The sequence below is a fragment of the Leptonychotes weddellii genome, chromosome 14, assembly GCF_054177405.1.
Source record: "Leptonychotes weddellii isolate Sample4059 chromosome 14, ASM5417740v2, whole genome shotgun sequence".
NCBI classification, from domain to species: domain Eukaryota; kingdom Metazoa; phylum Chordata; class Mammalia; order Carnivora; family Phocidae; genus Leptonychotes; species Leptonychotes weddellii.
The window spans coordinates 62969188-63037836 of record NC_138382.1 but is presented as its reverse complement, the minus strand read 5'-3'; the positions used below and the strand labels follow the sequence as shown (position 1 = coordinate 63037836).

The 68649-nt window shown below is 54.8% G+C and overlaps 3 protein-coding genes across 4 annotated transcripts in view; 2 read left to right on the top strand and 1 right to left on the bottom strand.

The window, feature by feature from the left end:
* WHRN (whirlin) overlaps nt 1-4899 on the top strand; it is an 88382-nt gene extending 83483 nt beyond the window's left edge. The window contains exons 9-12 of the mRNA XM_081803455.1: nt 517-1039; nt 2874-3055; nt 3612-3734; nt 4025-4899. Coding sequence (XP_081659581.1) covers nt 517-1039; nt 2874-3055; nt 3612-3734; nt 4025-4207 — 1011 coding nt within the window. The 3' untranslated portion in view covers nt 4208-4899. The remainder of the gene's footprint in view (nt 1-516; nt 1040-2873; nt 3056-3611; nt 3735-4024) is intronic.
* A 3780-nt stretch (nt 4900-8679) lies between these two features.
* AKNA (AT-hook transcription factor) lies at nt 8680-61293 on the top strand. Of its 2 annotated transcripts, none has more exons than XM_081803454.1 (22): nt 8680-8727; nt 22977-23351; nt 26297-27357; nt 29079-29153; nt 34720-34876; nt 35581-35723; nt 38289-38348; nt 40239-40366; nt 40831-41038; nt 42567-42724; nt 42819-42998; nt 43816-44062; nt 45051-45157; nt 45936-46147; nt 47567-47729; nt 50769-50945; nt 51493-51608; nt 52262-52408; nt 53610-53705; nt 55511-55627; nt 55898-56090; nt 60082-61293. In XM_081803454.1, exons 2-22 carry the CDS (start codon nt 23090-23092, stop codon nt 60344-60346), a joined length of 4272 nt encoding a protein of 1423 aa, XP_081659580.1. In that variant the 5' UTR covers nt 8680-8727; nt 22977-23089; the 3' UTR covers nt 60347-61293. The 2 variants fall into 2 exon arrangements, with proteins under 2 accessions (XP_081659580.1, XP_081659579.1); XM_081803453.1 differs by lacking the exon at nt 8680-8727 and adding an exon at nt 17895-18113.
* A 1812-nt stretch (nt 61294-63105) lies between these two features.
* LOC102750502 (alpha-1-acid glycoprotein-like) lies at nt 63106-66405 on the bottom strand. The gene is made up of 6 exons (XM_006749417.3): nt 66240-66405; nt 65688-65830; nt 65389-65459; nt 64529-64636; nt 64276-64379; nt 63106-63286 (listed from the first exon to the last, which is right to left on the bottom strand). Exons 1-6 carry the CDS (start codon nt 66351-66353, stop codon nt 63209-63211), a joined length of 618 nt encoding a protein of 205 aa, XP_006749480.1. The 5' UTR covers nt 66354-66405; the 3' UTR covers nt 63106-63208.
* Between the last annotated feature and the right edge of the window lie 2244 nt (nt 66406-68649).

The window sequence follows — 68649 nt, the reverse complement described above, 5'->3', positions numbered from 1 at the left end:
GTGCAGGTTCCCCACTGCCCAGAGAGGTGCTCCGAGAGGCTCTGTGCCTTGCCCAGGGCCACACAGCCCCCCGAGCCCATGTGACTGTCCCCTTCCGTCCATTCTCTCTCCCTCCAGCCCCGCGCATCTCCTGTCTCTAGGAGCCATGATAATCATCCCAAAAGAAAAGCCAAAGAAATGCTTTCTCTGTTGTTGGTTTTGTTTTTTTTTCCCATTCTCCGCATCTACCTCTAATTAAGTCTTGTTCCCTGTGACAAGGCCTGGCTGATGCCAAGAGCTTCAGTTCCCACAGGTAACGTTGCCATCCAGGGAGATGCACGCCAAGATGCCGACGCTTATCAGCTGCCGAGATGGGGGGAGCAGTTTTCCATTGGGGTGTTGCATTATTCAGAGTAGCGTGGCCAAGAGCTGATAGAGCGGGACAGCATTCCAGCCGCGGCCTGGGCCACTCGGGGCTCCCCTCCACCAGCTGCAATGGGCTCTGACTCCTTCCACTCCTGTTGGGTCTTTTGGCAGGACGATGTGAAAGCCTCCGAGGCGCTGCCGAGCTCCAAGCCGCCGCCTCCCCCACCGCCTCTGTCCCAAGGCCACAACGGGCCACCCGCCCAGCCGAGGAAGCCGGGGAAAGAGGACCTCCAGCCACCGTCCTCCGCGTCTTCCCACTCGGGCATCGTCTTCTCGGCCCCCAGGAACCGCAGCCCACCGGCGGGCACCGCGCCTGCCCCGGGGGCCGCCTCAGCACAAGACTCGCCCTTCTCCCCCATCTATGCCTCTGTGCCCCCTGCCAAGCCCGGCTCCAAGAGACCGCTGGACGCCCACCTGGCCCTGGTCAGCCAGCACCGCATCGGCCCCTTCCCGCGAGTCCAGTCGCCCCCGCACCTGAAGAGCCCCCCTGCAGAGGGTGGCTGCCTCCCGCCACCCTCCCCCTCCGGCCAGCCCGACGCGGCGGGCACAAACCAGCACTTTGTCATGGTGGAGGTGCACCAGCCCGACAGCGAGCCGGACGTGAACGAAGTGAGGGCGCTGCCCCAGGCGCGCAGTGAGTACTGGCCGCCCCCGCGGGGGCTGGGCTCGGGGCGCCCCCTGAGCCGTCCTGGGGCCATCCAGGCCGCTCCAGGCCGATCTGCCCATCCGCATAGAGTGGAAGTGTGCGCAGGGTCAGAGTGCCCCGGGAACAGGGTCCTGGGCCCGTGTGGATGTGGGTGTGAGCCCTAGCTCTGCCACTTAAGAATTGTGTGACCACGGACAAGCCATGGGATGGAGATTCGGTGACAGCCCCGCCGGGTGTCTGGGAGGGTTGGGCTCCTCTTCCAGCGCCCCCAGTCCTGGCCACCCTGCAGTCTCCATCTCCCCAGTGAGACTGGGCTCCTTGAGGACAGGGGTGGCCTCTGTGATCTCTGTTCCCAGGACCTGGCATAAGGCGAGGGCTGGGAGAAAAGCAGGTATGGAAAGCACTGTCCCTGGACCCCCAGAAGTCTCCAGATCCGGGGGGCTGCAGGGTCAGAGTGCAGGCTCGGCCTTGCAGACACCTGGGACGAGGCTGCGGCCCCAGAGTTTCCAGAGGGTGTCCAGCTGAGGAGGTGGACAGCAGTATAAGGCCAGTTTTTCCCCTCGCAGAAAGCCGGAAACCTTGGCAGGCCCTAGATCTGGCTCTAGATCGCCTCCCTCCCCTTAGCAAGTTGGGTGCATTTTGCTGGATTCTGCTGCCATCTTGTGGCTAATGGGATGTATAGGTCCAGCCGTGGCCAGGGAAGGTGGCAGGCCAGGCCAGGGGCTGTGAACTGAGTGCCTGCTGTATGCCAAACAGTGGGCACACTAGGATGCAGAGTGCAGGGTCCCTGGGCTCAGGAGCTCGGCGAGGGAAGGCAGCTGAGGGGACAGCAGGCAGGATGTGATGAGACAAACCGGAGGTATCGCCTGGCCCTGAGCCCAACACACGATAATAAAATCCGCCTGTTGTGCAGGGTTTCCTGGGCACCAGATACGGTTCTAGGGCCCCTGCCTCTGTTAGCAACTTGCCTAACCCTCTCAGCAGCCCTGTGAGGCTGGTACTGTTGTCCCCATTTTACAGATGAAAAAGCTGAGTCACGGAAAGTTAACTGTGGGGCAGTCTAGCGCAAGTCTGTTCTCTTGCAGGCTTCACTCTATACATCGTATCTAATTAAGTCCTTATGATAATGCTTCTAGATGGGCATCATTGCTCCTGTGTTGGAACAAAACCAGGGAGGCTCAGAGAAGCTATGTAACTCACCTGGCGTTGCTCGAGCTGGGCACAGAGGATTCAGACCTGACCTGCTGGTCTCTAGACTGTCTCAGATTCAGGGGCCCAGCCGTCACACACACAGCAAAGCAGCTGGGGTTTGACTGGTGAATGAGAGTATGTGCCCACCACTCAGCTCAGGCCAGTGGGGTTGTGGAGGGTACAGACCAGGCATGACAAACCTTCCCTTGTTTTATTGAGAAGCTAGAAATTTTTTTTTTCTGTGAAATACCCTAATTTGAATGTGTTGGTTCATCATGAAAATTTGACAGCATTGTGCAAGTTAAAAAAAATAATAATAACCCACATCTGTAGGCTGGGTTTGCCTCCTGACCTCTGTTTTCATCATTATGCCGTGGGCCGAGAACTGGGTGGTCAGAGCAGAAGTCTTGGCAGCCTCGGGACCAGCCCCGAGTGGAAGGGCAGATCTCAGTGGTGGAAAGGTGGTGGGGAGTCTCGCCTCCCTCCGGCCCTGTGATCCCTTCATTCCTCCCTAGTCCATGCCTGGGGAATCCCCACAGCCTTCCAGCCTGCAGCCCCATCACCTCCTCCAGGAAACCCTCCCTGACCCCAGCGGTATAAACTGCCACTCTCCTCCCGTTCCCCCTCCCAGCAGGCTCCACACTCTCCCAGCTCTCGGACAGCGGGCAGACCCTGAGCGAGGACAGCGGTGTGGACGCCGGTGAGGCAGAAGCCAGCGCCCCGGGCCGAGGCAGACAGACGGCACCCACCAAGAGTAGGAGTAGCAAGGAGCCACCTCGGGACGAGAGGACCACAGAGGGGGCTGCCAAACCGGTGAGTGAGGAGGAGGGGATGCAGAGGACTGAGGGGAGGGCAGCCCCAGGTGGGGAACAGCAGGTCCCCGAGCAGGATTCAGCTTGACAAGTGACCACCACGGGGAGGAAGTGAGCCCCCATCACCGGAAGGATGTAGGTCCCCAGAGCACACACTGGATCAGGAGTCTGGAGGCCCAGTTTAGGTCCCACTTTGGCCACTGACATTGACAAGCCAAGCACTAAAAGTTGGCCTTGAGGGTCTTCCAGCTCGGGTCTGAGTTGGCGTGCTGGCTAAGGCAGTCAGGCCTGGGTCCGAGTCCTAGTCCCACCACCAGGCAGCCTCGGGCCTTCCCCTTAACCTCCCGAGCCTCGGGGGTTATTGTAGCAATCAGAGAGCTGGGAACACCAGTTCTTAGCTCAGTGCTCGCATTCTGGCGCTCCCAGCCCGGGGCTGGAGTCTGAGCCCTTTTGACCCAGTGGCATGTCCTGGCCAGCCCAGCCCCCTCCCCCCGCCCCCAGCCAGGCCTGTCCACTGAGAAGGCCTCAGGCACTGGTCTCCTTGCTCACACGCGCAGCCTGGACTCCTGGAGCCCACGTCCACCCTGGTCCGCGTGAAGAAAAGCGCGGCCACCCTGGGCATTGCCATCGAGGGTGGTGCCAACACTCGCCAGCCCCTGCCTCGGATCGTCACGATTCAGGTACCTCCGTGGGCCCCACTCGGCCATCTCTCCCTACCCCTGAGGGCCCCTCTCTCAGCATCCCAGGGTTCTGCCACAGACGCCCACCCCCCCCCCCCGGGGATGACCCGGCCGCCAAAGGCAGACCCAGGCCCTTTGCCCTCCCTGAGCCTGTTTCCCTCGTCAGGGCAGCGGACACCCAGATTGTAGCCTGCTTGGCGGTGTTGGGCCTGACCTGGTGGGTGTTTAAGGCAGGCCAGCCTCGCCCTCAGCTGCCCCGAGTGCCCCTGCCCTGTGTCTCGCCCCTGCAGCGAGGTGGTTCAGCCCACAACTGTGGGCAGCTCAAGGTGGGCCACGTGATCCTGGAAGTGAACGGGCGGACACTTCGGGGCAAGGAGCATCGGGAGGCGGCGCGCGTCATCGCGGAGGCCTTCAAGACCAAGGAGCGAGACTACGTCGACTTTCTGGTCACCGAGTTCAATGTGATGCTCTAGAGGCGGAGGCCCGGAGGCCTCCCACTGTTGCCCAGTCCCCGGCCCCGGCCCCTCCTCCCTCCTGGCACTGTTAAGCTCCTTGAGGGCCCGAGCTGCATAGCCAGGGAGCAAGGAGACGTCCCCCCACTCTTTCCCGGCCCACTGGCCCGGAACCAGGAGAAGAAAGCCGGGGGAGGCAAACAGAAGGTCAGGTCGGGATCCGGTGCCATGCGTGGGGTACACGGTAGGCGCTCAGTATAAGCAGTGGGTGTCAGGAAGGAGAGAAAGTCCACCTGAGGCCTGCCAGGGCCTGTTCCCCTGGGTTGGGGAGGGGCACTGGTCCCCGTTCCCCCGCCAGCTAGGACCTGGCCCATCCTCCAGATGTCTGAGCCTTTATGTGGAGTGAGGCCACGCGAGAATTCGTGGACACGGCCCCCAGCCCAGGGGGCATCTCGAAGGACCTATAGTGCCACAAATAAGCATCAAGCACCCCCCCCATTCACACCCCCATTCTTCCTGGCTCCTCATCCCCCCATAGTATTTATTATTTATTTCCCTCTCCTCACCCCTGGGGACCCCAAGACCCCAGCTTCCCACCCCGTGCCCAGCCTAACCCAGAGGCCTTGCAGGGGACGAGTGATGTCAGTGTATTTATATACAGAGCTTATGTCTTTAATTTTTCAATAAAGAAACCTGAACAAGGTTAGGGTCCAGCGTGCTGTGTGGCCTGCCTTTGTGGCTGGGGTTTTGATTGCTCCACCTGAGGAGGGGGGTTAGAACAGAGCAACACACACCACCGGCCTCTCCCCCTGCCCCCCACGGCTCCGTGTGGGACACACAGCAGGTATGTGGGGGCACCTGAGCCACACCCACATCTTGGAGCACCTTACTTGAAGGTCGTTCACAGAAAATACTTTTAAATTAAAACACACAGGTGTGTCGTGGGACCGAATGCACAATGTGCAGGGAGGTTTTCAGACACAGGGAGGTGGCCTGCCTCAGGGGGGATCCCAGAATCGGACTCTGTGATGAGTCACCGTATGCAGGTGATTCATGAAGGCAACGCTTTAGTTAGACCCGTAGGGAGTGGAGAAATCCGGATGGGGAAAGGGAGGAAGCCAAGCAGGGGGGGATTTCAGGGCAAGTCCCTGGAGGGTGGCTGCAACCTGATCCCACAGGGGGCTCTGGAGTCTAATTGAGCCCAGAGTCATCCCCACTCAGGGCAAGGGGACAGGGCTTTCGTGCTGTCAGTCTTTGGATAAGGCCTGGGGAGGAGAAGGGGGAGAGAGGCAGTAAATTCCCAATCACATTCCCATTCTTCACCTGTGCAGGCCAAGCTGTTCCAGGAGCCAAGGGCAGGGGGTGTTAGAGGCAAAAACACATGGGTGGGGGGGGGGTTGCAGAGAAGGGAGGGGGGCACAAAATGGTCTTCTGCACAGCCCCCAGGCCCATTTCCTTCAACCCCAGGGTTTCTCTGGGACAAGAAGACTCTGAGAAGTCCTGCTTTGTGCAGCCCTGTGTTCAGAGGTCAGCCAGAGGTGGGTTAGGGCAGCTGATTCCACAGACCTGCACCAGATCTTGCTTTTAGCTGCCCCTGCCCTCTCCCCAGCCCAAGGAGACGACCTGAGGCCAGGGCCCAGGATTCCACTTGACCTCTGAAGCAGCCATTATCTCTGAAACCCCAGCCTCTCCTGCAGGAACTCTGTATGCCCCTTCCCAGTCCTAATACCCCTGCAGGGAATAACTCCCACCTGGCTGTCAGGCCCCAGATCTCCTGGCATCAGATGCCAAATCCTTCATGGTCAGGGGCCAGTGATCTCACCTTTCTAGGCCCAAATTCCCCATCAGGGAAAATGGCTGTGGTAAACTGAATAATGACCTCAAAGGTATCCAGGTTCCTGCGATGTGTGGATGTTCCCTTTTGTGGCGAAGGGACTTGGCCTATGGGATTAAGGCATTTAGATGGGGAGTTTGAGCTGGATTTTGTGGGCGGGCCCCATGTAATCCCAAGGGTCCTTGTAAGAGGGAGACAGAGGGAGACTTGATGGGAGGAGGGAAGTGTTGGTGTTGCAGGTAAGGAAGTAGAGGTTGGGATGTGCTCTGAAGATGGAGGGAGGGACCTACCAGACCAGGAATACAGGCAGCTACTAGATGCTGAAAAAGTCAGGGAAAGAGATTCTCCCCTCAGAGCCTGCAGAAGGAACCCGCCCTCCTGATACCATGAGGACAGACTGACTTTGGACTTCGACCTCTCTTTGTAAGAGAACAAATGAGTGCTGTTTGAAGCCATGAACTGGGGATAATCTGTTACAACTACCCCAGGAAACAAATGGAGTGGGGCCACGACTACTTGCCTCTGATGGAGGTTGGGATGCTGGGCATGGGCCCCCCACACCAGGCTCAGAGTCAGGCTTAGAGTCAGCCCCGGGAAGACCATGGCAGTCGGGATGATGGTGACGGTGAACCAAGGGCCCTCTGGCCTTAGAAATGCCACACCTTTTGCAGTCTCAAGTCCTCGTGCATCTTGTTCTGAACTGAGAGGTTTTCGTCTATCACCAGCCCACAGTGAATTTCAGCCCAGCCGCTGACCCACTCTATGAACTCTGGGCAGGTTGTGACCTTGTGACCATCCGTGCCTTGAACCAGCCAACTCTCCACAGGGTCCAACTCCAGGAGACAAGAAAGCTCCCAGCAGCTGCTGCCCACTGCTCCATGTCTGAACTCTGAAAAAGCAGGGCAAGAACGAGTTTCTGGAGCTGTCGTTTCTAGAATTCTTGGGCCCTACTCTGGGCTGTGGCCCATTGGGCGTTAGGGTCCCCGTCCCAGTGGAATTTTAAACAAACTTTAAAAATATTCCTTTGCCAGTGGGCTGAGAAAGGTCAAGTTTCTTGCCCAAAGTTGCATAGCTAGTGGGTAGTAGAGGCCAAATTTGGACCCATGGCTGCTTGAAGTCCACATCATAAAGCCAAGGACAAGCATGTGTCCTGCTGTCTTCTGAAGGGACCCCATACCATGGGTTAAGGCAACTTTGAATAATGGAGGAGGGAGGGGTCAGAGGTCCACCCTGGCCACACATACCTGTGGCCCTCACGTCTTTATTCACGATGCCAGAATTAGGGCAGGGGGCGGTGAGGGGACGGTATTGCTAGAGAATCTCAGGGTCTGTTGCTAGACAAGAAGGCAGGAAGAGCATGTGTTTTTGGCCTGAGCCAGGGCCTGCCCAAGCAAGGGCTGAGTTGGCCTTCAGATTACCTGGAGCTCGCTCTGCTTGGGAGAAAACAGCGTGAGGGATAGAAGAGCCCAATGTGAGGAGTACAAGCATAGAGAACAAGACCCCGCTCAAAGGGGCCACGCTTCAGAGTCTGACATCTGCAATCAAATTCCACCTCTACTATTTCCTGGCTGTGTGATCTGGGGCAAGTCACTTAACTTCTCTGAGCCTCAGTTTCACCATTTTTGAAATGGAGGGCACAGTATTCGTCTAGCTTGTAGGTTATTATAAGGATTTGCTAAAATGTTTGCTGCTGGTACAGATGACACTTCCAGTGCACAGAAGTGCCCCTGTGATTATTACTGGGTGCCTGTAGGAGCCTCGGGCCCCCTGGGGAAGCGGAAGAGCATTCTGCCGGGAGGACAAGAGAACTGGCTGCAACACAACGGGGCGCGGGTCCCTGGGGGAAAAGTCTTCCTGTCTTGGGGCCTATCAACCCCCTTGTGAAATAGGGTTGGTGGAGGAGCTCTTGAAGTGAGTGCCATTGATTTCTTTCTTCTGGGCTTGGCTCTGTGTTTATTTTACCCCTCCCCTCAGCAGCTCTGTGAGGCTGGCCTTAGGGATCCCATTTACCCGAAGTTCAGTGGCAGAACTGGGGCGGGAGCCGAGGTCAGGTTGACACTTTACACCGCCTTCCTTCAGGGTGAGCTCTCAGCGGACAACGGCTCTTCTGTCCTGCACTCCCCGCGGCACTCCGGGCAAGTTCTTGTCCCTCTGGAGACCTGGGTTTTCCCGCTTGCTAATGGGGGTTTGGACTCGAACAGACTTGGAGGGTAGCGCCCACACCTACCTACCTCACAGGAGAGGACAGAGCATAGGAAGAGCTTACAACAGTTCTTGACCCATAGGAACTCAAGAAAAGTTTATTATTAAGATTCTTATTACTGTTGCGGAGCAGTCCGTTTCAGCGACGAACGTTTGTGGTTTCTTCCTCACTGTGGCTCCATGCGACCTTGCACAAATGTCCTAGCTCTGGGCCTCAGACTCCTTTATGCACCGGGGCGGGTTCCAGGAGGGACACGAACCTCCCAGATGTGAGCTTCTCAGCGCCGGGGCCGAGTCCGAGTCCCTGAGGGCGGGCCGCCCGCGACCGCCTCTCTGTGATTGGTGGAGCTTCCCGAGGCCCCGCCTCCCGGGGGCCCTCCCCGCCCGTCACAGGCCCGCCTCGGGGATTAAGCAAAAAGTCACCGCCCCGCCCCGCGCCGGGATTGGAGGCCTTTGTTTGCCGCTCAACTCCAGGAAACCACCGGCGCGCGGCGACAGCCAGCAGGTGAGGCGCGGGGAGGGGCTCGCGGTGGGTCCCGGGCGGGTGCCGGGCCTTCGCTGGGTCTCAGTTTCTCGGTCTGGGGAATGGGGAGGAGAGTGGACAGCGCTGGCGGGCTCCGATCCATAGGGACTGCGCTGCTTTCGGCCTCTCCCACGTGGAAACCCCACGCGCACGGGAAGGAGACCCGCCACTCCCGGAATGGGAGGGAGCCCTGGACCGGCGATTAGTGTCCAGTCCTAACCCCGCCGGCTGCGGGGTTCCGCAGTCCCCACCTTCGGCCTCAGTCTCCACCTCCGCACAATGGGGGCGTTGGCTTTTTCTCTCCCTCTCTCTCTCTCTCCAGCTGGGGCTGGTCTCTGGGCGGGGAGGGGTCCCGAGGGAATCCGGGGGTGGTCCTTGGCGGGGCCTCGGGCTGTGTTTGGGTTGGAGGTGTGGCCCGGGTAGCTGTGGTTACCGGGGAGGTGGGACTTCTCTGTCCTGGGAGGTTCGTTCACCCGGCAACAACCCGCGTAGCCTGACAACTCGGAGCCGCACAGCCTCCCCGTACGCCTACCGCAAGTTTCTTTTCCTCTTTTTGGCAAGGGGACGGAGGTAGAGCAAGGGCCAGCAGTGAGGGTGGGCAGCTCCGACAGTGGTAGGAACTGGAACGGACTGAGAAATCAGACCAGCCTTTCTTGGTACACAGATGGGGAGACCGAGGCCCAGAGAAGGGGCGCGTCTTGCCCGAAGCGCACAGCAAGGCAGGCGCAGAGCCGGCCTCTCCCCAGTGTGATGGGGCTGGCGCGGGCGGTGGGCGATCTTGGACGAGACTCTTCCCTGTTCCTTTCGCCGGCTTTTGTTGAAAGCCGTGACTGGTTGGAGAGGATCATTAACTACGTTTCAAAAGCTTCTACTTCTCAGTGATAAAGTTGGAAAGGAAGGTTGTTGATAACAAACCCGGGCTATTTTGGAGCGGCGAAGAGTTGCTGAGACAGGTTGCAGAGAAAAGAGACATTGTTTCTGTCCTCTAGAACAGAAGGAGAAGAAACTGTGGAAACCAAAGCATGAAGGACTGAGGTTAGACACCTACAGGGACTTCCCAAGAGAATTTTCCAGGCACCACCTTTGGAGTTGGTGGGTTTTAATTTTTGGCTGTTGGTTTTGTTTTGTCAAGAAAACAGAATCTCTGCCCCTCTGTTTGAGGGGGCCTAAGTCTGGCTTAGGAGGATGGACCCCACGGTGTTTTGGGTGCTTTTTGAGTTTATTCTCACAGGCGGTCTCAGTTCTTCTGCAGGAGGGAGAAGGTGCCCACGTGGGGCCTTCGCCTCCCAAAGTCCAGTGGTTTGCATTTGAAACATGTGATGTGAGCCCTTCTTGCAAGGGGATTTCATCAGCTCCCACCAGCCCGCACATCCTGCCAGAGAGGCACCATGGTTGGGGTTAGCAGGGAGGCTGGGGATGCTCCCGGGCACTGGCGCTGTCATGCTGAGAGCGTATTTTGGAAACTGGTGCCTGCCAAGGACATTTCAATTTACCCCCAGGAGGGGGGAAAGAAAGTCTTTTTAAAGCATCCAGCTGAATCCCCAGGCAAATGCCGGGTCCTTTTTATGTTTCCTCAGTCCTGGGAGGTGGGACAGATCTGGGGATCGGGAGTTAGAAGACCTTGGTTTGAATCCCCAGCCCAGCGTGCGTTCTGAACTCCTCAGTTTTCCCCTCTGTAAAATGGGCGTGGTAACACCCACTCGAGTGCGGCTTTAAGGCTGAAGTGACGTGGAATCATAGAAAGTTTCATTCAGCCCACATTCCAAGTTTGGAGAGGAGGAATCTCAGGCCCAGAGAAAGGAAGTTTCAATAACATTGACACCAGTTATTGGTTGTTGCTTGCTGTATTCTAGCCACGGCGCCCAGGGTTTTACTGCAGTGACTGAGGTCTGGGAGGGCAGGAGTTTTTGTCACCAGTCACCTTCCGGGTGCCCAGTACAGAGCCCTGCACATAGCAGGTGTTCCGTGCACTGTCCTTGATCTCCTAGGTCCTAGCACTTAGTGTTCACATTGTTGCCACGAAGTGGGTGCTGTTATTGTCCTCATTTTACAGAGAAGCCCGAGGTTCAGAGAGTTTAAGTCACTCACCTGAGGCCACACAGCTTTTCATGGGGGTTAGTTGGTCCTTACTTTGGGGTGCGTCATCTTGTGAGAGCTGATTGTGTGCATCTCTTTCCAGGGCTGTGCTAGTGAATATCACATTGGTAGCTTGAAATTGGCCATCAGACGGGCATTTACACTATGGAAGTCAGCAAATCAAGCCACAAGTCGGGCATTTCCTTTCCTTTTCTTTTTTTTTTTTAAGAGAGCTGCATGTGAAGGGTGTTGTGGGCTGGAAGGCCAGCATTGCTGTGCATGGCAGCAGGAGGTGGAGGGTTTCTGACACTGCAGCAGGCCCCAGGGGTGCCGGGCCAGAAGGCCCACACCCCACGGTAGCTCCCCCGAAGTGTGGGATTTGGGGAAGGAAACCCTTGTGAGAGGAGGCTCCTAGTCCGTCATGTGAGTCGTGCAGTGCAGCTGCTGTCCGACTTGGGAGCAGGTCAGTGTGAGCCTGAATTCCGGGCCAAAGTGTCCGGCCTTGAACCTGAAAGTGACAACAGCCATCAGTGTTCTTTAAGCAGGGAAAGGCTTGACCAGAATGATGCTCTGGGAAGATTTATCCAGCAGCTTGTGCCCAAGGGAGGGGAGGCTGAGCCAGGGGCGGAGCGGCTGGGAAGAGGCACAGGATGACCTGGGAGCCAGGAGGAGGCTCACAGCGCCCCTCCTGTGTTTTCTGAGTACCTCCTGTGTGCGCGCATGCGCGCAAGTGCGCGGTGTGGGCACATTGTCCCCTTACTTTACAGGCACACCCCTGAGGAAAGTGTTACCTTCTGGTGATGAGGCTATCAGAGGGGTTTAGACGAGCTACCAGATCGGGACCCAGGCCTTTCTGCCTCAACCCCTTACATTTTTAATTCCTGGGTCCCTCCTTCATTCCAATCCTGACTCCTGGCCAAGTGCCCGCCAAGTGCCGGCCAAATGCCAGTTCGGTTGTCAAGAGCGACCCCTGGCTCCCAGGCCTGGTCCCCCCACCAGCCCCTGGACGCTTCCCAGCATTCCCTGTTCTGGGGGAGAGGCAGTCTTCTCGGAGTCTGGAGTCCACAGCCAAGGACCAAGGACCAGGAAGGGCCTCAGGGGCCAGGAGGCTGCACTCAGTCCCCCTAGGTCAAGGATTCATTTGGAGGATAATGCTTTACTTGTGGGTGCAGATCCAACTCTGCCGGTAATGTGCTGTGTGACTCTGGGCAAGTTGTATAACCTCTCTGGGCCTTTCCTCATCTGTTAAATGCCTGACTATGAGGATCCAAGCAGACAACACATGCTGTACCCCAAAATGTGAAGCGTGGCTAAGGCTAAGATCACTTCCTTTCCCTTTTGTGATTTTTCGTATGTTCCCACATGTTGCATAATGGCTGTATGTGCAGAAAAGAGCACATAGTATCAGAGTTTGGAAAGACGAAGAGAGAAAGCGTGGGAAAGGAATTACAGAATGTCACAGAGTGTCAGCGCTCCAAAGGGCCTCAAAGGGCCTACCCACTCTTCCTGACTTGCACAGGCAGGGAAACTGAGGCGGGGCATGCCCAAGGTCTCGTCAGAATGAAACACTACACAGGTGTGCAGTGGGGGCTTTTGTTTATTTTGCTTGTTGTTGTTTTTTTAAGAATAGTAAATACTTGGGGCTCCTGGATGGCTCAGTTAGTTAAGCTGCTGACTCATAATTTCAGCTCAGGTCATGATCTCAGGGTGGTGAGATTGAGCCTCATGTCGGGCTCCAAGCTCAGTTAGGAGTCTGCTTGAGATTCTGCTTGAGATTCCCTCTGCCCTTCCCCCTGCTCATGTGCTCTCACCGCTCCTCAAATAAATAAATAAAATCTTTCTAAAAAATCAGGATCTTAAAAAAAAGAATAGTAGATATTCATTTTACTCTTTTTTGTAGAGCAACTGTTATTTTTAGAAAATACACTGTAACAAAAAAGTAAACTTGCTATAATTGTACTGCTTGCTACTAATTACTGTAAACATTTGGGAGCATCTCTCGCCTCCCTTCTCCCTTCCTCCCTCAGTTCCTTCTCTTCCTCCCTATTTTACTGTTTCATTTCTTCTTGAAGGGGTTCAAACTGGCTAGAGATATTTTATAACTGGCTTATTCACTCAGCATATCACACTTTTTTACATGACGGCATCTTCTGCCACAGTAAGACTAACAATAGCTGCATAAATAAATAAATGCCTTTGAGTGGAACTATCATGATTTATTTCCATGATCTCCTGTTACTGGACACTGAGATTGCTTTCAATCTTTTCACGTACTGCAAGGTTCAGTCGCAAATGATGAAGACCGTACTGTCTGGATTCAGACAGCTTGGTTCAAAGCCAGCTTCCTCTCCTGTGAAATGGGGATACTAAATCCTGCATCCTTGGATTGGCACAGGGATTAAATAATGACATCCGAATCCATGGAAAGGCCTTACATAATAGGTGCACAATAAAATTTACTTTAATGTTAGCAGTGCATTCCTGGTACATAGGCATTTTTTTTGACATTGGACTCTTTTCATGGAGCATGAATTTAACAGTGTGGGTGTCTGTGTGCAAGTGTGTGTGCATGTGTGTGTTTTCCTCCATATGGCCACATTCTCCTCGTGACCCATGTTTTGGTTGGCTGAGGAAGGCCTGCCTCCTCCCCTCCTTCCCTATTCAGGCTGCAGACACGATGTCAATCTGGATTGGTGACCCCTGGAATCGTTTGGAGGCCACAGGGAAGAGGGTCACAGGGAAATGGCAGCATTTCTCTCCACTTGGGAGAGCTAGCCATCCCTTTTTCTGTGCAAGACCCAGAGCGAAGGCTGTGACTGATATTAGGGAGGCTCCAGAGCCAGGAAAATTAAACTCGGTCCTTCAGGGAGAAGGCCATATGGGTGTTTCACAGATCTGGCCAAAGTCATTTATTCATGAGCTCTGAGCCAGCTGGGCCATGGGCCAGGACTTCAGGTACGTAGTCTCATTTATCATCCCAATGATTCTGTGAAGTCAGTATTACCCCTCATTTTATGGGAAAAAAAATCTGGGTTCAGAGAGGTTAAGTTGCTTGCCCAAGGCCACACAGCTTTCAAAGAGAACCTGGAGGTCTCTGCCCACGAAGCACACGTTCCATAAACCCCTGTACCCTGTAGCCTCCCATCACCCTGGCATTTCTACCTGTGTTGGCAAGTGGAATCCAAGAACCCAGGAGATTTAGTGCTAGAAGGTCATTTCTGATCACCTCAGAGATCATCTCATTAAGCCCCAAGGTTCCCAAGCTAAGAGCGGGGAAGGCACGTGTTCATTATCACTCAGGCTATAACTTGGGTCTCCACTTCCCCAGTTCTTCTTGGCCGGCTCTGCAATCCTCACCTGGCCCCTGCCCCCAGATTCCCTGTGGATTTTAACTACAGGGTAAAATTAGCAACATGGGCCAGAAGGAGTGGGTGACCTTAGAGAGGGTTTTCATTTCTTTTCCCAAGGAAGGGAGCTGCTATTCTCTCCCCTGATGGCTGGGTAGCCTCATGGGCCCCTTTGACCCCTGGGCCCCAGGATGTTGTGTTCAGGGCACATCATGCCAAAAAGCAGTGCCCATCCTCGGTCCCGGGCCATGTGCTGGGCTGCACCAGAAGGCTTGAAGAAAGGCTGACCTACCTTCCATTCTGGTTACCATGCCGGGCACTTAGGTGGGGCTCAAGAGGGAATGTGGAGGGAGGCCGGAGGGGATGGCTGAGTGGTGGGCAGAGGGAGAGAGGGTGAGGATGCTGTTACCGTGCGAGAGCGTCAGGACCCAGGGGCTAGAGAGAAGGAGTGGCCGGAGGCTCACAGGGCCTCTGCGGTCAGAAAGGCAGGGTTTGCGAATGCAGCAGGATGTGGGCGTGTTTCTGGTAAAAGTACTCAAACCTGGGTTTTGTTGTTGTTTGTTTTCATTTTGTCGGGTGACCGGGAACTAATCCCTTCCGCATCTCTGGGCCTCAGTTTCCTTACCTGTAAACGCGATCACACTCCTGTCCTGCCCACTTCCCAAGGCTATTCTTAAAGCATCTGGTGCAAGGACAAGCAAGCAGTTTAGAAAAGCCCCTGAAAGGCTCTGTGTGGAACCGGAGCTTCATTATCGAGGTAGAACATTGGCTTAGTGACTTGCAATTAGTTGGTAATAAGCTCCACTCCCAATTTTATCATGCACAGATATTAATCATCTCTGCAGGCCGCCATGGTGTGAGCATTGTTGTTAAGAGGCGGATCTTTGTATGCTTCAATCTCCACTGGCACTCCCCAGCTTTGTGACTGCAGGCAAGTCTCTCGGGCTCTCAGGGCCTCTGTTTACCCACCTGTAAAATGGGGACGTCACACGAGCCTGCCTGTCACCCAGCCAGGCTTGGGTGACTGGCTAGCATCAGTAGATGATCCAGCATGTATTTACTGTGCTTCTACGGTGTGGCAAGCGCTGTTGCTGGGCACTGGGAGTATAATGGTGAACGCTTTAGAGCTCCCAATTGCCAGAAAGACCCAAGGTCTAATTCCCAAACGATCCCCGAGGAGGGCCCTTGGGGTGAGATCTACAGGTCGCCTGGAAGTTCCCAAGGAGAAGTGGGGTTGGGTAATGAGAGGAGCACCATGCATTTGTCCTAGGAACAGCAGGGAGCACCCTGAGGAGGGTGGAGAGTGGGGGAGAAGCTGGAGCAGCGCCTTCTTCACTGTCCTTCTCAGAGCAGTGGGCAGGATCGGAGGGTGTTAAGCCCAGGTGGACCATGTTTGCACGCTTCTGTTTTGGAACCATCCTTGTGGGGCAGTGTGAGGAATGGACTGGAGGGACCTCAGAGCTTCTCAGGAGAGGCTGTTGCAGGAGCCATGCGTGGATGCAGAGGTCGGGCAGGTTCTGGTGATATTATGGAGTTGGTGATGGATTGTTGTGGGGTGTAAGGGAGAGGGAAAGGTCCAGAATGACGGTCGCTTGTGGCTTGCACACCTGGGCAAGAGATGGGCCAAACTATGGAGGGGTGGGTTTGGAGGGCGGCGATGTCCTACGGTCACTTTGGGACGCCTTGCTTTGGTTAAGTAGGGTTGGTAAGGCTTGGGGGGCAGGGGGCAAGGAGATGCTTGGGAGGCTGTCTTCCTTGGTGTTAGGTGGCTGCCCCTAAGATGGGTTTGGGGTGATCCAGGGGCCGTGGGGCGTGCCGGGCAGTGGCAGCCACCTGGCGTTGACGGGTTGATGGTGGTGCTGCCTGGGTTAATGACCAGGGAGGGAGGGTGAGTGAGTGACAGGCCCGTCAGGGGAGCCCGCCCCTTGCACAATGGCCCACATGGTCACCAGAGCTGGCAGGGAAGGGCCTCCTCAGGGTTTGGCTCTGCTCCACATTGGGCTGGGGGCTGTGGGTAGAGCCTCGCCACCCAGATGTGGGTAGAAGGCAAGGAGGTGGCGGCGGGGGGGATGAGTTGACTGTTTGATGAGGGCACCTGGTTCCAGCCCTGGCTTTGACAGATACTCACAAGCTGACCTTGAGAAAGACTGTTCACTCGTTCACGCATGTTCCGGGCCCCCAGCTCTGCACGGTGCAGGTGTGACCTCATGGAATCAGGCAGCAGCCCTGTGGGATGGCTACCCTTCTTACCCAGTGTTACAGATGAAGAAAGCCTTAGAGCCGTGAAGCCTCCAAGGCCACAGAGCTAGCAAGAGGTGGGGCTGGGATTGGGACCCAGGTCTACACTGACTCAGGATCCATTTTCCTCTCCTACACTGCTGGTTCCCAAACCTGGCTGCTCGTCAGAATTGCCTGGAGGGCTTTTTGGACAATACAGAGGCCAGAGTTTTTCCTTTTTCTTTTTGTTTCCTGAATCAGATCCCCTGGATCCCCCACAGGGCCAATGTGAGGAGTTGCATACATGGCGGGGAGAAGGGGACCCAGACCCTGAGCCTGCCCCTCCACCCCTGCTCCTGCCTCTTCCCTTTGGCTCACTCTGCTCTGGGTACACAGCCTTGCTGTTCTCAGGGAAGGCCCAGCAGGTTCCCACCTTGCCCTTTGCACTTGCCCTTCCAGAAGACTGCTGCCGGCTCTTGCTGGGGCTTGCTCCTGCCCCTCTCTTCCTTCTGTCCCTTGTTCGAATGTCACCTTCCCGCAGAGACCTTCCTAGCCATCCCCAAACCCTCCTCCCCAACCTGCTACTCTCTGACCCACAGATTCTCGACCTGGGCCACACATCCCAGTCATCTGGGATACTTTAAAGTTGCTAATGCCCAGAGACTGTTGGTCTGGGTGAGCCTCAGGCGTCAGGATCACAAAAAGCAGCCTGGGATATGGATCACCACTCCATCCCACCCTTGTGGGTCTTGTCCCTACCTCTCTCCACGTTTGTTTTATTGTCCTGTGTTCTGTTGAGAGTGGAGCAAGAACTCGGCCTATCTTGTGCCTTGCCATGTTCCCAACACCTTGACAAGCACCCAGCAGAGTAGTCAGCAAGTACCTGTCCAATGAATGAATGGGATGAGGGAAGCTTGGGAAAAGGTAGCTTGCCCTCTGATAAGTCCTGGGGAAAACAGGAGAAATTCAGCTCCTCAGGCATTCACGCCCAGCTCCGGTGGTGCCTACAAAATCCCCCAGGAGCTACAGGACCAGCTTGGGGTGAGGACAGTGGGTGGGACAGCAGGGATTGGTGCAGCCTCCCTAAGATGCTGGGTTTCACGATGGCAGACAGGATAGAAAGAGCTGGAAGCATCCGGTCTGAGCTCCCATTGTGCAGATGGGCACCCAGGCCTGGTGAGGGAGGGGGCCTCAGCCCAGGCCATGCCTTAGAGGGTAGAGTCTGCAGAAAAAAGCTCCTAGAAGGTCGAAGCTGCTGGAGGCCTCCTTCCAGGCTCAGCATGCTGTGTGACTTTGGCCAAGCCTCTGACCTTCCCTGGACTTCAGTCTCCTCAATCAGTACTTCGGCCCAGATGGTCCCGATCCTTGACGTTTGGGAGTCCCTGCGAGTCCTTCCCTGCGCAGCCAGACCCACAGAGGGCCTGCAAGGGGTTAAGCTCCTCCTGCTGACTCTCAGGCTGCTCGCAGACAAACCCCCTCCTTCTGACACACACTTGTAGGAAATCAGGCTGGGCGCTTCCTGCCCAGGCGAGGCGGCCTCAGCCGCAGCAGGGGCGGGGAGAGGTGGGGAGCGATGCTTGTGTGTGAGCAAGAGCTCGGGCCGGCAGAGCGGCCTGGAGGCGGGCCAGGGCGCCATGGAGGCAGGGGGCTGCCCAGGTTTGGAACAAAGACCTCACAGGCAGGTACCCTGAGCCTGGGCTGGCAGGCTGGTGCTGGAGCCCAAGAGAGGTAAGGGAGCGAGGCGGGCAGGGGAGGCCGCTGTCCCTCTGGGCTGGCCTGTCAGACTCTCCGGGACGGTCAGGGCACCTGGAGCCCCCCAGCCAGGAAGTTCCAGCTTCAGCAGCTGTTCCTACTTCTCTTAGGGAGTCTGGCCCCCCGGGGCCATGGGTGGATTTTTTGGGGGATTTCATCGAGCTTCCGGGTGCTGGATGCCAGTCCGAGCTCTGATTCTGATCTCTATGAAGGTGGGCACGCGCTGGTCCCTCTCTGGGCCTGCGGCGTCCTCCTCGGCACACAGAGAGTTGGTCCTCAGACTGCATCGAGATGATGCTCGGATGAGGGGCAGGCCAGGAGGCAGCGGAGGGGGGGTCCCCACTAAAGAGCGGCCCCCTCTGCCACATGTAAGGGCCCTGAGGGGAGCTCTTCAGGCCAGCAGGACTAGAGCCCGCAGCAGCCAGGGCACCTGCCCTCTTTCTCCTCGGCCTCTGATGTTGGGAGACAGCTGGGGGCAGGAGGGGGCACATCCGGAGGGGAGAGCGGCTGGGGCCTCCTCAAAGGACTAGTTTTTGGCGGGAACCCCTTGAGCACAGTTAGGTCTGTGCCCAGCCAGCTGCTCAGGGAGGGCAGCCGAGTTTGGGGCTCTGAGCTCAGCCTTTTTGGAGGGGCCCAGACACTTGCTATGGGGAGTCTTCCTTCCCCTTCCTCACGTCCTTCCCATAAGTCTGATGGACTTGGTTTCAGAGTCATGGTCCCTGGGTTTGAATCCCCGGGCCACACTTCCTGTCCACCAGGTCTTGTGAGAGCCAGCCACCTCTCTACGACTCCGTTTTCTCATCTGGGAGATGTCAGGGTCGAGGCGGGAGCGGGGAGGGGGGCCCCCTGCACAGCCCTGGCTGGACTGGAAGGGGTTTCAGAAGGCCTGGGGAGACGAAGCCAGGCTCCATGGCTGTAGCTGGCATAGGACAACCTGAGAGATGGAGCCACAAAGACAAGGGTCCTCATTTTGGAGCGGCTGAGGGGGGCAGAGAAGCCCTAGGGGGCGGGGGCAGACCCACTCGGGAACCGGAGAAAGAGACCAGAAGGGGCTCGTAGTCCCTTGAGAGAGCCGGGGACAGGGCCAATGGTGGGGAGAGAGGAGCCATACAAAAGGAGGAGGGAGTAGTCGGTGCTTCCCTGGGCGGGTTCCTCAAGGCAGGGACCCTGAACCTGACAATCCAGTGCCTGGGGGAATTTAGTGCTCACAGGACTTTTTTGGGTTCAGCCCCCAGTTCATATGGCTAGAGCCTTCACCCAACCCCACTGCCTTTCAGGAGAAACCCAGCCTTTGACTGCCATTCAAGAGCCCCTGCCCGTAGCTGTCCGTCAAGTTCTGTTCATAGGTTCAGACCTCCGTGCCTTTGCCTATGCTCTTCCCTTTGCCTTTCCCCATTCTTCTCCCCCAAATCCTCTTTGCCCAGCTTAATGCTTCCTTCATATAACCCTCTATATTGTTACCGACCCCCCCAAGTTGAAACTTTGGGACACTTTGGCCCATTTCAGTATTCCTTGTGTCTTCTAGAGTGCTTGGCACACAGCAGAAAGTCATAGGTGTTTTAAAGTTAATTTGCACCCACTGGGTGTTCAATATACATCTTTGTGACTCTGTGGTGGGTCCTCAGGATGGAGGAGGGAGTTAACAGTTGTGAAGCTGTTGCCCTCGGGAGCCATGGTCAACCAGGAAGCTCAAAGTTCATTCAGCTACCACCCAGCCCATGCTCACGGGGCAGTAACTCCTTGCAGAAGCCAGAGCAGGTCGTGCTTCCCCCATCTTCCGGTGAGGGGAGGTTCAGCACAGCCGTTGACGATGAAGCAAGAACACCAAACCTGGAACCTGGTCTCTACATACCCAGTGACCTCTCTTTCTCGGCCGCCCAGCGAGGGCGTGTCCTGAGGTTGGCACCTGAGTGTGTTTGTTGACTGACCCGCTGACTGGCTGGCTGGGCCCAGGCTCGGTGGCCCTGAGGGCTGTGGCTTGCACAGAAGACAGAAGCCTTGCTCAGGAGAGGCTCCCAGGCTTCAGGGCCTGGGGAGCCTGTGCACAACTCCAGCTGGTGACCGCAGCCGCCTCTGCCTCTCACTGGGTTTCGGCGAGGACTGAGTCATCCCAGGAGACAGGATGTTCCTCTTTGTGCACCCAGGGGCCCCTGTGATTGGGCAGCCGGCTTTGCGGCATGGCTAGAAAAAAGCCCTTTAAAAAGTCAAAAAACCGCATGCCTCCCCAGCCCCTTCCTCAGTGATTTCAGGAAGAGAAAAGCAGTGGCCCTTAGCACCTCCCATACCTCCCCAAGCAGCAGGGCCCAGAAGGCCTAGTCCACCCCAGAAGGTGGGGCTTGCCTGGGGCATTTGCTTAATGCAGATTCCTGGGCCCTATCCCAGGGCCACAGAGTCTAGTTCTCTCTGGGTCGACCTAGGAATCTGCATTCTTAGAGAACTTTTTTTTTTAAAGATTTTATTTACTTATTTGTCGGAGAGAGAAAAAGAGCGAGCACAAGCAGGGAGAATGGCAGGCAGAGCGAGAAGCATGCTCTTCGCTGAGCAAGGAGCGCGATGCAGGACTCGATCCCAGAACCCTGGGATCATGACCTGAGCTGAAGGCAGACGCTTAACCAACTGAGCCACCCAGGTGTCCCTGCATTCTTAGAGAATTCTTAAGAACACTCAAGCTAAAGGCCCACTGGCAGGGATTCCCGAGAGGGATGCAGGCCCCCCAGAGGATATGGGAAGCAAGGATTAGAGCTTCTCCTTAAAAGATTTATTTATTATTGCATCTTTTTAAAAAAAGTTGTTTTGGATATATTTTTCCTAATACATGTATTTTTTCTAATACATCAGCATGAGGATGCATTTGTGTCAAGGTCTCAAGATATCTGTAGAGCGAGAGAGCATGAGAGCAAATATATGTTTCTGATGAGTGTTATGACAGAAAATGGGAGATTACTGGCCCAAATGAATGGTTTCAGATCTTGCTCTGTCACTCACCAGCTCGGTGATCTTGGCCAAGTCACTGCTCCAGGCCAGGCTTTTCCTGTGACCTGCTTCCCTGTTTGGGGTGAGGGCAGATGGAGAACACGCAGGCTGGCACAGAGCAGGCATCTGTGGTAGGGGTGGTGGGGAGGCCCGCAGGGTGATGTGGGGGCAGTTCTGGGGCGAGAGAGGAAGACAGGGTATGGGGGAGGGGATGAGCCCCTCCACCCCAGGCCTGCTGCAGGCACAGGGGCTGCAGCCAGAAGCCGTGCAATGTGATTCCTCCCCTGTCCCTACCCCAGCCCTTGAGAAGGCTGTAGCCTTTCTTGTGATGAAAGTTCCCTGGGGAACTTTCTATCCAGAAATAGTTGCCTGCTGACTTTTCTCAACCGTATAAATCAAGGCTCTGACCAAGCCCCGAGTGCTCACGAGGCTGCAGGGACACAGACCTGTCTGTCCTCCAGGGAGGCCTAGGATTATAGACCACTGTGTCCACTGCACGGGGGGTAGAGCCCGGGCCTGGGCTGTGAGGTGACCTGTCACCCCAGCCTTGTCCTGTCCGATGGGTGGCTTCAGGCGCCAGCCTGCTGCTGTCTGGGCCTCAGTTTTCCCACCTGCAGAGTCAAGCTTTTGTATGGGCTAACCCGGAGCGACTATGGGGGACCAGGCCGCTGCTCCGTCGGCTGGGCGCTTGGCGAGTGTTGGCCATGGCACGGGGCTGGGAAAGAAAGGCGACGGGAGATGAGAGAGAGCGAAGGAAAAGAGGGAAAGGAGGAGAGGGTAGAAGGAAGAAGGTCCCTCTGCAGCCAGACTCTCTCTTCTGGTTCCTTCTCCCTGAGCCTTCAGAGAGAAGCTTCTAAGCAGCAGCCTGGTTGTGCTGTCCTGAGCGAGGGATGCACTGAAGGGGACCCGAGAGGTCCTCCTGGCTCTGGCCACCACCTCTCCTTGCCCACGCTCTGCTGTCAGAGCCCCCAGGCCCTGCCCCAACCCCACAGCCGTCGGGGACACCAATGCCGTGTCGCCCCCTCCTGCCGCCATGGTGCCTGGGGCGCCCCTGCCTGGACATGCTCTCTCTCTCTCTCCCTCTCTCTCTTTTTTTAATTTAGGTGAAATTCACATACCATAAAATTAACAATTTCAAAAGGAACCATTCATTTAGTATATGTATAGTGTTGTACAACGACCTCTTTCCTTTCGATGGCGTGTACCCCGCACAGTGTTTATCCGCTCATCTGTCGATCGGCATTCAGGCTATTTCCCCCTTTCGCCTTTTGCGAGTAGAGCTGCTCTGAACGCGTGTGTATGGGTGTTGGTTTGAGTACCTGTTTTCAATTATTTGGAGGACTGGAATGTTCTTTTCACCCGCCGCCCCCCCACCCCCCGAGTCTGCATTCTTACCCGAGGGGGGTCAGGGAAGGTTCCCAGAGGAAGTAGCTCCTGGACTAAGCCTTGCCTCCTTCTTAGGCCGGCCGTGCCCCCCCACCAGCCCCCGCCCCGTGCTTCCCTGTCGTGCTCACCTTGGTTGGTAGTCGCTGCCTGTTTGTCTGCTTCCTCCTGGGCTCATGCACAGAGCCTGGGACACAGTGACAATCGCTAACACACAAGGGACTCTCGCCAGGGCCGGCCTCCTACTCCTTACCCTGTATCTCAAGTAATTTATACAAGTCTTGAGGGAGAGAAGAATTAGGCTCCTGGTTTTGCTAAAGGAAATGAAGGTGGTGTGACTCACCCAAGATCACACAGCTTCCTCGGGTTGGAGTCAGGAGCTGCCCCAGGCCTGTCTGATTCCAGCGTTCCTGCTGGTAACCTGCTCGGAAGCTGGGAGGGGACTGGAGGAGTAAGGCTGTCCCTTGATTGTGTCCCCCACAGGCGGCAGGCAGGATGGCTGGTACTGAGAGAAGCTGGTGGTGACCTGGGAGCCCACAGTGACAGCTCTGTCTCCTGAAGATGAAGTGGCCCAGGTGAAGGGCAGGCTAGGCCCAATGGCCAGCTCCAGGACAGAGGTGCACTGGGCCGAGCTGGGCCTGGGGAGGGGGCCCCAGCGGCGGCGCTGGGCCTGGGCCGAAGAGGAAAAGGATGCCGAGGGGAGCGGGGGAAAAGAGGTGGCCTTTCCCAATGCCACCAGCCCCGAGCTCCTGGAGGACTTCCGGCTGGCCCAGCAGCGCCTTCAGCCACTGGAGTGGGACCCGGACCCACGGGCCGCTGAACGCCAGGATTCTGAATCGGGAGAGTCTGCAGGAGAGGGTAAGACTGACCCCCCAACCCCACCCCACAGGGTGCCCCCTGACCATCCCACCTTCTGGTGGGAGGTGGGGAGTGGAGGGTGTTTTGGCGATTTTTTAAAATTAAAATCCATAAAGCCTATAATTTAAAATTTTAAATGATTTGAATTACATAAGTTGTAATGTTCATTGCAGAAAAATCGGCAAATATAAGCGAAAGAGAAAAATTACTTATTATCCAGATAACTGCTCTTTTCCTTATAAATATGCAAATGTAATATGCATATGGAACAGTACTCTACGAACGCTAGGATAACCTGCTTTTTTGTAACTTAATAGACATGAACATCTTCCCAGTTCGTCGTATGTCCCTCCACAAGTCATTCCTAATGCATGCAAAGCAATTCCATGGGGTGGATAGTCTGTAATCTGGGGCCCAATCTCTTGCTATTATAGATAATACAGAGATGAATATCATTAGTACATCTTTGCACATGTGATTTGATAATAACCTTGGTCATTTAAACTGCTTGGTCCCAGGGTTATGCCCAGTTTTAAGATTTTCTAAAAATCCCAATTAGCAATGACAATGCGGCCATGCCTTGTTTTCTAAAATGAGGGTTTCCTTTGCATGGAGCCCATCTCAGACTAAATTCCTAGTTTTGCTGAGAAGTCCCTTGTCTCTGAATCTTGGTTTGCCCATCTGTGAAATGGGAGCAGTAATACCACTGAGAATAGCACGAGCTTGGTAATGTGGTGCCAGTTGCGCTTACAACATGAACACGAAATGCCCTGACTTCAGATTCTGTGCATCGGGCAGGCCCCCGGGCATCGTGGCGAAGGCAGTAAACTGGAAGCAGATTGTGCCATGACCCAAAGTTCTTTATGCCGGGTCTGCTTGCTCACAGCTACCCACTCAGGAGCCACTTCCAGCCTGTCAGGGAGAGGTGACTGACATACACTGGGAGGAGAGGGCAGACGTATCCCTTCCTAAGGTCACATGGTAACCCCTTGCTATGACATAATAGCCACTGCCAATGTCCTTTGCCCTTACTGTGTGCCAGGCGCAGGGCTGAGCAGGGTGCAAGCCGTGTTTCCTTCTCTCCTCACCATCTTCTGCCAGGTATGAGAGGTGAGCCTCCAGTCCAAGTAAGGGTTGCCAAAGAGGGCAGCAACTTGCCCATGGGCCCCAGGAAGGGATCAGAGGGGCCAAGATTGAACCCAGGGATCCCTGGCTCCAAAGCCTGTTTTCCTCACCATGCTGCCTGACGCCCAGCTGCAGAGACTAACTCGCCAGCATGGCTGGAACCCTGGTCCCAAGTCCAGGATTGCTGTGAGCCACTGCATGATCTTTGGCAAGTTACTTAACCTCTCTGGGCTTCACGTGTGCTGCTGTAAAGAAGAGAGACTTGCTGAAGGAGTTGAAGGATGTAGAGGTGCCAGGGGAAAGGCCACATGGGAGCAGAGAGTGATACAAGGGTGATGACAAAGGTGTATCTGCCCAGAGCGGAGAGTCTGTGTTTGATGGTCCCAGACTGTGTCTCATGAAACTTTGGATCTATCCCAGAGGCTGACATAGGTTCTAGGACAAAGTAGGTGCTCAATAAACATTGACTGCATGGATGATGCATAGATATATGCATGAATGGGTGGGTGGGTAATGGATGGGTGAGTGGGTGATGGATAGATGAGTGGGTGGTGAATAGGTGGATAGATAGATGGATGGGTGGATGGAGAGATGGATGGCTAGGTCGGTAAGTGGGTGGGTGGATAGGTGGGTAGATAGAGGAAGGGAGAGATGGGTGGATAGTTGGATGTATAGATGGGTGAGTGGGTGACGGATAGGTGAGTGGGTGGTCGACAGATGGATGGATAGATGGATGGGTGGATGGTTGGATCAATGGGTGAACAGGTGTTGGATGGGTACGGGGTTGGAAGGATAGTGAATGGATGGGTGGATGGATATTTTTTGACCATATTGTCCTCCCTCCCTTGCTTCTTTCCTTCCTTCCATTCAGTCAACAAATATTGAGCACCTACTCTGCATATACAATAGTAAACAAAACCAGAGGGTATCCTTGCCCTCATGGAGATTACAGTGTAGTGGGGGAGACAAATATTAATGAAATGATCATGAAAACAAATGGAAAACAGGGGCTATGATAAGTGTTTCAAAGTAGAGGTATTCAGTCTTATGAAAACCTGTAGAAGGGAGAATCTGACCTAGTTAGGAGATCTGAGATTTCCCTGATAAAGTCAAGGTTGAGCTAATGCCTGAAGGACAGTTAGGAGTTAACTAGGCAAAGGGAGGGAGAGAGGACCCTGGCAGAGAGATCAGCATGGGCAAAGGCCCTGTGGTTGGAGCAATGTGGCATGGGTAGAGCAGGGAGAGACTGAGGGGGACCATAGGAAAGAGATGGATTTAGGAGAGCTAACGGGGTATGGAAACCCGGATCTTAGGACCATACTCTGTCCTGGGAACAGGAAGATAATGCTGAGTCATCAGATAGAGGATGAAGGCAATAGTCCAGGCAAGAGAGGATGCTGGCTCGAGCAAAGGTAGTGCAGGACTAAGAGCATTAGGTGAGTTTGAGAGCTCTGTAGGTGATCATGACAGGATCAGGGGACAGAATGGATTATGGGGATTGGGTGGAGGTGAGGGGGTGGTGGGGTGGTGGCCAAGGTGCTGCCCAAGGTTCTGGCTTGTGCAACTGGATGGAATGGTGTTTCCATTTGCTGAGACAGGAAATACTGAGGGGCTACCAGGTTTGAGGATCAGGTTTGGAGGGCTGGAGACAACTAGAGGAGGTGCTAGGTAAGTACTTGGCCATATTGGGGGGGATCACTGGGATTCTTGCCGTCACCACAGGATGAGGAAATGAAAGCCCAGAGGGGTGAAATGACTCTGGTAATGATACACAGTGACTCCAGACCTGGTATATCCTGAGCAATGACCTGTCTTTCCAGAGTTTGAAGCAGAGGATGTGGACAGCCCAGAAAGTTCCAACTTGCCTCTCAACTGGCTCCCCCAGCAGGATCCTCACCTGGCCATGACTGAAGAGGATCCGGAGGAAGCCCTTGGAGATCCTGAGGTGGGGGGAGCTGGAGAGAGCTCCCCAAGATTGGAGTATGAGACTGGTCTCAGCTCAGGGGACAATGGAAATACCAGCCCCAGCGCTCTGGAGTGGGGTCAGGACATGGGCTGGGTGGCCTCTGGCAAACAAGCCAGTGGAGACAAACTTCCAGAACATTCTGAGGACAACCCAACTGTTGACCTCAGCTCTGCAAGGTCCTGGAGCAGTGGGACCGTGAGCCTCGACCACCCTAATGATAACCTTGATTCTACCTGGGAAGGAGAAACTGATGTCCCCCAGCCCGTCGCGCTGGCAGAAACCTTACCACAGAGCTCCAGCCACCACCTCCTAAACCCAGACACCAGAACTGGAGGAAGTGTTGCTCCGGCAACCCCCACGGAATTCCAGGACTCCTCAGTACCCCAGGCCCAAAGTCTCCAGTGTCCGGCAGATAAGTGGAAAGAAAGTACCAACTTCTCCTGCCCTCAGTTGGGGGACCAAGCCTGGAAACGGACACGGGCATCCCCTAAGCCACTCCCTTCTCGATTCACTGGCTCCATCAGCCCCCTGAATCCACCTAGGCCAGGCCGACAAGACAGGCTACCACCCAGGCAGGGAGCCACTCTGGCTGGTCACTCATCTTCTGATGCCTCCAAGTATGGGCGGGGGCAGCTGAACTACCCGCTCCCTGATTTTTCCAAGGTGGGACCCCGCGTAAGGTTCCCCAAAGATGAGAGCTACCACCCTCCCAAGGCCAGGAGCTACAGCGGGCAGCCTCAGGGCCCTGCCAGGCCGCTGATCTTCAAGTCACCGGCTGAGATTGTGCAGGAGGTACTGTTGAGCAGTGGAGAAACCTGCCCGGCCAAGGACCCACCTCCTACACACCCCATCACCAGGGTACCCCAAGAATTTCAGACGCCCGAACAAGCCACCAAGCTGGTCCATCAGCTCCAGGTAAGCTGGACTCATGTCTATAGGCATGTCACCAAGGCACCTGTTGGCCCAGAGTTTGAGGCAGTTTGGATAGGAAGTCTTAGGACTGGGCCAAGAATCCCCTGCTGGTAGAGCGAGGGTTGTACCTGAGCTGGGAACATAGTCCTAAGCCCTTTGCTCAAGAAGCGCAGCGCTTACACTCACGCCGCAAGGATAATCTGCGTGTGTGTGTTTTTAACTTCTACTGTGAGAAATTCAAAACATATGCAAGACAGAAAATGGTACAATGAACCCCCGGGTACCCGCCGCCCCGCCCCCAGCAGCCTTTTTCACCTGTGGCCTCACCTCTTCCCCCACTCACCATACTGGAATATTTCGAAGCAAATTTCAGGCCTCAAATCGTCTTACCCAGAAATATTTTAGTGTGTATGTCTAAAGATCAGGACTCTCTCTGAAACATCACGATCCCATTAGCATACCTAAAAGCCAACCCCAATTCCTTAATATTATCCAATATCCGGTCCATGTTCAGATCTCCCCTGTGTCTCATAAATGGCTTGTTTATTTCAGTTGGTCCTAATCACGGTCCAAATGTGCCTTTCAAGTCTCCCCTATCCCACCCCCGTTTTTTTCAGATCTCCTTCTTCCTTTTAGTTTATTTGTTGAGGAAACCAGTCCTGTCCTCTAGAGTCTTCCACATTCCGGAATTTGCCGACACACCGTCTCGTATCTCTTCCTATGTTCCACTGTCCTCTCCTTGTCCTGTATGTTGTCAGTCTAGAGCTCGAAGCTTTTTTGGGTTGCAACCATCTGCTTATTTCCCCTCCAGACCACCAGCTCCATCTGGGTAGGATTTTTTTTTTTTTTTCTTTTTTTGGCAAGAGCATGTCACAGGTGGTTAGTCACGGGATGCTTGCTCATCTTTCATTTGTGATGTCTATGGCCACCGATGGCCATGGCCTTGATGCAGTCCTCCCTTTGGGGTGATAAAGTGGTAGTATCCTAATGCTATCATTCCTTCTGCATTTACTTGCTGGAAATCTTCTATAAAGTAAAATTTTCCCTCATCGACTGTTTGGTTACCAAGGTCTTGTTCATGTGGGAAACACAGGAGAAATGCTTGCGTCTGTCCTTCTACTCCCCAGTTTTCAGAGCAATGCATCTGTTCCCCGATATCCTTCAAAGACGGCAGGTGCCATTTGTTTTCGCCTTTTCCCTGCCGTGACTTGTTTGATGAAGCTGTTCAGTTTTGTCTGGGGCAAGTAGTGACTCTGAGTACATGCGATTGTGATTTCCAAATCTTCTATGGGACCCTTGGATGATTCATTCCATCCACCATTAAAATCCCACTTAGGAAGCGCATGCTCCTCAAGCACTGGGAATAGAGCAGGGGGGAAGACGGATGTGGGCCTCAGCCCACAGAGCTGACAGACGCACAGGGAGTTAGGACGGATGAGCATGTAGTTGCAGTCCTCGGTGACAGGGGTTATGCATCAAGGTAAACCAGCCCAGAAGCCCTCATCCCTGATTTACTGTCAGCAAAGTTAGCAGGCTGTCCTGCGCCTCTCCCACTCAGAATTTGGCCGTGGGGGCGTGGGTTGCATGTGAGCCTGCCGGGCTTGGCTTAGCTCCCACCTCTGAGCTCTTGCACTCTGAGGAACCCTTTGGAGGCTGGGCTCCCCTGAGGGGTCTCATGGTGAGGGGTATGGGTGCATGACCCTGTTGCTCCCCCTCTCCCGCAGGAGGACTACCACAAGCTCCTCACCAAGTACGCTGAGGCTGAGAACACCATTGACCAGCTGCGCCTTGGGGCCAAGGTACTGGCTGGGGTAGGGTGGCGGTGGGGGCCTGGCCCCTGAGAGATGACACTCCCCCACAGTCTTTGCTCCTACCTCCTGAGACCCCGGGGATATAGAAGAACCCAATCCTCAGTCTACCACAGGGTCCCTCTGTGACCTTGGGCATTGACCTTGCCCTCTCTGGGCTCCATCTCCTTTATCATTGATGAACTTTGATGTCCTTGAATCCTAGAATCTGGGTTCCCAGGATTTTCACCAGAGCAGCTCTGGGGTCATACCACTTGGGCTCCGCTCCTGGCTCCATTACTGAGTGGCTGTGTGACCCCAAGCAAGTTTCTTGGGCTCTCTGAGCCTCAAGGGAGTAGCACAGAGTTTCTGCTCGGCTCCTGGTGCTTATTTCCTGGGCCTGATCCTTCCCCAATGTCTCATGCACAGCCTCCCCCCTCACCCCCTGACTGAATGTCCAGTATTGTAGCAGAGGGAGTGAGGAGGGGGAAATCCATCCACACCCATCCTGCTCAGCCCCCACCCTGCCTGGGGAGGAGGCTGTGAATTCTCACTTGGGGCCTTCCCCTTTCTGGGGGTGAGGCAGGAAGTGGGGCCTCTTACAGCCCCTCATGGCTTCCTGTGTCCCCTCCCCCGCCTCTTGCTGCATCAGGCCACAGTGGAGGGGGGGATGGGAGCTAAGGTGCAGAGATGCGGACCTTCCCTCTCCCTTGCCTGCTCTCTCAGGGCCCCCACCTGGCCTGTCCCTGTCGTGCTCCAGGACCCCTCCCCTGCCACAGGTTGCTGTCCAGCCTCCAGAGGCACTTCGGTGAAGTGTCTCTGAGGCAGCCCTGATAAGAAAACGGAAGAGGTCCTGTTCTGGGAGCAGTTCTCCTGTGTCCCCACACCCGTCAGGATGCGGGCAGGTCCCTTCCATCCTGGCCTCCTTGGGGACATCGGCGAAATCCTGGGAGCCAGTGGGTTCCCCCCAATGTCTTAAGGCTCCTTCTAGCTCTCTGAACTCCGGAGCCAGAGTCAGGGTGGGAGGGCAGGGGAAGTTGGGGAGGACGCAGGTGGGGCTTGGTGAGGCATCCTCCCTGGGGGATCCATGCCCACATGGCTGCAGACTCCTAGAAGTTCCAAGGAGAGAGGAACTGGCCATTAAATCCAAACGCTCAGCTCCCCTGGCTAACAAATTGGGAATTGGGTCCCCAGGACGGGCAGAGGCTGCCAGAGTTCAAGGTCAGGGGCAAAGCCTTGGAGCATCTCCTCCCTCCCTCTTCTCCTTGCTTCCTCCGAGTGAGTCACTATATGAAAAGCATGTACCAGGGCCTGGCAAATACTTCCAAAGAGATGGGGACTCTTCTTTTGAATATTATTAATATGAAGCTGTTTATTGGGTGCCCATGTGTGCCAAGGACAGGGCAGGCGTGGACACCAAGGGAGCATAGCCGGGGGGCCTCCTGTCATGGGTGCTCCCCCAGCCCGGTGGGGACCCGAAGTCTCCCCCTGGGCGGTCACCTTGTTCCGGCTGATGACCCAGACCCATCTCTTGTGTGCGAGAGGAGCATAGGAGGGAAGGTGGGAGAGGCTGGGAATGGTTCAGTACCAGCTCACCCACTCTCACTTTCTGGAAAAATGACTCCTTAGTTTGGGGGTTCTCCTCAAGAGAAGGGTGAGCATAGGTCAGCCAGACTCTTCCAGAAGCAGGATGATTCTCTCCCGGTCCCCCAGTCTCCCCTGCCGGGCCGTACAGGCAAAGCTTACCATCCCGGTGGGCTGAAGAGGACACGGAACCCGATCAGGGAGGGGATGGCATGGTCCCATGGGTCAGCCAGGCTTTTCACCCTGTCTCCAGCTCTGTAGACTCCACCCTGAAGACTCAGGAGACCCCGGTGTGGCTTCCTGCTCAGATCCCTTGCCGGGGAGGCCAGTTCATGGAGGCAGAAGTGTTACTGCTCCCTCAGACTAAGCCGGTGGAAGTGGACACCCCAGGGACTTGCTGAGCGCGCCCCCCCCTACTCTGCTCAGCGCCCAAGGGTGTGGGTGGACCCATGTGGGAGGGAGCCAGGCTGGGGACATTGCCCTCAGGACACCCAGGCCAGCCCGGCAGTGGTGGGCAGCAATGGGTGGGGACCTAGGGGAAAGCGACTGGCATGTACTGAGCAGTAAAAAGGTGTCAAGCCCCAGGCTAAGTATTACCAGGGTCACCTCATTTGATCTGCACAAGAGAAAACTGAGGCACAGCCAGGCCGTGGTTTGTTCAACACCCTACAGCTGGTAAGGGATTAAAAGTCGGGGATTAAACCAATGTCTGCCTGATTGCAGGATGGGCGCTCTTTTCCCCACACCTGGGTGAGCAGGATTTGGGCTCTGGTGCCGGGCATGTGACAGGGGCACAGGGATGAGGCAGAATGATGATGTTTTAGTAGCAGCAGTGATAGCGATGTTTACTGAACACTGTCCGGAGTTATTTACCACTGGGGAAACTGAGGCACGGGGAAGCTAAGAAATTTGCCCATCGCTCAATAAGCAGGTGCAAGAGCTGGGCCTTGAGCCCAGCAGTCTGGCTCCTAAGCCCACTGTTAACCCCACCTTCTCTAGCAGAACCAGACTAAGCAGTGGTGGGCCCTGCAGCTGGGGAAGCTGGGGGTGGGGTGTCCCAAGGCCTGGCCTGGGGGCACCCCTGGAACCTCACTGGGGGTGGGGCAGGGAGCCAGGGCTCTCTTCTCTCCCCCAGCTCAGGGCCACAGTTGATGGTGATCTCACTGATTTGCTGCCACGCTGTCACCTCCCCCCAGCTGCTGTCCCTTGGCTCAGCTGCAGGGGCATCTGGAGGGGCTGAGGAGACCAGAAACTACCCCAGGAAGAGTTGGGGGAGGAGGTTGCAGAAAACTGCCTTTCCTCAATTGTGTGTTCTGCTGACCACTAGTTGGTCCCAGAGACCCTGATAGAGATGTTGGGGGCGGTGGGGGGGAGCATGGAGGTTAGTCTTCAGAGGAGCTGGGGGAAACATTTCCTATTCTCTCTACTCCCCTGCTCCTCGCCCCATTCATAAAGCCCATTAGCATTTTAAAGGCTGTGAGAAACCCATCTGTGCAAAGACTAGTCAGTTATTTAACCCTGTGTTGCCCACCCTTGCTGGTCTACTGTTCACTGATTAACCCCCCTGAGGGAGCTAATCCAGCCTCAGGGAGCTCCACAGGACACCCTGGCTTAAAAGGGGTGCCCTGGGGCGCTGGGGTGGGTGCTGGCTAAGTCCAGAGACAGACCCCAAGAGGGAGGGACCTAAGCAGCTTCAAATTATCTGCACTCACCCCCACCCCCCACCCCACCCCCACCCCCCACCCCTCCCTCATCGCCCCCCCCCCTGCTTCCCCTTCCCAGGCCCCTATAAGGGCTTTAGGCCCCTAGGCTGAAACAGTGCTTTCCTGTTGCTCCCCAGGTTGGGCCTTGGTGGGCAGGGCCTGAGGCGGGGGGAGGGGCAGGGTGGGGCAGGGGAAGTATGCAGGAGGGCCTCCCCAGATTTGGGTCACCATGGGAGGAAAGGGGTGCTAGTGGGAAAACCCCCACAGGCGGGTCTGAGCAGATGGCGGAGAGGATTATTAAAATCCAGCTTTGTTCTCATCAGAGGCTGGGTCTGAAGGAGGGGGAGGCGATGGGGGCCAGGCAATGCTGGGCCATTGTCCCTCACTTTGGAGTAGATTTTTCTGCCACAGCTAGGACGTGAAGAGCAGCTTAAGCAGGGAGAGGCTGCCTGCCTGGGGACCAGGGAGCTCCGTCTATCAGGCGTACCCTGAACTGCCCACTCCTGACCCTGGGGCAGCAGGGAGCAGTAAGATAAGCTGCCTGACCAGCTGGAGGGCACTGAGGCACCACAGGGGAATAGCTTTTCCAGGGACCTGCCTCCATGATGGCCCCATAAATGACAATGGTGATGATAATGGTGATGTGATGATGATGGAGAGAATGATGATGGTGATGATGGTGATGGTGATGATGGTGGTTATGGTGGTAAATATAGTGATAGTGGTGGTGATGATGGTGATGGTGACCATGATAGTGGTGATGATGGTGATGGTGATAACGGTGGTGATGGTGAAGATGGAGGTGATGGTGATAAGGATAGTGATGGTGGTGATGGTGATGATGATGGTAATAATGGTGAGGGTGGTGGTGATGTGATGGTGTTGATGGTGATGGTGATGGTGTTGATGATGGTGATGATGGTGATGATGGTGATGGTGATGGTGATAGTGATGATTGTGATGATGATGATGGCAATGATGGTGATGATGGTGGTGGTGATGATGATGGCGCTGGTGATAGTGATGGTGATGATGGTGGTGATGGTGATGATGGTGGTGATAATGGTGAGGGTGGTGGTGATGGTGTTAATGGTGATGGTGATGGTGTTGATGATGGTGATGATGGTGATGGTGATGGTGATGATGATGGTGATGATGGTGATGATGGTGATGGTGATGATGGTGGTGATGCTGATGATGGTGATAGTGATGATGATGGGGATGATGATGGCGCTGGTGATAGTGATGGTGATGATGATAGTGATGGTGATGTTGGGAATTGTGATGTGTAACGATGGTAACAACAGTAATAATGGTGATGATGAATATGAGGATGGTGGCTTCTGTTTATTGAGAACTCATTTTGTGCACAGAGAACTTAGTTAAATCACCTGTTCTAGGACTCAGAAGTGGCCAGTGGTAAAGGCCACTGGTGAATATTTTTAGCTTTGTGGGCCATACAGCCTCTGTGGTAATGACTCAGCACCGCCATGGTAGCATGAAAGACCATAGATAATACATAAGCAAGCATAGCTGTGTCCACTAGAACAGTATTCACAAAAACAGACCCTAGTTGGCCAACCCCTGCACTGGACCACCATCCCTACATGGGTCTCCTCTAATCTTGTGCTTCACATGGTCTTCCTTGGCCATCGGCCTGATTCCAGACTGGGCTGGTTACCATTTGAAATCCACCCTCAAGGGATGGAGACCTGCTATAGCTGAGTGATTAGTTTGTTCACTTGTTGGTTTACGCACTCATTCAAACAGCCATCAATTGCTGTTATTATTATCAATGTGATAATTATGATTGAAATACTTTTATTAATAACAAATAGTATATAACTATATTTATATTTGCTGTATGTTAAATACCATATTAATTATAATTGTGGTTACACTGTGAATTATTATAACAAATATTAAAAATGATTATATGGAAAACCATAGTCTTTAGGGTCACAGCAGGTTACAATCTGAGCCCAAGGATTTATAGCTGGAGATTTTGAGTGAGTGACTTAACCAGAGTCTCAGTTTCCTCTTCTGTGAAATGGGGATGATAGTCCCTGCCTTGCCTCCCCTTCAGAGCTGCCATAAAGAGAGGATGAAAGGGCCTGTAAGTCCTTGACCCAGTGTTTGGCCCCCACCCAAGGGCTCCACTAATGGTAGTATTTATTATTACAAGGCATGTTTGTTGAGGGCCTAAGTGATGGTGTGAATGAAGGGGAGGCCTGTTGGGAGGCTTGCCCCATCCCTGACTTGGCTCTGCTCATGCCTCCCCTCCCGGACAGGTGAACCTGTACTCGGACCAGCCCCAGCCCAGCCACAGCATGCACACAGGGACAGCGCCCCAGGGGACCAAGGTTTTGTCCTTCAGCATCCCACAGCCCCACTCTGTGCTGCGGTGGTCGGGCCCTGCCGAAGCCCCACAGACCTCTGGGACCTCAGGTGAGCCTGTGAGAGGAAATGGGACTGGAGGGCCTTCTGCCTGTGATTCTGCTCTGGGGGCACTTGGTTCTTCTTGGAGTGACACTGGCTTCAGACCAGGGGAGGGAGGGAGACGAGTTCTCTGGGACCTTTGAGCTGAAGAGGGCAAATGGAGATGTGGAAAGCATCTTGCCTGGAGCCAGAGCAGCCTGGGAAAAGCCCAACTCTGCACTTGGCAGTTGGGTGATCTTGGGCCCATTGCAGAACAGAGAGCGCTGTCACTATGGAGCCCCCACGGGGCCAGGCTCTGCGCCAAGGCTTGCCATGCATGATCCCAGTTAATCTCCCCATCAGTCCCACTGAGAGTCAAGGAAACCAAGGCTCAGAGAGGCGAGGACATGCTGAAGGTCACACTGCTATAGGGGAAGGGAGAGGGTGGGGATTTGAACCCGAGTCTTTCTGAGTTAGAGCCTGATCCACTGACCGGGAAACCAGAGGCCTGTCTTGGCCCCAGCTGTGCGTTCTAGGGCAGAGCCAGACCTTGTTCTCCCCTGTACCTGGGACTACACCGCCCATCCCGCATCCTGGGGCCCATGTGAGGACAGCGTGATTGCAATATGACAGTTGTAGCTTGATGATGGCGGGTGTGGTTCTGAGGTTCGCTGAGTCCCTCACCCCAGGAAGGACAGTTCTTGGCCCCAGCATTGAGTGGTTGTGCATTCTAGGGTGGCCGTCAGCTCAAGGAGACCTGAACCCCTCCTCGTCTGCCCCAGCGTGGCTTCTGGAGAACCCAGGCATCACCCAGGACCAGCCATCAGCAGAGCGGACCCAGGAGTTGGCCGCTCAGGCCAGCCGGTTCATGGCCAAGGTGAGGGGAAGCCCAGCTTTGCTCCGGGGAGACACAACTCACCTGGAGAAAGCAGAGCCTCTGCCTGCTTGAGTAAGAAGCTCTCCACAAGGCTCCCTTGTTCCTCCCCTGCTGGAGGTAACTTGGCCATCTCGAAGACGTGAGCCTCTGCCCTGGTTTAGAGACCATTCGGTCTAGAGCCTCCTCCTTGTCACTCAGCGCTGGGTTTCACTCCCTCTGTTGGCACCGTGTCTCATCAGACTCTCTCCAGCTGTGCTTGAAAGTATCTCCTGGGTCCCCCGCCAGGGGAGACTCTCAGCCCTTCCAAGGATTCTGGAAGGATAACAGAACCTCCACTCTACCTGTTCCTCTTCAGGATAAATCACCCCACTTTCTTAATTAATTCATTACAGACATCCATTCTCAGTCCCTTCTCAAAGGGCCTTTATATTTTCACCAAACAGTCCAAGTAACTATGAGTTGTTTGCAGGTCTATTTATAACTATACACTTGGCCTTCTGCCAAAAGGGCTTTAGAGCAGCTGAGAAAAAAACTTGCATTATAACCACCTTCTGAAGACAGAAGGAAGGAAACTGGGGGCAAAGGGGAAGTAAGGGTAGAAAAAACCAGAGTGAACTTAGCGTAAAGTGAATAAACAAAATGTCCTGTTGGACCCTGAATGCTTTGAGCTTCCCAGCTGTCAATGCAAAAAGGGAAATGCAACAGTTACATATATTACCGTGTCCATAAAAAAATTCCTTCAGAGAAATACCATTATTTATTTATTTTTTTGGTAACAGTTTTACTGAGATAGAATTCACATATCACACAATTTTCTGTGTTAAAGTTAATGCTTCAGTGGGTTTTACTCTATTCAGTCATGCAGCCATCCCCACAGTCGGCCTTAGAACATTTTCATCACCCAGTAAGAGACTCCATGTTCATGAAGGGGTCGCTCCCCATTCCCCCTGTCCCGGCCCCCAGCGGCTGCTCACCTACTTTGTCTCCATGGGTTTGCCTCTTCTGGACATTACATATAAATAGAGTCCTAGAATAGTTGTCCTTTTGTATCCAGCTTCTTTGGCTGATCCGAATGTCTTTATACATGTATCGTAGTAACATGAACAGGTACTTTATCCTGTGTAATCGCCACCGTTCTGAGTCCCGTCGCTGGAGGGATGCGCCTTCTTGTCCTGTGTGTTCTAAAGCAAAGCCAAGGTCATCACATTGAACAGGAGCTGGGCCACCAGCTGACCCCCGATGATCTAGAGCTGTCTTGTTTGAATAGGAGCCACAGGTCATGTGGCTCCTGAGTACTTGACAGGTGGCCGGTCCAAACTGAGAGGTTCTGTCAGTGGAAAACATATGCTGGATCTCAGAGACGTAATGTGACAAAAGAATATAAAATATCTCATTGGTAATTTTTTCATTGATTACATGTCAAAATAATAGTTTAGGGTCATAAAATGTACTATTAAAATTAATTCACTGGTTACTTCTTTACATTTTAAATATGGCTATTAGAAAATTTTATTTTATAGAAAATTTTAAATTGTATAGGTAGCTTGCATTACACTTCTATTTTATATATATGTTATGTAATATCATTGTATTATATAAATTTCTATATTATATTTTGGCACTAACCTAGAGCTTTCCTAGAAATCCCAGAAATTCCCAAATCACCTTTGCCCTTTTTTGCCTAGTTAACAATTTTTTTGTAAAGGTAATAGACGTACATGGTAAAGACCCTCACATAGTACAAAGGGCATATTCAGTAAAAACCCTGTTTTCCCGTACTTGCCCTTCTGTTTTGTGCAAAAAAGTTCCACACACACACACATGTGTTTATAGAAATGGTCACATTTGTATGCTACGCTGTACCCTGACTTTTTTAATATCCCGAAGTTGAATATTTCTGGGTAGGCAATGAATTCACTTTGTTCAAAGTTCAAAAGATGCGTATAGTAGAAACGCCTCCCCCCATCCCTGTCCCCCACCCTGCCCCTGCCACCCAGTTCTCTGCCCCAGAAACAATCAATGTTTTAGTTTCTTGCATCCTTCTAGAGGTCGTTTATAATATACAGGCAAATGTGTATTTATATTTTTCCTTTTTTATTCTCTGGATATTTTATACAGATGGTAGCGTATTATAAAGACTGGCCTGTCCCTTGATTTGACACTGAAAAGTAGGTCTTACTTTATACGGGAGCAGGTACACATAGCCCTTCCTCTTCTTGATGGCTGCATACTATTCCACGGGTAGGCTTTTATATCGTTTCCCATTGCCCCCCAGTTATGCTGCAGTGAACATTCCTGGCTCATAGGCCTTCATGCACATGAGTGAGTGTGCTTTGCGATCGATAAATTCTGGGAGGCTCCACTTTGATTTTTTTCAAACGCTGCCAGGGCCGAGGCCCATGGTGGAGTCAATGTCTGGCATCCGCCTTTCCGTGCTTGGCAGAAAACCCACGTCCTGAGGCGGGGCCCAGTTCCTGGTGCCAAAGCATGAATGCGACACCCTGCAGGGCCCATCTTCCAGGGTCTGGACTAATGGACCGTGTTTCCTTTTGTCCCAATGCCCAGGTAGAGGCCTTTGCAGGACTGATGCAGGCGGGACGGCTGACAGCCCAGGACCAACTCAAGGTACCGGCCACTGTGGGAGATGCCCTTGGAGCTGTCTCCCACAGACGCATCCCCGAAGCCTTGCCTGCCACAGGACAGGCCAGAGAATCGCAGACACACACTGCTTAGCTTGCCAGGACCACGATCATGATAGCGCGGATTACCGCTCCTTAGGCGGCGATGACGGTGGGCCAGGCACCGTGGCGAGCCTCGGATGCCCATGGTTTCATTTTCTCGTAGAAAACCAGTAAGGCAGTTACAGTCATCACCCCCTTTAACTGGAATGGAATGGGGCAGCCCAGACCCCAAGTCCAGCGTGGTCATCACTGGCCGGCACTGCTTCCCACTGACTATGCTGCTTCTCAGCCACCAGAAAAAGACTTTCTCTTTTCTTTACTTTTCTTTATTATAAAAGTAATTGCCCAATATTTGAAAACCAAGGGGAAAAGGGGAGGAGAGCCTTAATCTAACCATTACTGGCTTATTTCCTTTTGGACTTTGGTATTTCTAGATAAACTATAGTCATGTATAAAATCTAGATTTCTGCTGCATCAGCCACGATCCTGGGAAGGAGCAGGTGGGGCTCTGGAAGCTGGGAGTGAGGGGGTTGAGGCAGGGGTGGTTAGCAGGGCTGTGGGCAGCATCCAGGAAGCCCAGGACTGACTGTTCCCAGCAGGTGGGGAGCTAGGTGTCAACGGAGGCACAGAGGAGGTGGGGAGAAGAGCCCAGGAGGGGTGGAGAGGGGCAAACGCAGCACACTTGGTTTGTAAAAACAATACTGTATTTCACTGTGTCATTACTATGTTCCTAATGACTGTGTTAGCATGTAGACATCATCCGTTTTTCCAATTGCAAAATGTGTGCTTTGTGTTATAGTCTCTCATTGAGAGGGTGAGCAAGGACCTTGAACATCAAAAACCATTCCTTTTCTTCCCCTCTATCTTCATTCCCCCGTATCTGGGGAGGTCGAGAGCTGTTGGAAGATCAAGCTTGCCCGGGAACTAGACTCCAGGTTGCCCTTGAATTCAGTCTGCCCTCTGTATAGAAGGAGTAGGATGGGGATGATAATAAGTCAGGGATGATGATCCAACCTCCCACAGTCTTAGCTGTCTGTTAGCTCTCACCACATTTGCTACGGAGGCCTAGCATCATTGCTAGGCCCATGAGCTCTGGAGCTAGAGGACCTGGGTTCAAATTCCGACTACAGTTTGCTTGCTCGCTCACTGTGTGACCTTCACCAACTTAAATAACCTCTCTGAACCTCAGTTCCTCCTCTTTAAATGAAGATGATAAACTACCTCTCTCATTAGGATTATGTTGGTGAATATTAAATTTATTGAATTAATTAAATTCATTATTTAAATATTAAATTAATTGAATTAATTAACTGAATAATGAATAACACAAAGCACTTTAGCATAGAGCCTCAGTGCTCAGTAGATGTTAGCTACTATTATCCATAGTATGGTGGTGATAAGATCATCGGTCATGCTAGTCTATAAGGATTTGGGAACAGAGGGACTCATGTGTCCAGATCCACAGTTTGGAAAAGAAGCATGAGGATCCGTGGTCTCTCAAGTACTAGGTCCTTATGGGGACAGAGTGATGGTGTATTTGACACCATGGAACATCAGAGAACTTGCAGCTCTACCCAGGAGAGACTGGTGCTCTCTGGAGCTGGTGCCAAGGCTCTAAGCTGTGCCTCTGCCCTGCTACTCTGATGGCAGAGGCTAGACTGGGGCGGTAGGTTTTAGAGTCCGAACTCCAGCCTTCCAGCGACTTGGGGGCCCAGAGGATGGGTCTCCTGCCCCCCACACACACCCAACCGCCATGTGTCTCAGCCACTGTATCTGCAGGGACAGAGCCCCGGGGGGCTGGGTGCTCAGTCCACTTGGCCTCGTCTGGTTGCAGGTCTTCCAGCGCCTAAAGGCTGTCCATACAGCCCTGGAGGAGGAGTACCTGAAGGCCTGCAGGGAGCAGCAACCGGCCCAGCAGCTTGCCGGCTCCCAGGGGACACCTGGAAAATTCGATCCTGGCAGGTATGTGCTGGGGAGGGAGGCCCCTGGTTCCCTTGGTCACCAGGAGGGGCACACTTCGTCCTCATACTTCATCCACTACAGGAACAGGGAGAAATCCTACCCTGATTGGCAACATATCCAGGTGGGGGAACGCCTGAAGGCTGAGATCGGTGTCCTTTTGGACTCACTGCAATGAGAAGTGACCTTGGAGATGAGACCCGAAAGCACTCATCAGAGTGGGGAACCAAGGCCAGAGGGGGGATTGACTCAAGGTCCCACAGCCTGCTGGTGGCAGAGGCCTCCTGGTTCCCAGTGGAGTCCCTTTTCACCTTGTTTTGTCGAGTTCTCCACGTAATCCAAATTAGGACGTTGAATGCACCCTCTGTGGGCATTCTCTGGGGTTTGTGCTCGGAAGCTCGGCCTCCCAGCCCTGCCCGATGCGGCTGCTATGACAGGCTCTGGGTGCTGGTGTCTCCCCGTTGCAGGGAGCTAGAGGAGAAGATATTCCAGCTGGGAATTCGCCTGGAAGAGCTGAAGGACCACATGGACCAGAACCAGCAGGAGCCTAAGCAAGTCGGGTCAGACTGCACTCCGGCCAGCCTCCCAGCCTCGCCCTCCCCGCACCAGCCGGCGTGCCTGCCTTCTCCTTCAGGACAAGCCTCCACCCCCGCCATCCAGACCCTCTGCCCTCAGGTACCTCTCTGCCCAGCCACACGGGACCATCCCTTCCTTCTCTTCTCCATTAGTTGGCTTCTTCCCTACATACTTGGGAAGTAGGTGCCAAGTGCCAGTAGCGCTGGCCCATGGTGGAAATTCAGTGGGAAGCAGACAGAAACGGGTGGCCTCTACCCTCATGGCATTTTCTGTCTAGCTGGACTAATTCTATTTTGCTCAGGGCTCCGAAGGAGAATTATGGGACGCTAGGAGAGTAGGTAACAGGGTAACGTGACTGAGGTTAAAGGGCAGGAGAAATTTTCCTTGAGGAAGAAATGTTTTAATGGGATCTGAGGGTGAGTGGGACTTGCTTCATGCAAAAGAAGAGAAGCCATGCAGCAGGGGAAACAGTCTGTGCAAAGGCCCTGTGGTTAGAGTATGGAACGTGAGGGGGCAGTTGTCTGAGTGCTGGCTGGAGAGGAGGCAGGGGCCCCATGATGTTGGGGCTTATGAGTCCTGGCAAGGGTTTGGCCTTAAACTCTGCAGCGTTTTTCAGCAGGGCGTGTTCAAAGAAGGTCTGCAGGTAGGTGGGGTGGGGGCAGGGCAGATGGAGAGTTGTGGGTGGACCTGAGAGAGGTGTAGAAGGCCCGTTTGCCTGGATGTGCCCTGGGGGTGAGAAGAAAGGGGGAAGGGATGGCCTCCAGCATCCCAGGGGACTATTCAGTCCAGGGGACTAGTCACAGATCAGGAGACACTAGACAAGGGCCCGACGCAGAAGGGACTTTGTAGAAGTCTCTCTCCGGCCCACATCACAAGCCCCTGGGAGACGATCACTGTTTACGTGGCATATAGTTGAGCAGAGTGAGGGTACAGCGGTCACACCAGGGACAGCAGGGGAGTCTCTAGACCTTGCTGCCCGTGCTGTGTTGGGGACAGAGGAGGAGAAAGGGCCAGCATGGCAGGTGAGGTAGGGGCTGCCGGAGGGCTGGGCGCTGGTGAGATAGCCCTGACGGCGGAGCCCTTGGAGGCCTAGGGATGTGGGGGAGGCTCTCGCACTGGGGAAACCTCCCCTGGGTGCTGCCTCATGCACCAATGGGTGAAAACCCAAGTGCCTCATCTTGAGCGGCTCCCATGCTTCCTCAGGGAAGGTGTTTTGGGGGCTGGGTGTCCATATTTAACGGAGCAAGTGAGGAGAGATGCTTCTGGAAGGAAATCTGGGTCCAAATCTCAGCTCTGGCCCTCGCTTCTGTTGTAAGTTTGGGCAAATCATTTGAGCTTCAGTTTCCTGTCTGTAAAATGGGCTGTAATAGCCATCCCTGCTGGGCTTATCGGGAGGTGCTGTCTGAACCGTGCCTGGCGGGGAGTAGACGTTCAGTTAACGGCAGTCCGTGCTAAAGATCGCACCTTCCACTCCCTACACTCTGCCCACGCATGAACTCGTGGTAGGGTCCGTGAGTCTCACCTATGACTCTTCAGCACCCAGCATGAGCCTGGTATAAGGTAGGTCCCTAAAAAGTGGTGTTTGGTTGTCTGCTGAATCTCTGTCCTTCTGCTTTTCTGGCCCCAGCCTGATGCCACCAGCAGCATGGGCCCCTGTGCATCGCTCGTGAACGTGGAGCTTAGCGCTGCCAGCAATGAGGGGGAGGACAGGCCCCTGGGCCTCCCAGCCCCACTCAGGCACAAGGACCTGCAGGTGGAGCAGGATCTCCATGGCCTCCTGGAGCGGTGAGTACCAGGAGGAAGGCCAGGGGGTCCGGCCCAGTGACAGGACCTTGGCTGGCCTTCCTGGGCAGAAGTCATGCTCCTCTGCGTTCTGCAGGTACCTCAGCGTGAAGTCCCTCCCGGAAGCCGTGAAGATGGAAGAGGAGGAGGAAGACGGGCAAGGCCATGTAGTGGAAGTGGACGGGCCAGCTCCAGCTCCAGGAAACTCCGAGGCCACCAGGATCCCCATAAGGCAGCTCCCAGCACTGGCCAAAAGAAGTCACAGGGCCCCCCTCAAGTATGTCCATGAGGCCCCCCGATTTGTCCCCAAACCAACTCTGAAACCACAGGGGTGGTAATGGTCCTAGTGACCGAGATGGCTCTTTGCCACTTAGCAATGGCTTTCGTGACCTGTTGCTCACGTCCCTCCAAGCCGTGGGACAAATACAGCACCGAGAGCACTTGCAGTGATTTGGGTGGGGTGGACATGGTCTTTGGTAGGACAGAGGCAGTGCTAGGTACTATTGTTCTCCTTTTGAGTCTCAGACCTTCCAAGTACATCAAGGAGAAGGTTTCGGTGCCATTACATCCTCAGTGCCTCTCTTGATCTTCCTTTAAGAACAAAGAGAGAAAGAAAGAGACAGAACACGTGAGCAAGCTTGGGCCCAGAGCCCAGATGACAGGATCTGTCGAGAACAGAATAATACTGTTTTCATGTGTCTTCTGTTTATGTCTAAAGTTAGTGTCTATTTGTCAGACAAAATACTGATCTTCTATTTCTAATGATGACATAAGGCTTTGAGGAGATTAAAGTTTCTGGAAGGGGCTGAGGTAGGAGGGAGAGGACCCAAGTTCCCGAAGCCTGAGAAATGATACTGTAGCTCATTTGTTTCCACACTGTTGTCGCTGTGTTGTGTTGGGCGGGTTTTGTTGGCCATCCACATTTGACATATGAGAAAAGTAAGGTTCAGAGAGGGACGGTGCCTTGCCCAAGGTCACACAGCTAGAAGATGACAACACCAGGGTGGGCCGCCAGGGGCGTCTGGCTCCCAGGACAGGGCTGGGCAGCCCCTGCCAGGGCTCAGAGTCGGTGTGTCTCTCCTCCTCCCCGCCAGGGAGACTGTGGAGCAGATGGGGTCTGTAAAGCCAGCAGGCGTCCATGCATCCGCGGCCAGAGATGGGTACCTCCAGGGCCTGCACAAAGCCAAGGCAGCCCCTCCAGGCCCGAGCAGGCCACCCCACCCTCGAGGCACCAGGACTGCGGGATCGCACCAGAGCAGTCTGACCAGCTTAGAGGGAAGTGGCATCTCTGAGCACCTTCCCCAGAAGTCTCTGCACCAAGCTGGGGGGTCCCACCTAGAGGTAAGCATCCACATGGGGTGTGGGGCTCCTGGAGATATCTGCCCCTGGGCCTTTGCTCATACCCTTCCAGAATTCCTGCTGTTCCCAGTCCCTGCCAGTTACAGTTCTGCCAAACATTCAGGGCTTATGCCCAGTGCTACCTCTTTGCTGTGGGTCCCCCTACCCCTGTCCCCCGCCAGGGGTTCTTGCTTGTCCTCTGAGAGCTTGTGGCCCATGTCTGTATTTCTCTGAGCCTGCTGAGCACAGACTGGAGGGGCAGTCCTTGACTGCATGGCCTGTTGGTGACTAGGGCGGCAATTTTTAAACTGTCGCAGGAGTCACAGGTCACCTTGGAAATGTCACTTATGCTATGGATCCTCCCATAGAACAATGCATATAGATGCACGTAGACACACACACACACACACACACACACACGCCCCCCTCTGTAGTCCTAATGACCCTGTCGTAAGAAATCTGCACCAGACCGTGAACGTGTTGAGGGCAGGCACTGTGTTGCCTGTTTGTCTTCTTCGTGCCTTTCACTAGGAGGAGGGGTGCACGTTGGATGAATTTGATTCTCCCGATTCATTGGCCCGGGGCATTTCTGCGTCTGACAGGACCATGGCATTCCAGGCCCAAGCGGGAAGACGTGTGGAAGTATGAATCCCATCCCCACGAGGAGACGAGGAGGCGGCTTTCTCCTTCCTCTCCTTCCCCTCTTCCTCAGCTCAGGACATCTGCCACAGGATCTCTCCCGAGGGTCTCAGGGAAGCAGGACTTGCTCAGGCTCCGGGCGTGGAGTCCCAGCTGTTGGCCTGGTGCTGGTTCCGAGCGCCTGAGGACCCTCGCCTGAGGACCCTCATACCCGGGCCTGGCTGCTGGGAGCCGGGCCAGCCTCCCAGCCTGGGAGCCTCTGGAATGTGAGGCCCAGGCCAGGCCTGGAGAAGGGCTTCCCAGCCTGCCTCAGACACATTCCTCAGCCTTAAAGGGACACCGCCTCTTTCAGGAGCCCTGGATGGCGTCCCCGGAGACAGACAGTGGCTTTGTGGGCTCAGAAACCAGCAGAGTGTCGCCCCTCACCCAAACCCCAGAGCACCGGCTCTCCCACATCAGGTACTCCAGGACCCCCTGCCCCATCAGGGTCGCTCCCATGGAGGGGTAGCCTGGGAATCAGAGTGCCATGAGCCCAGAGCAGGGGTCGATGGTCTGGGCATTCTCAGAGCCCTCATCTCATCCCCCAACCAGGGTTCCTTGCCTCCATCTTATCAATAGAAGGGCACCAAGGTTCAGAGAGGGAAAGTGACCAGCCCAGCATCACTCAGCCAGTCATCGACAGCCTGGGGAATAAGTATCTGTTGAGCAAATGAATGAGTGAATGGGGAACGAGATGTACAGGAGGGTGGTGCAAGGTGAGCAGAAGACAAGGATAAAGGGCAATCAGGGGGACTACCTGGGAAGAGACAGGGACAGAACCCCAAGGCAAGGTCTGAGGAGGGGATTTGGGTGAAGGGTGGACTGATGAGCCACCATGTAGAGTGACAGCCTCCAAAGCTGGTGCAGCCGCCCCCCCCCTCCCCCCCCCCGCTCCAGGAGGCCTGCCTGACAACTCAGGGCTGCATGGGAAGAAAGGATTGGAAATTCTGTTTCTCTGTATATTTTCTTAAAAATGAACTTGAGCTTTATAATCTTGCATCTGTGGGTAGGCAGGTGTACAGCTCGGCAGTTTATACAGAAATGCATGTATAATGGGGGTGCATCCTCAGAAACACTGTGCATGCAGGGGTGCCAAGTCCCAAAGGTCAGGAGCTCATTGGCTTAGCCTGTGGAAGGGTTCGGAGGCCAGGGTCTGTCTGTACGATCTCAACACGTCTCTCCCTCCACGCTCCCCCAGCACTACAGGAACATTGGCTCAGCCATTCACTTCATCTGAGGCCCAGGATGCAACCTCCCACCCCCAGACCAGGGGTCCTCCAGTCCCCAGAAGAGCCTCGGAGCCCAGCACACCCAGGAGCCGAGCCCAGAGGCGACCCTCGGGCAGGGCCAGTCCCTTGCAGCAGAGGGCACTGAGCCTCCGCGAGGAGCGGGCGCTGGTGGCCGAGATGGGTGAGTGGATGCATCTGGGTTGGCCAGAACCTGGGAGTGGCCGGACGGCGTGGACTGAAAAATCAAACCAACAAAAAAACTTGCATTACCCTTTAAGATACAAAATATCCTACAGGTTCATGGCGGGAATATTTGAAACTCTAGGGAAAAGAGAAAAAAATATGCTGAAACCATCGCTGCCACATTTGGGTGTTGAACCCGTGGGCTGTCCTCTCTGCCAATGTGTGTTTATTTAGATACACTTAAAATGGAAATGGGATCAGAATATCTGTGAGTGTTTAATAACCTCCTTTGTTCACTAAACACTGTGTCATGAACATTCCATGTCTTTAAATCCTGTGATTTCAGTTTTAAACCTTTAAAAAGATGCACATTCGCTTTTTAGTGAAATAAAACAAACATACAGGAAAGAGCATAAATTGAATTTTCACAAAATGAACACAGACCAAACAAACAGCATGATCAGAACCCCAGCTCCTCCCAGTCACCCCTCACCCCTCCAAAGGCTCTTTACAAGGCTCATATTGAAAACTTTTAAAATTAAACTTTAAATAAAAGTTGACCAATTATGGATTCCCATGTAGTTGTAAGAAATAATCCAAGGAGATCCCATGTGCCCTTCACCTGGTTTCCCCCAGTGGTAACATCTTGCAAAACCATGGTGCAGATTTTGACCAGGACCCCTCATGTTGCCCTTTATGGACATATCACGTCCACGCCCTCCTTAACTCCTGGTGACCTCCCCTCTGTCCTCTATATCTATAATTTTGTCATTCTAAGAATGTTCTACAAGTGGAATGATCGACACGCTTTTGGGTTTGGCTTTTTCACTTAGCCTTTCTCTGGAGATTCATCTAGATGGTTCCCTGTATCAATAGTCTGTTCCTTTCTGTATTATTGATTAGTGTTCCAAGGGCTCCTTGTTTTTAACGCAGGGGCCAGGTGAGTGGTATTAACCTCTGGTCGCTCATGCCTTTGAGAGCCTAAAGTTTTGAACATTTTCCCCAGAAGCATGCCACAGGCAAAGGTGTGGCTGTAATTTTAGGGGGGCATGGGGGCTCTGGAGTCAGACCCAGAACAACACGGTGATGCACGGCAGAGCTTGCGGGGGTCCACGTGAAGGAGCAATGAGCTCTTTACAGAGGAATATTCCTGAAGACCCACATCTGGTACTGAAATGGTGGATAGCGCAGGAAACATAGGTAGAAACAGCTCTGCAGACCCAGCTTTGCACTCCAAGCTCCCAGGAAAAACCACATCTTCGGGTTCTGAGGTCAGTGGGCCAGTGACCTCATTGGAAAATTCAGTTATGACCTCAGCCAGCACTCCCACTTTGCTCATATCCTTCTACCCGCAGAAATTCGTGCTTCGAGGGTCCTCTCTGGGCAAACTCACCTTGGTGTCTTTCTGCCTCCTTAGCGGTCCCTGGCCCAGAGTTCGAGGGGCGAAAGCGGCTTTCCGAACAGCTCCCCCCCAGAGCGACAATCAGCCCCCCGCCCACCCTGACCCCCGCAGCTGCCACTCTGCCCCATGGAGCAGCAGAGAGCACTGGTACCTTCCTCCTCACCAGGACAGGGCGAGAGTAAGTCGGACCAGCAGAGATGGGCGAGTGATGCCCGGGAGAGGCTGGGGCTTGCTCAGCAGTCACGGCCGGTGGTGGCCATGCGGGGGCCCTCGGACCCAGGTGTCTTGCCTCCCAACTCGGGGCCATTCCGTGGGACCTCACTGATGTGGACTTTGAGGACACTTCCCCGGCCAGTGGGAAATGACCTAGGGGTTCACCTTTCTGGTGCTGAGCCTGGCTCCCTGCCCCCCCCCCCCCATATATTTCTCTTCCAAGGCTGGTGTACACTTCCCAGGAATGGATTTTCAGCAGTTGGTGCTGTCATTGTATGAACTGAGAAGGGACTGGTCTTCGATTCTCTTCTTTTTAACAAGCGCAACTGTTCTACTAAGAACGTTGCTCCTTGCTTGGTTGAACAGAAGTGGGAAAATAGGGTGGCCAGCCCTCTTACCTCTCCTTTGAGTTGCTTTTGGCCAATAATCAATCCCATGCCTTTGTTGGATTGGGGGTATCTGTCCCAGGTGTATGGGGAAGGCTGCTCTGCGGGACCCCATCCGAGGCCTCCGGGCCTGTGCCATCATGGGCTGTCATGTTCCCTCTTTGCAAGGGTGGGTGAAGGGCTGGCATTTCCCTTCTGGGCCAGAGTTTAATGAGGGTACTGCTGCAGTCTCCTGTGACACCAGCAGAGGGATTCGAGCTTAGGGGTCAGCGATACGCTAGCTCCTGAGAATACGGTAGTGGACAAGACAGTCGTTGGCCTAGAAAGGCTCACCATCTTGTAGGATGCGCACAGAAACACACGGTCACGCTCCGCAGTCTGAATGCAGTGGCCGCAGAGCCTCCAAAGACTGTGGGAAAACAGACAAGGGACATCAGGCCCAGTCAGAGGCTTCAGGGAGGGCTTCCCGGAGGAAGGGGTATCTCAGCTGAGACCAGAAGGAAGAGAGACAGAAGAGCTCCTAGCAGGGAAAACGGCATGTGCAAAGGCCTATGGGTGAGAGAGTGCCCATCACCTTTGCAGAGCCAAACGTTCATTTTAGCTGGGTCCCCGAGCGTGGGTGCAGTGGTAAGCGCTGAGCAGTGGAGAAGGAGCCCGGGAGACCTGGGGGGACCTCGGAGGGCTGTGAACACCATGGTGAGAGATTTGGATGGTAGCTCAGCTCAGAGAAATGAGTTCACTGAATATTCACAAATGTATACAGATGCAGCTGAGGCCTATGAGGGGGATTCTAAATGGGAGTGGCGAGGTCAGGTTCACGTTTTAGAAGTTCTCTGGACACTAGCTGGGTGAGAAAGGCAAGGCGGGCAGACTGCCAAGAAAGCCACACCTCCCCCCCCCCCCCCCCGCCCAGGACAGACACCGTGGGGCCAGTCGGCGGGAATGGGGTGCGTTTGAAGAGACATTTAGGCATTGGGCCCCTAGGAATTGGGAGATGGTTAACTTCTGGGGGCGTTCAGGGAGGGAGAAGGGTCTCGAATGAGTCAGACTTCTGGCTGGCCAACCAGTTGGATGCTGATACAGAGATGGGGAACTCAGCAGGGGAAACAGTTTACATCTTTACAAAGATGAACTTGAAATGCCACTTGGCTCTTGGTCACGAAAGAATTAAGTCAGCAAGACTGAGATCCTGACAGAAACACCCAGAGGGGACCAGTGACACCCCGGCGAGTGTTCGGAGTCCCGGGCCCTCACTCCAGGACCTTCTGCTCCCAGAGGTGCCCTCCAGTCCTGCATGCAGGCGTGAACTGGTGACGTGAGCTCTCGCTCTCCTGCAGATGCCCTGCTGTTTGCCTTGGAAACCCCAACAAATGTCTCCCTGGGGATTGCTAGGAGACCCGGCTGCCCTGGACATACACTGCCCAGGGCCTAGCTAGAGAGCTCTCGGCTCCCCAGACACAGGCTGAGAGCTGCAGGTGGTGCCAGGAGACACTCACCCTCCAGTCCAGGGCCACCAAGCAAGAAGGAACGCTGAGGGGAGCCCCGCCGCAGAAGCTGGCCCAAGGAGGAGATGGAGCATCTCGGCTCGGCAGCCCAGGCCATGCCGAGCCCAGACGCTGACACTCTGTGTGTAGGGGGCTTTTGTGCAGGGTGTTGGGGGACAATTGTCTGCCGTGACGCCAGCATCTGAATGCCGGGCTCTCAGATGAGACTCTGAGATTCAGGTGCTGGGTGGAGAGAGATGCAAACAGTACTTACCCCATGGAATCTAGCAGCTCATTGAGATGCTTGCCAATAGGAGGCTGGGCCAAGTTTGGGGGTCCCCCGGGCATGACAGCAGCCTTGTAGAGAGCGCCCTGCACTTGCAGCCTGCTCACATCCAAGCGTCTTCCGTCACCGGTGGACAGAGAGGCTTAGACAATGTGGGAAATGTTCAGGGGACCCCAGGAGGGACGGGCTGAGTAAGGGTGAGAAGGAACCAGGCCTAGACTGTTAGTTAGCATTTCTATAGACAGAGGTAAAAGAAGGGAGGACAGGGGGAGCCTGGGTGGCTCAGTCGGTTAAGCATCTGCCTTTGGCTAGGGTCCTGATCCTAGGGTCCTGGGATCAAGCCCCGCAGTGGGTTCCTTGCTTCTCCCTTGACCTGCCACTGTCCCTGCTTGTGCTCTCTCTCTCTCTCGCTCTGTCAAATAAATAAATAAATAAATATTTAAAAACAAACAAAAAAAAGAATGGAGGGCAGCCCAGGCAGGTCAAAATGCAGATTTTAAAGTGGACCTTCAGCAATACCTTCTTGATTCTGCATCCTCCCCTCGATCTTGACAATGTGCCACTGGTTTTTCAGAGGCCCTGTATGGGGTGGGGGGGGTTGGGTGAACCTCGAAGGACGTACTGCTTTGCCCACTGAATGCACAGGGACGTGAACTCAGAGAGGAGTCGAGATAGGTAGCAAGAAAAATGGAGGCACAAGGAAGTTCCAGAATCAGTTGACGGCAGAGCTGGACTCGGGGCCCACTGGAAAGGGACAAGCCCCGGGCATCAGGGTGGCCCTCTGAGGGTGGCTGCCACCCAGTGCATTGTATATCCTGTCTTTGTTTCTGTCCCACCCCCCACCCCAGCCAGGCCATCCGAGAGCTGCAAGAGGAAGTGTCTCGGCTCCGTCTGCAGCTGGAAGACAGCCTGCACCAGCCAGCCCAGGGCAGCCCGACGCGCCCGGCGACCACCCTCAACCGCCCCCCCCGGACCCGGGCACGGCCAGCGGATGCCTCCACTTCCTGGGGCTCCCACTATGGCAGGTGGGCAACCCCAAAACGCTCGCCCTTGTGCCCTGGTGCCAGTGGCAGAAGGGAGACTGGGCTGCCTCTGGGGCTCTCCACACATGGGAACTCACATCCCTCTCCTGCTGACAGCTTCTTCCTATGTAAGATTTGATGCATAAAATATCTAATCGTAACCTGAACTCAGCACCCAAGTGAAGAGCTAAACATTCCCACAATGTCCACCTGCTCACTCCTTAGCTCGTCATTTGTGATGACTTCTAAAATCAGCGGAGTGTTTTTTCCTAAGCGTTTCTGTGGGAGCGTCCAAGTTCAGGTTTTTATGGACATTGTCTCATTAATCCTTCCCGTAACCCTCTGAGGTAGCTGCTGTTATTATCCCCACTTGACAGATGAGGAAACTGAGGCTCACAGAGGCTCAGAGCCACTTTCTGTGAGTCTGACTCAGAGTCTTTGATTTTGACTTTCATGCTTTCCTCCGGGTTGGCTTGCTTGCTGATCATCTTGAAAGTCTGCATAAAACCTCATCCACTGACATCATCCCTCTCTGTCTCCTTTTTGCTAGTAAATCCACAGAGAGATTGTCTGGTGAGCCTGGAGGTGGGGAGCGAGCGGAGCCCGCAGAAAGGCGGCGTGCCAGGTCTTCCTCAGTGCCTCGGGCGGTGCCCCAACTGTCCCTGAGTAAGTGACAACGGCCTGGACTGGTTCCTCGAGGCTACAGTCTGGGCCTGTTAGCCCATTGCTCAGGGACCGTAGCTATAGCCCTAGAACCTGGAGAAGGTTCTATGTGTCTTTAGGCCATCATATTCTCGGAAGTACCGTGCACTTCCAGTGATAGCCACTGTGTGTCATGCGTGCGAGGGTTTCTAGAAGGGCCTTGTATGGGCCTCCTCTCCATCTTCACTGCAAAGTGGGGCATATCACCCACGTTCTGCAGATGAGGACACCAGAGCCCGGAAGTGCAGGGAAATTGACTGAAGGCGAAGGGGTGGGGTTCAGCCCACCTCACTCCTTCCTGGCTGGGTGACCTTGACCAAGTGGTTTACCTGCTCTGTGCAGTTAAAGGGACAGCTGACTGTGCAGTGGTAAATAATAGTGTTCCCGGGATTGTCCTGGGATTGCCTTGAGGGTACATGCATGGCATCCACGACCGGTCCAGCCAAGCGCTTAGCGCAAGGTCAGGGGTCCACATGTGTTGGCTGACACTACTAAGGGACAGACGTAGGATTAAAACCCGAGCTCTGCCCCAGAGCCTGAACTTAGGATCGGCTAACTCCCTGAGCCCTGCGACACCTCCCCTGTCCCCCTTTGATGCCCCTCTTTTCCCCGCCCAGGTTCTGAATCTGAGCCACCCTCCCCCCAGTGGTTCTCTGAGAAGAGCCGGACCACCGAGGACAGTGCACAGTCAGCTCGGGAAGGAACGAGAGGAGTCGGCGGCCCCAGGCGGCCAGACAGGGTCACCTTCTGGGGCCAGTACACAGGTGGGCTGTGGGGTGTGGCCCGGCCCCCAGGGAGGACTCCTGTCCTGGAAGCCTTCCCCATTTCCCCAAAGGCAATTGAAATATTAGCATTTTCTGTGAATTCTGTGACACAGGGAGCAGCGAGGAGTGCTGCCTCTGTGAATGCATTCATTCATCCAGCGAACAGTCTCTGGTGCCTCCCGGCACCGGGGCCCACGCTTGCTTCTGGGGGAGCCGCACCAGCTGGTCCGTCACAAAGAGGGTTATGAAGCACCTGCTGTGAGTGGGGTGGACACCCCATCACTTCCCCCTGGCCTACCTTCAGGTCTGATTCCCCAGGGCATCAGCCCCTGTGTCTCATGAACTAGGCACCCAGCACATAGTAAGACTTCAGATGACACATAGTAGGATTTCAGAGTGCTTGACAGGAAAACAAATATGGACATGGCTCCAACTTTCATGAATCTGACTGCAGAGCAGACAGTAACAAATAAGCAGTTACAGGAGGTGTGTAAATTACAGACGTGGCTCTCACCCATACCAGCCTGGGAGGGAGGGCGCTTCACCTCAGATCCATAGGGCTGAGTGCAGGAGACAAGGCAGGAAGTGAGAGGTGTGTGTCCAGCCCCATGGAGCAGACAGAGCTGAGGGGTTAGAAGCGGGAACAGGGGGCTGGTCTGGGGGCCCCGAGATCACGCGCACAGAACAGGAAGTGGGAAGCCTACAAGGCAGGGGGAGAAACAGAGAAGCGATCAGGCCACATCCTGAAGGTCTTACTTGAGACTCAGGGAGGGACGAGGCAGCAGATGACAGGTCTGGGTAAAGAGCCAAGCATCTGTCCAACTTTCTAACAACCTGGAGCACTTTCCATCTGCCGGGCGCCGGGCAAAGCACCTCACGGACACGGCCTCGCTCCGCCCTTCCAACACGCATATGAGACCCATACTGTGACGGTCCCCATTTAACAGCTGCTTGGAACACAGGGATGAGATACAGCTGACCCCGTGCCCAAGCCATTCCAGGGCCCCCCCAGTGAGTGGGGGTCTGGGGGATAGCAACACTGCTTGTCTTTGCTTATCCTGTTCTCCTGGCCTGCTTCCCAGCCGGCCGGGGCTTGGCTTTGTTGAATGCTTCTGTATGTCAGGGAGGGGAGAGCGAGCCTCCCCGATCCTCCCCAGTTCTCCAAACATGCAAAGAGCTGACTGTCTGGTTTCTTCCCCAGGCCAGGAGTACCGTGTTCTGACCCCCAAGACGGCCCCAAGAGGCAGCGGCTCAGTCTCCTGTCCGCACTGCCGACCTGCCGGGACCCAGGACTCGGGTGAGGGACGGTGCCTGGAGAAGTGGTCAGTGCGCGAGGCTGCAGCTTCTCCCTTTAGGAGAGGGCGCAGGGGGCGCCTGGGTGGCTCAGTCGTTAAGCGTCTGCCTTCGGCTCAGGTCATGATCCCAGGGTCCTGGGATCGAGCCCCGCATCGGGCTCCCTGCTCCGCGGGAAGTCTGCTTCTCCCTCTCCCACTCCCCCTGCTTGTGTTCCCTCTCTCGCTGTGTCTCCCTCTGTCAAATAAATAAATAAAAATCTTCAAAAAAAAAAAAAAAAAGGAAAGGGCGCAGGATGTGGGCCAGCCCTGAGCTCAGTGGAGGGTCAAGCACAGACAGGGGAGTGGGATTTAGGGGGGCTCCTCAGCCCTCCCAATGTGTCCTGCCTTCACACCTGCATCTCCAGGTGCTGCTACCTGATGCCACCCTCCTTGACCATGACATGGAGAAACCATGGATATGACTTAAGTCGTGATAAGGAGGTGGGGGGTGGCCAGGCCGTGATGATTATGTCCTGTCTCCCCTCCATCCTCCTTCCACTCTGCACCCTTCCCCCAGACCCAACAGGGAAGAGTGATGGGGAGAGCAGTGGCCAGAGAATATGGGCGCTGGATTCTAGTCCCAGTCCCGCCGCTGACTTGCTGCGTGACCTTTGGCAAGTTCCTTAACTTCTCTGAGCCTCCAGCTTCACATCCCTAATGAAAGGATTAGAGATGGTCCTAAGGCCCTTCCAAGCAATGATGATGATGATGGAGCTGTCCCTTATTAACCCCCCACTGTACACAGGGCCTCATGCTAAGGGATTTACAAACAGTAATCCTCACCACCCTATGAAATAGGTTTTGTCCATTTTAGTATCATGTCTATTTTACAGGTGAGGAAACTGAGGCTCAGAGAGTTTAAGTAACTTGCTCAAGGGCACACAGCTTATTAGTGGTAGAGCCAGGAGGTGAACCCAGGTGGTTGTGACTCCAGAACTCTGGCTCTTCACCATCATGTTGCTTTGCCTTTGCCCCAGTCCCAGCAGGCCTCCCTCTTCATTCGTTCGTTCATTCATGCATGCATTCACTCATTCATTCATTCATTCACTCACTCACTCACTCATTGAACACCTTCCCATACTGGGCTGTGGGCTAAGCAGACAATGACAAAACAGTGGTCTGAGCTGGGCTAGGAGAGCACAGGTGGGGCTGGGAGCCCGTAACTCAGCCCGGCGGGTGGTAGGCCTCCAGCTGAGTTGAGGCTTGCAGGAGAAGCGGGCCAACCCTGGAATTCCACCCAGGTGAGGTGTTGAAGATTTGCGAGGGAAGAGAACAAGGTGGCCCACCCTCCTCCTGCTCCCTTAGGCCTCCACTGACCCCCTGGTGCCTGAGCGGCCGCTGTGGGCCACTCCCACCTGGACAATGGGCCTTGCTCAGTGTGGAGGAAGGACTATAGGTTCAGGGGCCGCATTCGGGACAGCCCGGGCTTGGGCTCAGACAGAGCACTGCCAATTTCCTACTCGGCGGACATTCTGGCAAATCATTCAAGCTCTTGGAGCCTCAGTTCTCCAGTCTGTAAAACGGGGGAATGATGTAGTAGCTAGCCCAGTGATTGTTGGATTTGATAAAAAGAATGCATGAAGGTCCTCAGCAGAAGGCCTGGTTCATTATATGCTGATCCTCGCTGTCAGGGTCCCCAGCGGAGGCAGCTTGTCACCTCCACAGTGGCCCCTGAGGGCAGCGCAGTGCTGACGGAGGTCTGCTTGGGGGCTCCAGGCCCAGTGATCCAGACATAATCCTCTCCTGACATCTATTCCTCCTCTTCTAGGTGGTACTATCACCAGGGACCCACCAGGACCGTCGCCCACTGATCCCCTGAGATGCGCCCTGTGCGGTCGAGTTGGGCCCCCCCCAGCGATGGATGGCCCAGACTCAGCCACCTCGGGTAGGGACAGACACTCTCTTCTCCCAGACAGACGCCCAGCTCTCCTTTATGGGGGCTCGGGGCCCCGGGAGCTGTTCCGCTGTGGTGGCGGCTCTCCCAGGCTGGGATGCAGCGAGCTGGGCAGAGGATTTGTTTCCCAAAGCCAGGCACTCCCAGCGTGGCCAGCCCAGCATCCAGGGGTCACAGGGCAGGGGCCGGGGGGACCCCCCCGTACTGGGCTAGATTTTCCCAAGTGATCAGACTGTCATCTCTGGTGTCCCTCCCTCCCAGGGCCAGACAAGACTGCCAGCAGGAGAAACGCACGCACGTCCCCCAGCCCCACGCAGCAGAGCAAGCGTATGGGGTCACCAGCCCGGCCGCCCCCTGGACTGTGGTATCTGGCAGCGGCGCCCCTGGCACCAGCCCCTGCTGCCCTCACCTACATCTCCTCGGTTCCCATCATGCCTCATCCGTCAGCCACTGTGTAAGAACCTTCCTTTCCCTCCTTCCCTGCCTGTCTGGCTCGCTTCAGAATTCCCAGTCAGACCCGTGTCGGGCCGCTGAGAACCCGGGCACCTCGTACTCCTCTGTTAGCCCCCACGTGCATGATGTGCAGAACAGGCTGAACACTCGCGTAGTCACTCAACAAACCCCGAATCCTCCCTGCCTACCAGGGAGAGGCCTGGCTCTGGGGGGCCCAGCCGTGAAGGAGCTCGCAGAGGGCCCTGTGCTCTAGGAGCTCACAGGGAGAGTGCATGGGAAGCTTCCCGGTTCCTTGTGGGTCTTCCTGGCAAGCAAGTAATTGCACACTCACTGTATTGTAATAGGCTTTATTTTTTTTTTTTTTAAAGATTTATTTATTCATTTGAGAGAGCGAGAATGAGAGAGAGTACACGAGAGGGGGGAGGGTCAGAGGGAGAAGCAGGCTCCCCGCCGAGCAGGGAGCCCGATGCGGGACTCGATCCCGGGACTCCAGGATCATGACCTGAGCCGAAGGCAGTCGCTTAACCGACTGAGCCACCCAGGCGCCCAATAGGCTTTATTTTTTAGAACAGTTTTAGATGTACAGAGAAATGGAGCAGATAGTATAGAGAGTTCCATATACCCCCTACACATGCGTGCACACACACACAGTTTCCCTCATTCTTACCATCTTACATTAATATGGCACATTTGACAGTGAGCCAATATTAATACATTATTATTAACTAAAGCCCACAGTTTATTCGGGTTTCTTCAGTTTTTACCGGAACTTCTTCTGTTCCGGGATCCTGTCTAGGAGGCCACATAGATGCCGCTCTGTTGTCATGGGTCCTCAGGCCCCTCTTGGCTGTGACGGACTCCCAGACTTTCCTAGTGTCTGAGGGCCTTGAGCTTAGAGGAGAACTGGTCAGGACTATGGCAGGAGGAGCACTTCCTTTTTCCGGGGATTTGGATAGAACACCTGCAAGAGAGAAAAGACTTGAGCCGTTGAGGCAGAAGCGGTTCAGGGTGTGGCCTCCGAGCTGCACTGGAATCCCGTCTGCCCTTCCTGCTGCCGCGGCCTCAGTAAAGCTACTGCCTCTCTGAGCCCCAGTTTCCCCATCTGGTAAATGGGCTAATAGTCTCGAGCAGGGCCGGTTCTGCAAGGATTAAATGAGGCGCGTGGCCAGACGCACGGGAGATGTGTGCGGAATGCATAGGGCAGTCCCAGCACGTGATCAGGCGGCCTTGTCCTCACAGCCCACAGGGCTATGGGGCAGTGCTGTCCTCAGGAAGAAGATAAATGAGTAAAGGTGGCTTCAACAGGACAGGATGGTGCAGGCGGAAAAAAACCCTGGACGCTGAAATTAGATCTGTCGTCTTGTCCCGACTATCACCAGCTAGTTCTATGCCTCAGTTTCCCTCAGTGGAAAATGAGTGTCGGGAGTTTTCTGCGTCAGAAGCCTGCGTCTGCGGCAGCAAGAGGCCAGAGTCGCTGTGGGGCTGGCGCTCGGTGGGATCAGAGGCCCCAGGTACCATCCAGTCCCCGTGCCCCGTAAACACTCTGGCCTGCAGTGTGGTGTCTTGCTGCCTTCAGCTGACTCTGGGAACATTCTGCTCCATCAGCTACGAGAGGCCGTACTGCGTGCTCAGGCCCCAGCAGAGGGGCTGGGGACACCTGCCTATGCTCACACTCACTGGGCAGGAGAGGTTTTGCCTGGAATTTGGTGGCCCCGGGATAAAGCTCTGAGTGCCCCCGGTAGGCATGGGTCTCTCTGCTTCTGAGCCTGTTCCATATCCTTCCAGGCTCAGATCTGTGGACTGACCTAACCAGGTTGCTGTCCCCGGGCCTGGCCAGGCCATAGGGAAGGGGGTAGGCCCTGAGCTGTAATGCCCGGCAGACCTGGCTGGTGGGAGCCATATAACCTTGGGCAGGGGGCTCACTTTGTTCCCAGTCTGTGCCTCATTTTTTTACTCTGCGAAATGGGTTGTGGTCAGGATTAAATAAACTAATGCATGGAAAGCCCACAATACCTAGAAGCTGGTCAGGAACCATAGTACTTGCAATGCGTCTAGAGTTTGGGTTGATGATGCCCTCGACTTTCTCCAGCAGCCATCAGCAGGACTGAGCATGCTCAATGGCAGGCCAGGGCGCCCTTGAGAAAGCTTGTGGGCCTGTGCTGCCACCTGCTGGCCATCTGCCTTATAGCCCTGCCCCAAAGGCTTTGTAGCTAGAAGGGTTTTCTGGTTTGATTTGGTTTTGGTGGAGAGGGGGATGTTTGTAGCTTCTGCCTTAGGGGGAATTCTGAATCACTTTGCGGCCAAGCTGGTCATCCAATTATTAGAAGGCAGGGGTGTGTGGCAACGCATAGTTAGACCAGATAGTCCGCGAAGGAGGGAATTGGATTCAAGAAGCCTATTCATTGGGTTCAGATGGTGTGTATTGGCATCTACTGGGTGCTAATTAATTAGCTCTGGGAGTGAACGCGGTGCCGCCCCTTGCAGATCTCTGACTCTGCGCTGACAGTTACAGATGCACTTCGAGTGACCAGGCAGCCTACAGAGCTTTTTCCCTGAATGTTCCAATTGGATCTATCCTGGGAGTTGGCTAAGTGTGGCTCTTTTAGGTGGGGGGACAGTCCTTGAAGGGTGAAGTCCCTTGGCCAGGGTCCTTCGGCCGGCCCCACGGGATGGCTGGGATTTGGGGGCAGGCCTCCTGCATCACTTAGCCTCTCTGAGCTTTGCTTGCTCACCCCTAAAATAGGCGTTAACGGTACCCACCGAATAAGCTAAGTGCTGACGGAGAAAACACTTATCTCGGAGCCCGGGGCCCGGGACGCAGGATGCGGCGGCGGCTCTGGGCTAGGCACTGCGTTTAACTGTGTGAGGAGCTGCCGGACTGTTTCCCAAAGTGCTTGCACCGTTGTACCTTCCCACCAGCGGTGTAAGAGCCTTCTGATTCTCCAGCTCCTCACCAACATCTGCCTTTGGGCTTCAGTCATCCCGTGGTGGCCAAGTGCATGGCTCAGCATCCCAAGTAGCTTTGATCTGCGGTTCCCTGACGGCCGATGACGTTGAGCCTCTTTTCACGTGCTTGTGGTCCATTTGTGGATCTTCTTTGGAGAGCCGTGTGTTCTGATCCTAGCAAATCCTCCTCACCCACCCCCCCCGCCCCGTGCCCACTGTTCACTAATGTGGCTCAGAAGAAAGGGAGGATCAGGAATAAGTTCAGAGTTAGAGTTTGCCAAGCAAGACGCCAATGACAGGCTCCGGCTGAGTCCTCCTAACGTTATCCCAGCTTCATTTAGGCCAAACCCTTTATCTCCCTCTCTTCTCCACTCACTTTCTTCCTGTCCCTTGCTGCTTGGTTACGCTGTAGTCGCTCCTTGGAGAAATCCGTGCTTCAGCTCATGGCTCGTTTGCCATGCTCCCCAGCACTTTAAATGACCCCCCACATTCCTGTAGGGCCAGGCCGGGAAGGACACCTTCCCGCCTGCCGCCCCGGATGAGTGAAACCAGACCCTCCCAATCTTACAGAATCCTAATCACTATCCCGTGTCTCCACTGGGCCACACTTGGCCAATGGACCCTTTATTGCCTCTCCAGTGAAGGGGGTTTGCTATAGAGCCTGGGGTGGTCCTGGTCTCCCTGCGATCTGGCCCTCAGGTTAGAAGCCGCAAGAAGACAACGGGTCGGCAATGTAACCCCAGGACCAGGGACAGGGGCTGGCACATTGTACAGGACAGAAAAATATTTACTGAGTGCACGGGGAGATTGAACTAACCATTTCTGAACACCTGCTCTGGGTCAGGCACTCCTGTTTCTCATCCTTCACCCTTCCACCGCATCCCTCGAAGTAGCTGTTTATTAGTCCCATTTTAGAGGTTGGGACACTAAGCCCCCGAGAGTAGGGGCCAGGCGCCCTGCTGGGGCTTAGAACGGGGTGCATTCCAGACCTGGTGCTCTGCTCAGGGCTCTCTGCAGTCCATGAACGCAGCTCCCTCTCTCCTCAGGTATTACGTGCCTCCAGGACCTACCTCCGCTTCCTCGGCCCACCCGGCCCCCGCCGAGTGGCCCCCCACGGCCCCCACCCGACCAGCCAGGGGGCACCGACACTCCATCCAGCTGGACCTGGAGGACCTGGAGGAGCTCAACAAGGCCCTGACCCAAGCCGTGCAGGCTGCCGAGAGCATCCGCTCTACCACTAAGCACATGAGTCGCTCCCTGTCTGCCGACCTGCGCCAGGCCCGAGGCCTGCGGGGCTCCTGCCTCTTCTGACTTCACTGGAGACTCAGAGCCAGCTGGTGGGGGCAGGTGGGCAGGCAGCCTGCTGCTGTCCCCCGGGCCAGGAGTCGGCTGGAGCCACTCCTGAAGGCCCCATAGGCCCCTCCTGAGAGGTCTCCTTCTAGCACAGGGCCCACCTGCTCAGCGTCTTCAAAGCGCAAGGGCTGTTGGCCTGGTCATCAAGAGAAGGAACTTCCCAGGGGCCCAGCCTCTCAGGAAGTGCTGGGACCGAGGCCACCTTCTGCCCAGATGCAATCTCTGGGGGCCTCCTGGTCCTGCACTGTCCACCTCTGGCTAATAATATGTATTTCCTATACAGATAGACAGATTTTTGTTTTTTAAACAGTTTTCCTGGTCTTAGAGCCAACCTACAAGGCCAAATAAGAAGGGCTAGGGCCAGGGTCTCTGGTACAAATGTGTCTCCTCACCTGGGACCCACCCCTCCGGAGGCGGCATCTCTGGGAAGGACACGGCTGGGCACTTTCCTCCTAGTGACTGGTGGTCAGTAGGGCACTTTGGGGCCCCTGAAATGTCAAGATGTCGGGCCCCCAGGATGACGTGCGCCCAGCTTCTCCATGGTTGGAGAGGCCTTTCCCGTGGGCCTGCTGGGAAGGGAGACGCCCCGGGGAGGGCCCAGGAAGCTGTCCACCATGGTCCCTCTCTGTACCTCATCCCGGCGCCCCCAGCTCTGTCCCTGGGATCCCTGTGGAATTTGGCTAGTGGCCAGCTACCTGCCAGGCCCCGCTCTGCAGCCAGAGGGGCCAGCCCATCTCCTGTTCCCCACCTCGTAGCAGCAAGTACCTCAGCTTTTCTGGAATGTGTATGCGTCAGTGATATTTGTATATTTGGTGTGTTTAAAAATTTATTTTCGTTATGAGGGCAAATGAAGAAGAATGAATATTGATCTTTTTAAAAAAGAAGAAAAAAAAAAAAAAAGAAAACATTCCCAAAAGCTGCCCACATCTGTGGTGTGTGTCATGGACTTACGGTTTCTTAACTCAAGTTTGTGGGGGTGGAAAATTCAATGAGGAGCCGAACCCTGCCCACGGGGAACTTGCCCGTTTCCAGACTCTGCCTGCCTTCCTGTGGTGGCTTCTATTTCTCCAACCTTCCCCCAGGCCTGTCTCAGGACCCTAGACCTTGTGACAAGCCCCTCCTTACCGAGGTCAGAGTCGTTAGGAGACACACAGCAGATTTGTGTCTGCCAAAGCACGAGCCTGGACTCTTTCCAGGGCTCGGTTTAGTAGCGAACAGCAACGCCAGCCACCCTTTACTGAGCACCCACTAGACGCCGATCCTTGAGCTCAGTATGCAGGACGGTGGGCTCCACAGGGCGCACACCAGCCCTCCAGGCCCCCTCCACGTGCCCCCTTCGTGGACGAGAGACGGAGGTTCCAGACGGCTGTCTGCACCGCCTCACGACGTCTGACTCCCAAGTCTGTTTTCTTTGTTACTGTGCTTTCCTTCGTGAGCTTTTCCCCCCGCCGCCCTCTGGCCTGCCCTGGGCTTTTTCTCCAGCCCCCTCCCCGCGCCTCACGCTCGCTGCTCCCTGCCCACCAGGCCCCGAGGCGATTTCATTTTCCCGCGGGTCCTTCTCTGCGGAGTTGGAAATGGCAGTTGGCTGAGAAGCGGAGATTTCTTGTAGGCTCTGAGCGTCCGGGTCCACCCCGCCCTGGGTGCCAGGGTGAGGGCGGGAAGGGGGAGCCAAGGGCGCGGGGGTGGGGGCCCAGCGCCGTGTCCCCAGCCTCAGCGCCCTGGGCACCGCGTGGTCCCGCTAGGAGCCAAGGATGCTGCAGTCTGGGCTCCGTGCTGCCCGGCTCTTGGGAGGGTGGTGCCGCGGGAGCCGCGGGAGCCGCGCCAGGGGCCAGGGTTACGGCCCTGTCACTCTGGACGGCGTAGGCCGCTCCCGCACCGAATTGCCTGGACAACGTGGCCCCGACTCTTCTGGCACCTGAGTGGTGCTGCTTCCCTCCCGTGCCGGTAACTCTCGGAGCCGGCGGGCGTGTAAGGAAGCCGGCCTTCCCTGCTGGACTCCCGGGTTCGGGGGCTCGGTTGTCTTCGTGCCTCTACGTGGGCCCGCCTCCGACATGGCCCCATCTCCGGGGCCCCAAGCATATTTGCAAGGTGGCTGGTGTCTAGGGGCCAACCTCACCCCCGGCCGTCAGCTGGGCACCCCGAGGACACTCTGGAGACACACAGTCCCTCCGCCTCTCCCCGGCCTGCCCCTGCCCAGGCTCCCCCCTCTTGCCAGGATGCTCACAGCTGCCTCTGCCAGACTCTTTCTGCCCCTGGGCCGGCCCGCTCCCACCTCGCCTCCCCAGAGAGCCCCGGTGATGTCTGAGGTGAGGGCCCTCATGCTTGGCACCACACGCCGAAGTCCTACCCCCTCCCCCCGCCCCATTCACCGGAACTCCTCCCAGGGCTCTCTGCCTCAGTGTTTCTCAAACACATCCTCTCAGATCCTTGGCTTGCAGCTGGAACAGCAGGTGTTATCAGCTCCAAATCTTTCTAGACTGGTTCAGATGCCCCTTCCAGGAAGCCTTCCCAGACTTCCACTGCAGAAGGAACCTCCCCCGTGCTGGGCTCCCACAGCACTGTGTGCCTACCATCGTCCCATCTGTGCTGGGTATGACAGCGGGGGCTCTTCCCACCAGGGGCAGGGGCGTAGCCAGTGATCAGCCAGGGCTCCGCTCAGGGCAGGCTTCAACATGCATGAATGGGTGAGCGAGGGAAGGAGCAAACGACCACCTGACTCCTGTTTCAAATGCAGAAGCTTTATTGATGGACCTGAGACAAAAACCTGATGTCCAAGGGGTGGGCGTAGGGCTGACGATGGGCCCCAAAGTCCCCAAGGTCCTAACCCAGTGCTGTGTCTCCCTCCTTTTCCTTCGGCCTTCCTTCCTTGTGCTCCTTCTCCAGTGGCCCACACAGATCCTAGAGGACGGGAGAGGAGAGCACGGTGATGGGAGGCGCTCTTGTGGGGGGCAGGGGGGTGAGCTGCGGACTGTGGCGCCAGCTCAGGGACCTTGGGCCAGGCGTTTTCCCTCTCTGACCTCAACTTCTCCACCTCCAGATGGGGGCTCGAGCCTTTACCAGCAACTGGCGTTTACTGAGGACTTGCCAAGCCCCTAGGTCGATCTGATTCCTCACAGCCATTGTGCGGATGATGTAACTGAGGTTCGGGGCAGCCATGTGGCCTGTCTGCCATCCCCCAGCTACTAGATGGGGGTCCATCGGTGCTGTGTGCCCAGTCCTTGCCCGCGGCTCCCGGGACCGGGGCCGGGAGGGGGTTTAGGCTACTGGTAGTCACAGGACATGACCTCGAGTGGCCAACAGAGACCTTTTTATTTTAATAATAATAAAGTAATAAAAATAAAGCATTTCAGGTATATCCAAAAAAGTGTAGCCCGCTCATCAGCCCTGTGATTTTAGATATTATTGCATAGGACACGACCCTGAACAGGGGTTGAATGGAAAGCACTGGGGAGGTTATTATATAGGTAATTCCCACGTATACAAAAATCGGGGTGGTGGTCCTGGACTTGGGGCAGTTTGGGTGATGCTAAAAAGCACAATAGCGACTCCCCATCCACGGGTGTCAGACGTCTGGGCGGTGGCCAGCAGGTGTCCACGGTAATTACCCTCGTGTGTTTCTCTGTCAAGTTCCCGCTGCCACCCTTTTTCCCCGCTGTTCCTCCTCCCTTCCAGTCCTCCCTGTTTCACAGGGACTTCTCCCTCTGGGGCCTCATCACCTGGGCCTCTAGGGAGCTCAGCTGTCCCTGCAGTGAGGCAGGTGCTTAAAAGTAGGACGTCCTGCCTCGCTGTGCAGCTATGGCTGGCAGCTCTCCCTCTCTGGGCCTCTGGGGCTGCCCCGGGCAGGATGGCCCTGACAGTGGCCACTGCCTAGTCCTCCCTGCCTTCACCTTTTTTGCATCGGTGTAACTGATCTCCGACTTCTGCATGCCTATGCACCTGATGGCTTCATGGAAAACTCTCATTTGCTCCTCGGTCACTTCCGGCTTGTCAGCTGCAGGACGGAGCAAGGGGGCTGGGTGAGCAGGCCCGGGGGGCCTAGCTGGGACGCCGGGGAGGGCAGGGGCTCTGGGGGTCCAGCCGCAGGGGCAGGTGGTCTGCTGGGTGAGGCCTGGGTGGGCTGGACGTTGGAGGGGTGCTTACCGTAGAAGGACAGACCCTTGTTCTGCTCGTCTTTCAGGGAGAAGCCAAGCATGAAGATCTTGGGATCCTTGGTGAGCAGGAGATCGGCAAATACCTCTTTGCCGGACTCTGGAGAAGAAAACCTCTGGGTGAGACCACACAGCACAGTGGTCCCGATCTCAGGCGAGGGGATCGTGTGCCCATGGCCCCACAGCAGTCAGTGAAGCCCAGAAGGTCACCTGGGCCACGTGACCCTCGCTCCTACTGTGTGCCAGGCCCTGCGCTGAGATGTGGAATCGGGGGAGCCTCACGTGGACTGTGGCTGTCAGGGCCTTTGTCCCCATTTTCCAGATGAGGAAAGTGCGGCCCAGACAGGAGCCTCAGGGCTGCCCAGGGCTATTGGTGTAATCCCACCATGCTCCTACCATGTGCCCTCTCCAGGGTGATGGTGGGGACAGCAGGGGACTCGTTGCCTACCTGACACAGACAGCCACCCTCAGATCCCAAAGGAGAAAGAGCAGCTGAGAGAGGCAGGACCGCTGCCAGCCATGGGCTTGATTCTAGTGCTAATTACAGGCTGTGTGACTTCAGGGAAACTACTTGACATCTCTGTTTCTCTGTTTCCTCAGCTGATCACCGTCATGTCCTCCTAAGGTTGTTTATGAGTCTTAAGTGAGTTAATTCTAGTGCTTCAAACAGTGCCTGGCACAGAGAGCTCAAATCTGTGGGCAGTTATTACTCAGTACTGCAGTGTGCAGGCCCTGGGACCTCGGACTCGTAGGAAGAGGGTCTGTCCTGGGTTCTCTGTGCCCCTTTCGGCTGGCCCACCCACATGTCCCCATGACACACCCCAGTCCTCCTGCCTGAGGGCTGGTCCTCACCGTCTTTGGATACGGTCCCATTCTTCCGCTGGACCTTCAGATAGCTGGAGTTAGAGATGCACCGGTTCCCACTAAAGCCAGACAGAAGAGGGGAGAAAAAGAGGAAGATTGTCGAGAAGAAGTGGACAATCATTGGTCACTATCATCGAGGGGTAAGAGTTGGCGGCGACTAGTCTGCCCTCCCCGTTCCGTGGATGAGAAGGCTGAAGCCAGGAGGAAGGAGGGACTTGCTCAAGGTTTCCTAGAAGCTAGGAGCAGAAGCCTGGGGCTGGGGCTGAGCTAGCACGTGAGGGTCTTACGTGGTTAGGTACTCTGTGAGCAGTATTGTGTCATCTGTATGGTTGAGAGCAAAGTAAAAGTAGGCCGAATGGATCGTTCTAGATGACTGGTTGAACTCCGGTTCGCGGAAGGCCGAGGCGATATAAAACCACTTGCCAGAGATCTGGGGAGAAGCCAAGAGCTGATGATAGAGGCCGGGAGCCCAATCCTCCTGCTAGCCAGCCAGGTAGAGGCTCCCCTCCTTTTTGCACACAGGGAGACCGGGGCCCCAGGCGAGGAAGGGACATGCAGGAGCTCACTCTGAGGATCAGGCACCTCCCCCAGCCACTGGGGGGCCCCTTCTTGTCCAGGACAGAATGTCCCCTCTGAGGGACCTTGCAATGAGGCTTCTGAGTTTGGAGGTAGAAAAAAATGCCTCCAGAGGCTGGTCAGAATGTCACCCCAGGACCCAGGAGAGAAAAGGGCAGAATCAGGCAGAATCAGGCAAGGGGGCTGACTGCAAGCCAGCGGGAGAAAGGGAAGCCCAGGGAAGGAGGCCGCTGTCCGTGGCGCTCAGGGGCCCAGGGATGCACCTGCTCCAGGGTGGCGTTGGTGATGGGTGTCGCTGTGAGGTTGGCACACACTGGGCTCTGGGCGTCCAGCAGAGGAAGGAGGCTCAGGGCAGCAAGGGCCCAGGACAGCGCCATGCTTAGATGGAGGGCACGTGGAGTCAGGCCGAACTGGTGGCTGGAGGGTGGAGTGACCTTTATAAGGAGCTGTGGGCGGATCCCTGGAGTCCCCTTGTGACACAATCCGGCCAGCGCTTGCGAAATGCCTAGCACAAATCCTTCCCTCCTTCCCCCAAAGCCGGCTGTAGCTAAAGCCTGGGTCTAATTCAGAACCCTGAGCTGAAGGGTTACTAGGGCCCCAAGGTCTTGCTGTTCAAAGCCAAGGTGGGTATGGGCTGGGGTGGTGTTATTAAACATGTGTAGATTTCAGCAGAGGGGCCTCTAAGCAAGCTCTGAGGGGTTGTTTTGTTTTGTTTTGTTTTGGAGGGTCTTTTTGTTTTGTTTTATTTTAAAGATTATTTATTTATTTGAGATAGAGCAAGAGAGAGCGAGAGCGGGTGGGAGGGGCAGAGGGAGAGGGAGAAGCAGGCTCTCCACTGAGCAGGGAGCCCCATGTGGGGCTCGATCCTGGGACGCTGAGATCATGACCTGAGCCCAAGGTGACACTTAACCGACTGAGCCACCCAGACGCCCCTGTTTTGTTTTGTTTTATTTTAAAAGCTTTCATGTTTTTTTACACAATTCCTGTCCCACTGAGCACCCAGACTTGGGTGAGAGCCAACCATAAATCAAATGCTGAGGGCAATTTAGACAGTTCCCAGGCTAGGTGTGCTGGGGGTCGGGGATGGAGGGGAGGAGAGCTCCGGGGTCGGGGGGGATGGCAAAACGTGGATTCTATTCCAGCTAAGTGTGGTAACAACCGTGGGAGAACAGAATTCCACTGGGGGAGGGGGTGCCAACCCAGCCTCGGAGGCAGGGATGCTTCCAAATGGAAGAGGCGTCATCTATTTCCAGTAAATGCAGTATTACCTGAACTAGCTCTCAATGTCTGAAACAAGAAATTACGCACGTGTGGTCTCCAGCCCCTGCCAGGGGAACAGGAAGGTGGCCTCTCCTCTCACCAGGAGGTGCCCAGCCCTGGACAGCACCCAGCACTGCAGATGAGGCTTCCACAGCCCGCCAGCATTTCTGCCGGACCGGGGCAGATCTTTAGCCCTATGAAGAAATACTTCCAAAAAGTCTTCTTATGTTATGCTTACAGTTTTATATCTTTATTCATTTCATAGATTTTGAGTCATTTTTCACGTTTCCGTGTAGTTATGGTTGTAATTTTAATATGCGCATACCCCTATCGTGCTCTTCCTAGATTCCAGCATACTTAATGATGTCTTCTCTTTATACCCATAGCATTTTATTTTATTTTTCCAGCTTTCTAGAGATACAATTGCCTATAGCATTTCATATTGTGATGTTTCCTTGGAATGCTAAGTTTCAGAAAGTGAACAAATCGCTTTCTAAAATTACCCTACCATTCAAGAGAAAGAAAGATATGTCATGGACAAGACTACAGTATTATTCAAAATAGTCAAAAACTAGAAACAGTTCAAATGCCCGGCATCAGGAAAATGGAAAAACACATCGTAACATTTTCGTAAAGGGAATATTACTTAGCAATGAAAATGAACCAACTACTGGTATATGAGACAAAATGAATGAACCTCCAAAACATACTGCTGAGCAAAAGAAGCCAGACTAATGAAGCGCGTACTGTATGGTTCCATTTATAGAAAGTTCTAGAACAGCCAAAATGAATCTGGAATGGCAGAAATCAGACCGGTGGTTGCCTAGGGCAAGCAGGGCAGTCTGACTGCCAGAGGTTGTAAGAGCACTTTCTGAAGTCCATGGCAGTCCTCCACATTTCTGCTGCAGGGGTGGTTATGCGCATAATGTACATTTGTGAAAACTCATTGAACCGCAAACCTAAAATGTGTGCATTTTATTGTATGCCAATTATACCTCAATTAAGTTGATTTAAAAAAAGAAAAAACTCTCTCCCCAAACAAAGAAGACAAAACACGTGACAAATCAAAAAACACGAACGCTGTTTAATGTGGTGCCAATTTGGCGAGGTTCAGATGAGTCTCCTTCTCCACATCCTTGTCAGACGTGGAATTCCCTTTCTCTTTCTTTTTTTTGCCAGCTCACTTAGTGTTTTGGACTGGCATTGCTCTAATTTGAGTCTTGAGAAAAGAAGCGGAGCTCGTCAGCAGGGAAGAGTGGAGGGGAGAGAGTGCATGGCGCATGAAGGACCTGGGGTCCCTGGGGCTGGGAGTGGGATGGCGTGGGAGTGACGGGGGACTGATGCTGGAGAGGTTGGCGGGAATTGAGCCTGCAGGGCATGGAAGCCGGGGTGGGGAGTTTGTAGTGGACCCTG

Bases quoted from the DNA above. Each gene is read 5' to 3' on its own strand.
- AKNA (XM_081803454.1), top strand. From the start codon at position 23,090: ATGGCCAGCTCCAGGACAGAGGTGCACTGGGCCGAGCTGGGCCTGGGG. The intron at 35,724-38,288 runs GTGAGGGGAAGC...CCCAATGCCCAG, and splicing joins CCAGCCGGTTCATGGCCAAG to GTAGAGGCCTTTGCAGGACT. The intron at 42,725-42,818 runs GTGAGTACCAGG...TGCGTTCTGCAG, and splicing joins CTCCATGGCCTCCTGGAGCG to GTACCTCAGCGTGAAGTCCC.
- LOC102750502 (XM_006749417.3), bottom strand. From the start codon at position 66,353: ATGGCGCTGTCCTGGGCCCTTGCTGCCCTGAGCCTCCTTCCTCTGCTG. The intron at 65,831-66,239 runs GTGCATCCCTGG...GCTTCTCCCCAG, and splicing joins CCAACGCCACCCTGGAGCAG to ATCTCTGGCAAGTGGTTTTA. The intron at 64,637-65,388 runs GTGAGGACCAGC...TTTCTTCTCCAG, and splicing joins TGGGACCGTATCCAAAGACG to AGTCCGGCAAAGAGGTATTT.